Below are 72,089 nucleotides of genomic sequence, written 5' to 3'. Positions count from 1 at the left end.
TCTTAATACCTTAAAATGGGAATTAAATTTCAACAAATCAACCCTTGGGAGACACTCAAATTGTTTCCAATACATACGAGTGAAGCTGTGGCATCATATGTATGTATATGGTATAGAGGCACGGTCTCTCTCTCTCTCTCTCTCTCTCTCTCTCTCTCTCTCTCTCTGTGTGTGTGTGTGTGTGTGTGTGTGTGAGTGTGCAGGCTTGTACTCATGCACAGAATCACTAGGGAACCGAGAAATTTGTCTTTGCACCATACTGCCTGCTACTTCTTTGGTGTTCTCTCTCATTTTATTTAAGTCACCTATTCCTGGCCAATTCCTACCTGTCTCTTTCCACTAATCTACAGAAGGTGCCCACTGTGTGCCCTATGGTACAGAAATCTCTCTATGTGCTTCACTATTTACCAGTTCTATTTTGGATGGCAATGGATATGAATGGGTTAACATGATTCAAAAAGGGCCAGTATTGCTTTAGCAAACCGCTGTGTTTCCTAGGCAACACAATGCCTGCATTTCTCCTGTTTGTTCTTGTTCATAAAAGTCCCTATGGAGGGAATGGTGAAAATATTAACATTGGCCACCACTCAAGCTCTCGCTCTTCCCTTCCCCCTCCTCCTCCACTTGACCTTTGCCTCCTACTGCATGGCAAATGTTGAGGCAGTGAGGTGTGAATTCTGTAAGCCTTAGGGGTCTCTCCTTCATTAGAGGATAATCTATAATCCTTTGTCTCATCCTTTGATTTCATTCTCTCCTGTCACATTTTACACCACGGGGCTGAACATTACCTCCCCCGCCCCCTTTCCTGTGTATTTAACCTCTAAGCTTCTAGAAGCCACGGTTCTGTGGCCTAAATCTATTACAGCTTTCAGAAAAACAAAAATCAAACCACAAAATCTATCTTCCCTCTCAGCCCTACCCACTGCACCTCCTTTAGTTAAGAATGTAGTTCATTTATGCGGCTATAACAGAAAACCACACACAGGGTAATGTATAAATGACTGAAATTCTAGAGGCTAAGAAATCCAAGACAGAAAAGGTCTGAGTCATCCCACTGCAGAAAGGAATCAAGGAGAATCCTGTGCTACAGAACCCACTCATGTGATAACATTAGTCTTTTGTGAGAGTGGAACTGATGTGGCCTAATCACTTCTCATTGAACCCCACCTTCCATCACTATTACATTAGGGATTAAGTTTGGGGCACTACATTCAAACCAACTTATCACGAAATAGTGTCTGTCTTCTGGACATGGCAGGGCAGGTGCACCCGTGACCTCCCAGTAGCTGTGTTTTCCTATAATATCAAGCCAGTCCTCACTCCAGCGTGGACAGGGGAGGTGCTCACAAGGCACCTCCCTGAACTAAGGAGCTTGTTAGCTATTGAGGGAAGGTAAGTCAGGTTTGGTTTTGTTTTTTTTGTTGTTGTTGTTGCTGTTGGTTTTTTTCGGTGGAAAAGCATATACATCCATTCACATACATGCAGTGCTATTTGGACTCCATGAGCTATTTTTAAAAGAAGACATGATGTTGTAAGGAAGATGGGGGGTCTGGAAGGAATTGAAGAGAACAAATATGATCTAAAGATGTCATATTTCTGTATGAGATTACCAAAGAATGTGTAATGATATCAAGATTATTTCTTTAAAAATTACAGTATTACGGGCCAGGCATTGGTGGTACATGCTTTTAATCCCAGCACTCAGGAGGCAGAGGCAGGTGGATCTCTATGAGTTCGAGGCCAGCCTGGTCTCTAGAGCGAGTGCCAGGATAGGCTCCAAAGCTACACCGAGAAACCCTGTCTCAAAAAACTAAAAAAAAAAAAATTACAGTATCAGACTTCCCCAACGTAAATTTTAGATGCAGATCTCAACCTTTGCATTCCACTCACTCCTGAGGCCCCTCAGCACCAGGCTTTTGTTCGTCCCATATCACATGAAAACTTGACTCTGACTCAAGTGATGGGCTTCTTAACTACCTAGAACAATTTTTTCATCTTTCTTGCTTCCTTTGCACAACAAAGAGCCTCTCCCTCTTCCCTCTGTTTCTGTCAAAGCACATCTCCTGGAGATGGCTCAGTGATTTAAGAGCACTTACAGCTCTTGCAGAAGCTCCAGGTTTGAGTTCCAGCACCCATGTGCAAAACAAAGAGAGACATAGAGGATAAACATCCATACACATAAAATAAAATAAAATAAAACCTTAAAACAAGATGGCATCTTGGCCCTTTTGTGTCCACAACCCAGTAGCAACCTAGAAATGCCTGATAATGTGGATAAATAATGCAATCATGATATGCTATATGCTGGAATTCACAAGAAGTAAACCTGTCTTTTTGAGACACTATTCTTGTTTTCTTTCATTTTCCATTACTAACAGTCCTGAGTACAAAACAAAGCAAAAAAACATTTGAGTATCTACTTAATTATACTATTAACCAAACAGAGGAAATGCAATGAAAGACAATAAGGATAAGCAAAATTCCTTAGGCGTACCTGGGAAAGGAAGCAACCATTGCCATACATTAATATAGCAGCAGATTCTCCATCCCCTACCATCATTTTATTCTGTTGAGACAGGGTTTTGCTGTGTGGTAGCCCAGGCTAGCCATAAATAATCCTTCTGTCTCAGCTTCCCAAATGCTGAAATTATAGGTATGGCCTACCTCCATTTTTAGGACACATTAGAAATGCAGGTTTTCTGAAAAGATCTGATGTTTACAGGTTATGTAAAGATGTGCCACCCCAAACTATGCAACACTGCTGTATTATTTAAATAGGAAACTACTTGAGAACTGTAAGTTCAGAAAAAGGCCATTTGACCACTTGGTTTCCTTCATGCTGCAAGGCATAAATGTTCTTGAGGATGCTATGCATGGTGGTACACACCTGTGATCCCAGCACCCAGAAGACAGAGAAGCAGGAGGGTGGTGGCAAGTTCAAAAGCAATTTGGTCTGCATACAGAGTTCAAGTTCACCCAAGGCTAGAATAAAACTCTGTCTCAGAAAAACAAAAGCAGGGGACTAGTGAGATTGCTTAACAGTTAATAGCACTAGCTGCTATGCCAGAGGTCCCACATTATGACTAGCAACAGCTTGTAACTCCACTTCCCGGGCATCTGACACTGTGTTCTCTTGCAGGCATTACACATGCAAGTCATGCATGGTCATACATGCAGGCAAAACACGATACACATAAAAATAAAATAATGTTTAAAAGCAAAAAGAGCAAAAACAAATCGTTGCAGAATGATGCCCTTTGCATATAAAGGCCAGAAAATAGCCTTGATCACCAGAGACTGGTCACTGGGGTTGCAGTAATTTGGAATAAATTTTTTAGGTAACAGTTACCTTTCATGCCCCAAGTATCTGCAGTAACAACCCTAGAGTTTATTATCCTGGCCCAGAGATCCATTTGTCCTGCCATTGTGTCACCCATTGACTCCATTTATTCTTTTTGGCGTGAAAAGTCTTTTGGTACTCACATGCATGATGATCCTCTTGTACAATTCTCTGAGCTGGAACTGCCCCGAGTGCCCTTCCCTGAGCACTAGCTTTTGTGGTATCAAAAAGCATCATGCAAGCTTTCAAAGGAGGGAGTCAAACAAGAGTCCTACCTAACTACAATGCCATATGAGCCACATCAGTGACTTGTATGCCATGATAACTCTAAGGGTGCAGTTGTGGCACATATACCTTGATGGTAATCAACAGCTCTCTAATTGGACTTAAGATGAACACAACAAGAGGGATACCATACCTGACATTGGAAATCTAGCCAACTACCCAGCACTAATGAAATCAGGGGAGAATCTACAACTAATTTACTAAATAGCATAATCCCTAACTGCAATGGAAGCATTTATCCTTTTTACCCACGGATAAGTGCAGGCTTCTCCCCCTCATCGAGGGAACTTCTCTTTACCGCAGACAGAGACCACTGCAGAAAACCACAACCAATCAAAATGCAGTGTGAGTAATGGAGCCCAGTCCCAATGGATGCACCCACAAAACACTCCTGCAGGGAACATTACAGAAGAGGAGGCAGAAAGAAAATGTTAGATTCAGAGGATCAGGTCGTTTGCTGTGAGATTGTCTCCTAGCAACATCAGAAGCTATGCACACAAAGTCTTTCTAACATGACCACCTAAACGAGCTGAACAAAGATGACACCGATAAACACGCCAAACTGGGTGGTGAAAAGCACATAAGGCCTCAATCCTACACAAAGAACTCTAGGAAACCAGAGCAAAGCAGGGAACAGGAGAAGTAGTCCTCCCCGGGTAAAGCACACCAATTAGTTGTCCGGTGTTAAATTGTCATCCCTGGAAACATCATGTGAAGTGAGCAAGTTATATATAGGAATATATATGTCCATATAAACACATGCATACAATAACAATTAGTGAATAAACAGCCCATGAATTTGAAGTATATGGTGGATATACTGGAGGGTTGTGGGGAGGAAAGGGAAGGAAGAAATGTTGTAATTAAACTATAATCTTAAAACTAAACAAAACAACGTTACTGGGAAGGAGAGGTGCCTTGGAGATTTAAGACTGCTTACTACTCTTCCAGAGAACCCGAGTTTGGTTCCCAACATCCAAATTGGGCAAATCACAGCCACCTGCACTTAGGATTAACACCCTTTTCTAGTCCCTATGGTCACCTTCACACACATGGTAACCTCTCTCTCTCCTCTCTCTCCCTTCTCTCTCGCCTTCCTCTCTCCTCTCTCTCTCTCTCCCTCTCTCTCTCTCTCTCTCTCTCTCTCTTCTCTCTCTCTCTCTCTCACACACACACACACACACACACACACAGACAAATAAAAAGTAAAAAAGTCTAAATATTTTACAATGAAAGTTTTGTGCTTTTTCTTTTTTAATCAGCTCTTAGTTAGTTTTTCTAGATACAGATAAAAAAAATCCCTTAAAACAACTAAGGAAGAATAATAGAGGATCTTTCTGTCCCCTACTTTTAAATTGACTCTTTTCTTAAATTCAAAGGACTTGAAAGTCAAATAAACACGTGTTGATTCAGTCCTAGCCACCAAGGCCAACAGTTTTCACCCTTGACTTAGCACAGAGTGCAATGAGCCTTGGAGAGACCTCTGCCCTATGTTCTCTTAGTTCTTCCAGTTCAACACCATTGGCTTCACCTACTACCTACCTACACAGGCTCCTATGACCTGTCTTTGTTTCTCCAAACCAGACCTGTGCCTGAGACTCAATCCAAATATCTGCCTGGAAACATTATTGGATATCTTCACCAGGGTGTTCCCGCTGTGCTTGTTAAAGCATGAGTTTATATGTGATTCATCTTAAAATGCTTAAAATGGTTATTCTGATTCAGTATGTTAGAAATACTGCACCAAGGTCTTGCATCTCTACTAAGCTCCCACATAAAGCCAATGCATGCCATTGATGGCCCAGGAACCATGCTTTGAGATACAGCTCCATTTCATTGCAAATTCCCTTCTGAATTTCCCTCATGTACTTTCTAAGTCCCGTCTAACCAGCTCGGTAGCATGTGCCTTAGCTGTCATGTACTATAGGCCCCCACTCCCACAACCTTGATGTGAGCCCTCATTCCTACCTGTGCTAAGGCTCCTCACTAATGTCATTGCCCTATACCCTCTCTGATTGTAGCCTTAATTCCTGCCAGCATGATAGTTCCAAAAAGGGAAAATGTTCTGAGAGACAGGGAGCACAGGCTCTGGGAGCAGACTGCTAGAGTGAAATTCCATGGCTACCTACCACTATGTTATTTGGAGCAAGAAAGTCCTCCATATATGATTTTATCCTTATAAAAAAACAAGATGGTAATGTAACCTAACCTGTGAGAGGGGTTAGAGAAATTGAGTGTTTATAGCACTCAAGAGCTACACATTCTCTGGGATGTGCAGTATGGTTGGAGCATTGAGTGTAAAACGGAAGTAGAAGTGAACAGGCCGGAACAGGAAAGCCTGGCTTTCCTGGGAAACTGCTGGAAGGCAGCACATAGGAAGCTGATTGATAAGTGCCTTCGGCATCTCTACCTGATGGGGAAGGAAAGAAAACACTAGGCAGATGAAGAAGCTGGTCTGCTGTGTATACTGAGCTTCCATTCATCTCTCAGGGAGTGGGGGGCAGGCAGAAAGAGGCTGCATACCCCATTGTTAACCATTCATTACCTACAGGCTGCACTGAAAAGGAGATGTCACTTGGGTAGGAAGGTCTCTTCAACCCAGTGCAATCTCAGAGGATTGGCTTCCAAACTCTCAGCTGCCAACACCTGGAGCAGTTGAGCAACCAGAGCCTGAGTGCTTAGATCCTGACTGGAGGTTGAAGGTGAAATCCGAACAGGGTACCAGTTAGGTAAACCTTGCTTCAGACTTTGGACTTACTTTCACTGTCAACAGGGGTAATTACAAGGTTTTTGCAGAATGGGGCAAGCTACGTCATCTCTGTATGCCTTCGCCCAAATAATATCTTCTACATGATTTCTTTAGAAATGATTTGGAATCATGTGGGGGTGTTTTGCAGTTATTAGAATGGAGGTATAATAGGTTAATAGTAAGCAGCTAACATTTAGATCCAGGCTGGCTGTATTTTGAGTTATGACGTACTAGCTGAGTAGCATTAGGAAAGTTCCCCCTTTTTTCTCTACCCAAGTTTCCTCGGTTGTGAAATGGGGATAATATAACCAATAGCCACACAGTGTTTCATGAATAGTACATGAGGGCTAATCCACAATGTATTTAGGATATTGCATGGCACCATAATCCATGCTCAGACAATGTTAGCTATTATTAAAGATGCACAATTCCCAGGCTGTCTTAGGTTGCTTTTCTGTTGCTGTGATTAAACACTTCAAAATCAACTTGAAGAGGAAAGGGTTTATTCCATCTTACAACTTCACAGAGGGACGCCAGGGCAAGAATGCAAAGCATGAGCCTGGCAGCAGGAACTGAAGCAGAGGCCATGGAGGAGCACTGCTTTATTGCTTTCTCTGCATGGCTGGCGCAGCCTGCTTTCTTACACAACCCATGACTACCCACTCAGGGGCAGCATCACCGACATTAGGTTGTACCCTCCCACATCAATCACCAGTCAAGAAACTGCACCACAAACTTTCCTACAGGCCAATTTGATAGAGACATTTTCTCAATTGAGGCTCTCTCTTTTCAGGTGACTGCATAAATAAAAATAAATAAATAAATAAATAAATAAATAAACAAATAAATCCCCAACCAGCACATAGGCTTTATATAATGCCCACTTGTATACATTCCCAATCTTTGGAGGGAATAGAGATTTTAAAAAGTCTCCTTTTTGGCAGATTCTGTTGATCCTCACTGAAGACTGAAACACCAGTTCCCTAGAGATGCCATCTATAGCCACATGATAAAAATGAAGTCTATCCAAATGTGGTTTTCTATATAAAATCTCCATAGGTCACACTTTCCCCAACTTCATGTCCACCTCCCCCTTACTATGTCTAATAACATGTCTCTGTCATGAGTTATTTCTTTTAGAGATAAGGGATTTGCATCCCTAGCCAGGACACAGCACCTCACAAGGAGTGGACCTCAATAGACACTAGCCAAATGGAAGGAGTTGGGCAGATTCTTTTGGGTCTCCATCAGGAAAGCAACAATTATTGCTCCTGTCTAGAGACTCAGTACCTAGTTAGGAGCTGCACTATTTTGTTTTCTGTTCTTTACATTTTCAAGTTTTCTTCTGCTTTTTAACAATAATAAAAATAACGGATGCCCACTAATAAAGAATAAAGCAAAAATTACCATAATCTCATGCTCAAAGACAGCTATTATTAGCTCTGAGATGTATCTCTTCAAGCTTTCCCCCCTTATGTGTGTGCATTTGACATAATGAAGTTCTACAATCACATAAATTCTATTTCACAAACATTTACTGAGCACCTACTATATTTCTGGTACTGTTCTAGCTTTAAAATTTTTTTAAAGGGAGAAGTCAAAATTTCTTTATTGCAGACGATATGATTATAAACAAATAATACTAAAATTTGTCAGAAGTTTATTAAACTTATAAATACATTAAAAAGTGGAAGTTTGCAAAATTAACACACAAAAGTCAGTGACTTACGTGTATACAAGTAACATACAAACTGATAGGAAAATCAGGGGAAACAATTCCACTCACAATTGGCTTATAAATACATAATAAGACATTTTGGATTACGGTACTGTAAAAGCATACTATTAATGACAACAGCTATGAAATACCCAAGAGCAATCTTAAATACAAGATATCTGAAGCCAATGTTCTGAGAGACTTTCAATACTTAAATGATTGGAAGTTTTACTTCTATGGATAAGTGGGTAATATAAAACATCAGTTTTGCTAAATTAATAACACTAATGCAATGATTGGTGAATTAGAAAACATTAGTACAACAAATAACCCATTTATGTGAAACTTAATTATGTGACTATAAAGTACTATTATTTAGCTTTAAAATTTTTAAATTTTATGTGTATGGGTGTATTGCATCTATGGATGTCTGCTTGCCACTTGTATCCCTGGTGCTGGGGAAGGCCAGATGAGGGTATTGGATTCTCTGGTTGTGAGCCACCAAGTGGGTTCTGGAAATCCAACATGGGTTGTCTGGAAGAGCAGCCAATGGTCTTAACAACTGAGTAATCTCTTCAGTCCCCAGGTACTGTTCTAAATACAGGAGAGACAGCAGTAAAGAAAATAGGCATAATATCTGTTCTTGTATAACTTATATTAGAGTCAAAGAAATTAACAAAAATGAGAAATGATACTGATATTCCTAGTAAGTAATAAATGTGATGAGGTAAAGTAAAATGGAACTCAGGGATAATGGAGGACATTCCTAATTCCAGCACTCCAGAGGCTGAGGCAGAAGGATAAAGAGTACAAGGTCAGTCTGGATTACATAATGAGTTTTAGGCCAGCTTTGACTACATAGCAAGACTCTGTCCCAAAATGAATGAGTGAGTAAGTGGGTGGTGGGTGGGTGGGTGTGGGTGGGTGGTGAGCGAGTGAGTGAAAAGAGAAAAAAGATGAGGAGTGGAAGGGAATATTTCAAGAGTAGAAAGTGAGGATGTGGCCTGTGATGGAATCTGGAGAAGAACATTCCACGCAATAGGAATTGGGGGTAGGATCTCTGACTTAACACTGTGACTTAAACAGTTGTTTAATGGATATTAGGGAGGTCAGTATAGCGGTGCACAAGCATCAGAGGAAGCAGTGGTACATGAGGGTCTAAAGCTCTAAAGGCAAAAGTGGCTGGGATGGAGCAGATTCTCCTGAGCCTTGCAGGGTACTGCTAGGACATTTTTCTATGAGATGAATAAACATATGGGGATGTTTAGGTGGTTTCCATGTTTCCCATATCATATATCATGCTTTCTAATTTTCCTACATTAATCTGTGTCCAGGTTTCTGAACATGTCCCTAGGAAAAATCCCTAGAACTTACTGCCTTTATAAAATGTTGAGAACAATTGGGGGCATTTGTTGCCTATTGCCAAGGGGCTTTCTAGAAAGCCTATACCCAGTTAGAACATAAGTGAGTTTAATAAACATTTGAGTGCCTACTATGTATCAGACATAGTCTGGGGACTTGCAATGGGCTAGGGAACAAAACCAATCTTGCATTCTAGCAATTTCCTTCTTGCCAGCATGTGTCAGAACACTTGTCATGCTATAGTCCCGCCAATTCCAAGGATTTCCATTAAAAAAAAAAAAACTCCAAGGGGAGAAAAAAAAAGAATGTACCAATAATTTGAATGATGAAACTGGTACACTGCTCCTTTGGATTTGATTACCATTGTGGTTGAATTGTTTCCTATACATTTTCTAACTAATCAGCCAATTGTCCTAGCTTTCTTCAAAAGCCCTTTAGAACCATTGAACATGATTTATAGGGGGAGGCAGTTTGAAATGGCTAACGGACTTAACATGCATCTTGAGTCAAGTATATAGAATCTAAGGATTGCTTTCCAGTCACAAGCACGTACAATGGAAGTCTGGTGCTATGAGGAGGGTTTTTAAAGTAACAAGCATCCTTGGTTATATGTAGGTAACTTGAGAACTGCCATCCTGGATGACACCTATCCATCCAGCAGCAATTTGAACAAAAGCCAGACAGGTTGGGTACTTTTGAACAATCTCAGTGCCTCCCATGTTACCAGTAGCCAACTTCATTTAACATTAAATCAAAGCGTGCATATTTTAAAACTGTACCACTTGAGGTTTTAGAGTGCAGGGTTTCTACCCTCCACATAAAGCAAAACACTCATACACATAAACTAAAATAAATGTTACAAATACTTTCTTTTCAATGTAAAAACTTCAATACTTTGAATCCATCCCCTTCTAGAAGGATGCTGATGTGAATAGTGAATCTCCAGCCTCCATACAATTCCTGCACCTTTAATAGTGGTCACATTGAAGGAAAGAGAATGAAGAGTGAAGACAGGGGATTTTGTTTTCTTCTATGCTTTTCCAGAGTTTCAAGTTTAGCAGTCTTGCTATACAGCCCAGGCTAGTCTTGAACTCAGATCCTCCTGTTTCTACCTAATGCCTGCTGGGATTAAAAGTATGTGCCACTAAAACTGGTCCATAACGAGTTTTTAACTTCAAACAAATATAAATTCAAAAAGTTCTGGCAGGAGTTGTCTTGGGCACCTAATGGCTTCCTTTTTTTAAAAAAAACTGGTATTTGTATTATAAAAGAGTAGATCAATATTTTATTACTTGAAATTTCTTCCAATATAGTAAAATAAAATTTGTGTGTGCCTGAGTTTCATTTTTCTTATTGTTTTTACACTATATATGTAGGTACTTCTCAAGTTTCTTACAGTGAACATGTATAAGCATTCTTTCTTTCTTTTTAAAAATAATCCATTTTAAGCCGGGCAGTGGTGACGCACGCCTTTAATCCCAGTACTCAGGAGGTAGAGGCAGGTGGATCTCTGTGAGTTCGAGACCAGGCTGGTTTATAAGAGCTAGTTCCAGGACAGCCTCCAAAGCCACAGAGAAACCCTGTCTCGAAAAAAAAAACAATAATTCATTTTCCCCAATGCTTAATGTGACACATGCAGCTGGACATGGTGGTACAGCACTCTGGAGGCAGAGGCAGGCAGATCTGAGTTTGAGGGCAGCCTGGTCTACAGAGCAAGTTCCAGGACAGTCAGAGCCACACAAAGAAACTCTGTCTTGAACAACAACAAAGAAAGAGATAGGCAGAGGAAGGAAGCAAGGAAGCAAGGAAGCAAGGAAGGAAATGTGTGCAGCTTGGGAACAATTAAGAATAGCATTATGGGGAGCATGAGGAGCCCTCATCCAGTGGCTGATGGAAGCAGAGGCAGACACCCACAGATATACACTGAACTGAACTCTGGAACCCAGTTGCAGAGAGGGAGGAATGAAGATCGAAGGGGTCGGTACCAGCCTGGTGAAACCCACAGAAACAGCTGGCCTGAACAAGGAGGAGCACATGGACCCCAGACTGCTGTCTGGGAGGCCAGCATGGGACTGATCCAGACCCCTGAACATGGATGTCAATGAGGAGACCTCTGAACTCTAGGGGGCCCCTGATAGTGGATTAGTATTTTTCCCTGGTGTAAGAAGGGACTTTGAGAACCCATCCCACGTGAAGGGATGCACTCTTGCCCTGGACACATGGGGGAGGGCCTAGGCCCAGCCCAGGATGATGTGGTGGACTTTGCAGAGCCCCCATGGAGGGCCCTACCCTGCCTGGGGAGCAGAGGGGGGTGGGGTGGGGGATCTGATGGGGGTTTCGGGGAGGGGAGGGAGAGGGAGAAGGGATTGACATGTGAAGCAAGCTTGTTCCTAATTTGAACTAATAAAAAAGGACAAAAAAGAATAACATTATGTTTGTTTTCAGGCTTCCCTTTATGCATTTTTAGGGATATCATCAGATTCATACTGTATATAGTTTTGCAAGCTATTTTCTCTCCGAAGACTGAAGCATAAATATTTTCCCATGATGTGACAGTGTTTGAATAGTCTAACTATGATTTTTATCACAATACAAAGTGAATTAATTAGCCACTTTACTTGAACTTGGACATTTGGGTTGTTTCCAGTGTTTCAATAGTAAAAACAAATGTGTGATGAACATCTTCCTAATGAAATCTTTGCCATCATTCTAAGCAGAATGGATGCTTACAAATGAGATTACTAAGACAAAATTTGTATTTCTAGAAGTGGGTTTAACAAATAGAAAACGCTTATGGATGACCAATAAAAGTTTATGCCAATGCTTACTATGTCATCGATGTATGGGAATATCACCACTTTCTTACCAGCATGTTGTCCTTTTCTGCTCTGTAACCCTTTCTATAAAAGGGTGGTAGGTAACAATATTATCTCCATTTTTTATAATTACTAGCAAAACAACATTTTTCATATGCTTCTTCACCACTGACTTTCTTTCATTTTGACTAGAGCATCTGACTAACCACCTTCTTTTCTTTTTTGCCATATGTAAGCATGTCTGGTATGTGTACAGGCGTGCATGTATGTGTGGGAGCATGCATTTTATGGATGCTAGGGTTTGAAGTGTAGTGTCTTCCTCAGTTACTCCCTACCTTAAATACTGAGACAAATGATAACCTAGCTAACCTGTCTCCTACTCACCAGCTCTGGGATTAACGGCCAGCTGCCAAACCTTCCATCCTGGCTCTTATATGGGTGCTCGGGATTAGAACTCTGGTCCTCAAACTTGTATGCCAAGTGTTTGCCCACTAAGCCATTTCATCAGCCCCTTACAGATTTTATCAATTAAAACGAACTCTTAAAGATAATATTGCCATATTATTTTCAAATGAAAATATTTTTTCTCAGGCTTGTTGTTTTTGTAATGTTTTTGCTGCTCACAGCTCTTTTTAAAAGGGATAATTGGATTCTAACCATAGCTGAGTGCTCTCAGTTTGAGCTTGTTTCATGATGATTAAGTTGAAGAGTTTTGACAAAAGATCTGGAGGGGCCGGTTCAGCTAATCCTAAATTTAGATCTGGGGGAATATGTGGGCTGTATATAAAGATTATTTCCCTCATTACACTTTAAGAAAATGGGGGTGGGGTACAGAAGGGATTAAAGCTGTCTTTGCCAAAAAAAAAATTAGAATTTAGCCAATTCTCTGCAAAGGATCGCTTGCATGGTGGTGGTGGTGGTGGTGGTAAACTATGTACAAGCAAATAGAACTGTATGAGAAAGCACTGCTCTGGTCTGCAGATGTGTGCATGGCTTGCTTTTAATTATTCTTCTCCTCCTCTTCTGTTACCCTTTCCCAGTAACAATAAAAAGATTAGTTTTTATTAACCAGATTAGTTCTCCACAGAGTAGGGACAACCCTTATTCCATAGAGGTAGGTTTTCATGCAAACCCATGGGTATCTTGGAAGATGAAAGCTAGGATCCTTGCAAACTCCAGCATTTGTCATGGGTCATGCCCAGGATTACTAGGACTGCCAAGGGTAGCTACGACAGACTTCAAATAGAAGAATGCTGCCAAGCAAAGAAACTTTGAACATTATTCTGTTATTTTTATAAGGGAGGAAAAAAAAGCTCAACAAGAGAATGCCATTTGCTGATGCCTTGTGACTAAGCACAATGGATGGCTGAAAAGGGGAAAAAAATAACAACAAACGCAAATCTGGCGATCTGAGCCCCAGATTTTTGAAGAGTTAACAGGCCTGTGACCTGACTGCCTGTCCTTTTTTTGGTGTCAGCCCCCGCAGCTTTTTATCGCCAAATGGATATTCTCAAGTGAAAACGAGGTGTCTGTAAGGTAGAAAAGGAGTTGAAGGCATGATTTTTCGGACAGCTAAGGCAGATTCCTGGCCCTGAGGTTACAGCCAGGGGCGGCTGTATGAGGGGCTTTGAAAGCGCGGGGTGGGGTGGGGGGCGTGGGCGGGGGCGGTGAAAGAAGCAAGAAGCTAGAGAATGGCGGCTGCATTTTAACCGACGTCATTTGCTGCTGCGAGGAGCCTGCCTTAGAGGCCTTCAGAGGCGAGGCTCTCCCAAAGGGTCGGCGGGAAGCCACCCACGTTGCCCAGGAGACTGCCCTGTGTGACGTTGAGGCGCACTCCGTTACAAGGGAGCCGTGAAACTGAGGCAGGAGCCCGGCAGGTACAACTGAGGGCTGGGCCGGGCTCCGTGACAGGGCCACTGAGGGCGAGAGAAGGCTAGACCCCCGCGGCTACTCCGGGGTCCCAAACAGAAGCCACGCCTACCAGAGCGGGGCGGGGCGCTTAGGTGGCTGCGACGGGCGTCGGGTGAGGCTCCGCCCCCTCGCGGCCCCGCCCCCTCGCGAGGCTTTTCTTCCTCCGCCACCGAACGCCACACGCCACTGTTCGCCGAGAGGGAGACGGACGCGGAGTGTTCCGGAGCGCTGCCTAGCCGGGCCCAACCTTTGCTCCTGAGATCATGGCTGCCGAAGATGTGGTGGCGACGGGCGCCGACCCGAGCGAGCTGGAGGGCGGCGGCCTCCTGCACGAGATCTTCACGTCGCCCCTCAACCTGCTGCTGCTCGGCCTCTGCATCTTCCTGCTCTACAAGATTGTACGCGGGGACCAGCCCGGAGCCGGCAACGACAACGACGACGACGAGCCACCCCAGCTGCCCCGCCTCAAGCGGCGCGACTTCACCCTTGCCGAGCTGAAGGTTTTCGATGGCGTCCAGGACCCGCGCATTCTTATGGCCATCAATGGCAAGGTGTTCGACGTGACCAAAGGCCGCAAGTTCTACGGGCCGGGTACGGAGACAGGGCCGGGCCCACCCACCCCACCCCCCGACACAAAAGACGGGACCCGGGCGTGGAGCGGGGCGGTGGGAGGTGGGAAGCCCCTGAGGGAGGAACTGAGGGAAGGCGGGCGGCTCCCTGAGAGGACCAGGGGCGAGAGGCGCTGTGGGGGTGCCTATGGCGGGGGGGAGGGGTGTCTCAGGAGGCTGAGGCTTGGAAGCAGCGGTGGGAGGGACAGCGAGGCTCGAAGGCCCGGGATGTTGGGGAAGTTTTCGAAGGTAGCGGGCTTTGGCGGGGAGGGGGCGTGGGGGGCGGGGAGGGCGGGAGGGTCGTGAAAAGACGGGGAGGCTTCGGACTTGAGGAAAGGAAATGAAGGTGTCTCCAGAGAGGCCCAGACTCTTGAGAAGACGTGGAGGCCGATGACGCCGGAGGAGCCATGGTGGAATGTAAGGGTGTGGAGAGAAAGTGGAGAAGGGGATTAGTGTCAGGTAAAAGCATTGTTGCTGGCAGAGAAGAGAGAGAGGGGAGAGGGAGGGAGGGAGAGAGAGCGGGGGGGGGGAGGGAGGGAGGGAGGGAGAGAGAGAGAGAGAGAGAGAGAGAGAGAGAGAGAGAGAGAGAGAGAGAGAGAGAGAGAGAACACTGTGTGCATGCTCGTGTTTGGTGCGCTTGGAATGTGACATGTGTTTGGTATGTGTATGCGCGTGCTGTGTTGGGTGGACTGAGAGACTGGAAGATGAACGCGCAAACCAGCTTGATGGAGAGGAGACTAGTTAAGGATACATTAAGAGCAGAATGGTGGACCATACTGATGTGGCAAGCTAATCAGAAACACCATATTTAGTTTATGGTGGGGTGGAGGGACTGGGAGGCAAAAAGCATTTTTTACAAAATAAAAATAAATGAAACCAGAGGTGGGAGGGAGAAGTGGGAGGGACCTGAAATACAATAGGGTAAGGCTGTAAAACCCGATGGGTGGGGGATTTCAGGAAAAAAAAAACCAGAGGGAAAACAGGGATGGACGACTGCTGAAGTCTTGGAAAGAATCCGTAGAGATGAGGTTTTTTCAAACCGGATTGCCTGTCAGACTCACCTGATGCTTGTGAAAAAAAATTCAGATTCCTGGCCTGACCACACTTACATGGTGGGGGGGGCGGTAAAAATCTACATTTTAATACTCTCCTGTAGTTGAAATTGGGAATCAGCCAGATTTGTTAAGCCCTGTTTTCTAGAACATTTGGAGAGAAAGAAGAGGTTTTAGCTCCTCCAATATGGATGCCTGTAAGCACTAGGAACTCAGGGGGTGTGTTCACATGCTCGTTGGTCTGAGAAAGAAGAATAGCCAGCACTAATCCAAACCAGACATTCCCATTCCTTTAAGTCTCCAGAGTCCAGCCAATCAAAATCACATGTGAAAAAGGTTTCTTCGAGAACACTCACCCTTCATTTTCCCTTTCAGCCATTTTAGAAAATCTATTATCTGTAGGCATGTAACAGCAAAATGGTGTGAAAACTACATATTTGTCACTGTAGCAGTACATTATCAATAAACAATCAGGTAAATACCTGCAATTATTGGGCTAAACTATAAAGTAGGCAGAACAAACACATGGGGCGTCATCCTGTGGTTATAGTTTGCAAAGTCATCACGAGGAGCCTCCGTGCTTTCACTGAGCACAGCTGGGAGTCAAGCTGCCACCATTCCAAACCAGGTAGGTTTGTAGTTTGCAGAGTCATCGTGAGGAGCATCCGATGTGTGCACAGGAGACAACCTGCATTCTACATTCCAGCCTAGCTGTTGTCACTGCCCAGCTGTGGGACCTGGTATAATGCATGGTTGTAGAAGGGCCTGTTTTCCCTTGAAAAAAAAAACCAATGTTTCCAAGTCCCTGCTCCCATATATATATATAATATATATATAATATATATTATATATATTATATATATATAATATATATATCATAGTGGAAATATTTTCATTTCTAAAATGGTGTAGTCCAAACCAAAATAATTTGTTTGACCATTAACAGTATACATTTTTGAAAAGCATGTGAAGTTATTTTTTAACTGTCTCCAGTAGAGTATAATGATGACTAAAAACAACCCATGTTTTAGAATCTTAATTGCATTTACAAGTTGACCATAAGGGTTTGAAATATTTCTCAGCAGTAGAGTGCTTACCTAGAATATGCAAAGCCCCAGTCCTACCAAAAAATAGATCACAAAATTCATCTAATATGTAAAAAAGAAAAACAGTTGGGTCAATTAAGGTTTCAGATAACCACATTGTAATGCAATACGATTCATTCTCCTACTTGGTATAATAATTATAATGTCAGTTACTATCCAGCCTACTTTTGTGGAAACAAGGCATTGTTTAAATGTACACTGAATTCTTTTTATTAGCTTGTGCAATATTTAAATAAGTCCAAGTAATCACTGCTCTCAGACAAAAGCTTAGTATGATGTAATACATAAGAGCATTTTCCAGGTTTTACAGATTATTTGGAGGTACTGGTGGTAGCCTTTTTTCAGTGAAAATTTTAGTGTTTTCACAACTCTTCATTCTTTATGCTTATATTTAAAAACAGTACCAAAACTGGTCTCTGTTTCATTTTTTTGACAGTGAAGGTTACATAACATCTGGATAGATTTTTGAACCACTGATATTTATAAAATGATTTCTTCTGCAGATGCCTCAGGGTTTGAGTCTTGCAACCAAAGATCATTTAAAACATATCGGAATACATTGATAAGGGATGTTTTCTTTACACTTTGGTGGTTAAGAAACTTGGACTGGCTTGGCTCAAGCACCTAGAATAGAGCCAACCTGTAGATACAAAGTCCTCAAGCTGAATTCTAACTCACTGACTGTATAATCATTCCCTACCAAGGCCACCCCTAAAAGAATCACTTATGCTTATATTAGCTATGTGCAAGTCATAGATTACAGATGCTACACATTTTTATTTAATTTTCCTCATCAAAGTGACAGTCTTTCAGTGTCCCTTATGTAATGATCAAAGTGTCAGAATACATGTAGCTTAAGAATGGAACTTGAAATTTAAAAGGAGGCTCTCAGTGCTGAGAGCAGAGAAGCCAACTTCTGTGTATATGAGCCACAGAGAATGTATCATGTAGTAAAGAATCTGTCTTTGGTTTCATTTTGTTTTTAAAGAGGGGCCATACGGGGTCTTTGCCGGAAGAGATGCATCCAGGGGCCTTGCCACATTTTGCCTGGATAAAGAAGCACTGAAGGATGAGTATGACGACCTTTCTGACCTCACTGCTGCCCAGCAGGAGACCCTGAGTGACTGGGAATCTCAGTTCACTTGTAAGCATTGCTTTAGATTTTGCCAGGATCAAATTTCTACTAGTAATGCAGATTTGTGATCAAACAATAGTTAGTATGAAGCACCTGAAACATGAGTGCAATTTAATAGGCTCTTAAATCTTGGATTGATCAACTTTATGGCATAAAGAAATGGTGGCAGTGCTGAGTCATTTGCTATGATGGCATACCAATTTTTAGCTTGTCCTCTACATAAACTTGGGCTTCTGATTTTGATGTGTAAGTTTTCACATAAAGGTATATAGATTCCATATTGGGTATGTAGGGGAAAGAACAGTGGCCCTCTTACCTACAGAAAGAGATTTTCATAAGCCCTCTCGTGTAGCTCTTACTGTTTAAAAGCAGCCCACAGCTCTGTAGAAGAATGGGAGACTTGTGTTTTTCCAAACAGCTTCTCCTAACTATAAATTAGGCCTCATCTATAAATGCTGCTTATAATCTGCCTGGCAACAATGATGCTTGCATTTTTTAAAAGAAAAAAGGAACACTTGTTTCAGGCTTATATTGTGTGTATTGGGGGGGGTAAAGTTTTTAGAATTAATGTAGAAATAAGGGGTTAAATTCAAATCATAACAATGCAGGGATTTACTTCAATAGTAAGTTCCAAGGGTTAAATTATCATTTTAAGATTACTTCACTGCCACAGATTTGAACTATAGTACTCTTTGCCAGACTTTATGCAATGTATGTGAAGACTATGGTCACTTTGACGAAGATGTTTTGGGGTGGAGGGGGAGCTTTTTATTTACTGATCCCCACAATCAGTTAAATAACACATGCTCTTTTGGCTATATCCAACCATATTTTTCAGAATAACCCAAGAGAGTTCTTAGTTAAAAATTAACCAGATGTGACACTACCTTTTGAGTTTGGATCTCGGACAGACCAAGTATAGCTTTCAAGTCAGGACCAAATCTTTGGACTTTGAATACAACCTAGCTGCCTGACATTGTCATTAGTTTTGCACCCCAAAATGCCTTTGTAATCATAGTCTTCTATATGAAACTAAAGAGTTGTAATTTATAACCCACAAAGCTCTGTATTCAGAGCTTTTTGCCATCAGTGGGAAAGAGGTGATATTTTTCTTTTGCTCACCACCCCTTTCACCTAGGACTAACCCAAGATCCTGCTGTGTCACCTCAGCTACACTCAGAGTCATTGTGGATTCCCCTTAAGGTGCCACTTGGCTTTTATTTATTTTGCACAGTCCCAAGCCACCACCACCCACTCTATGCTACATTCAAATAAGGAAGTTTCGGTTGTTCCCAATGACTTTCACATAAAAGCAGCTTTAGTTACCTGTTTAGACGGGTTAGTTACTCCTGTCATCCCTCCCATTTCAGAAAGGGAATGTGCATTCACTTGCTTATCCTGGAGGTTGCTGATTCTGGTTTCACACCTAGCTCGCTGTCTCCAACATCTTCAATCCCCTCCTAGTCCCTTGTCATTCCTTTAACTACTTACATCTTTTTTGCATGCTGTGAAAAGTCTGTCTCCTACTATCCTGCCTATCTACTTAACCATTATTCCACCCCATTACTGTCTAACACACGCTAAGTTACCTGTGAGCACTGCTTCCGCTTTCTGTCCCTCCTCCTATAGTGACCTGTCCACAGCTGGATAGGACCTGATTCTTGTCCAGGGCCAATTTCTCATCTCTGGTTCATGTGGGTCTCCTGTCATGTGGCCCTCCAGAGTGGCTCCCTTTTTGCAGTCCTCATTTTGGTTCACAGGCCACTTCATTAACAGGTGTTTGCAGTTTTGTTTTGTTTTTCGTTTTTAAGCTATCATATCCTTCCCTTTTATTCCTAAGGATCTTACCTTACTTGTTGCTCTCTTCCTTCACATCTGGTTCTGCATACCAGCCTGTTTGTTACCCTGCTCAACTGCCCTTACTGAAATCTGCCCTTCATATCTTGCTGATAACGTTGCCAGCGTACTATTTTGCTGTGTCATTCTTTCTCTTATAAACTTTTTTGCCACTTATAGGTTCAAGTTTCTCAGGCTGGCTTTTCAGGTCTTTCATAATATCCCCACACACTGATCAGCCAGACTTACCTCCTACTATTTCCAAATACCTGTTCTACTCCTGATGACATGTTCTTACTGGCTTCCCAGATATGTCCAGTCTTGCTTGTGTACCTTTGAATGTGTTTTCATTTTTCTGGAAATATCCCTCACTCCAAGTCCATCCATACATTTTCCAAAGCATGTCTCTCTTCCATGAAGTACTCTACACCCCCCTATTACATAGTGAGGTCTTACTGCAAATACTCCCTCCAGGGTGCTCAGTTCATTTTGATACCACCACATATTGCTTGCTGCTTTATATTTCTGTGTTTTAAACAGAAGTCTTCATTCCATTTTTGGCAAAGAGTATGATATAATCCTTTTATATCCTCCAAGAAACTTAACATGTTGCTGACTATACAGTTTGAACATCTCATAAATGCTTTAAAATGAAGTGTGGTGGGGATTTTTTGTAAAGCATGAGAGTGACCATTTGTGTTTTCTTCTCTACCCCCAGTCAAGTATCATCATGTGGGTAAGCTGCTGAAGGAAGGGGAGGAGCCGACTGTGTACTCAGATGATGAAGACCCAAAAGATGAGAATGCTCGGAAAAATGATTAAAGCATTCAGTGGACGCATATCTATTTTTGTATTTTGCAAAATCATTTGTAACATTCGAGTCTGTCTGTCTTTAAAACATAGTGATTTCAATATTTAGAAAAGTTTTGAACTTGCTGTAATTTTTTGTTAATTAATATCACTAGTGACACTGGTAAAATTGTCTTAGAATGCATGATACGTTTGTGTCACAAATCCAGGAAGTGAACTGCAGTGCTGCCATGCAACTGTTAATGCTGTTTTTCTTCTATCTGTAGTTAGAACAAGCCGAATTGCAATTTGATTTTCCCGAGAAAGAGAAAAGACTTGGGTATTTCCACAAACTATTCAAAATGGTAAATGTACTAAGAGTGAAGAAGGATCAACTTCTAGTTTTGCTGTTCTCTAAAAACAAGCCCATTTTCCTCATTTGACCTAACTGCATGATTTCTGTTTTATCTACCTCTAAAGCAAATCTGCAGTGTTCCAAAAGCTATGGTATTGATTCAAGAGAGTAGTCCAGTAACAAAATGAAAATGTTATGTCTGGCTTAATTGGGACAAACACATTTCCCGTGTTTCTGGGCCGATTTAACTGTCCTTGTCCTTGTTGTGGACACTCTCAACACATACAGTAACTCTCTCACACATAGTAATTGACAGTTGGGACTAAAACAGCATCTGAACATTCAAAGTGTAGAGCTTTGCAAAAAAACCAAAAAACAAAAAAAACCCTAAACACATGAGGATCATGGGTCTGGCTTCCCAGTTGTATTGCTTATATCAGGGCAATGGTTATGTGGTTATTTGACCAGATGTGAAATTTGAGAGGAACATACAGGGCAGGAATAGGTGTGTGCTTTTCAGAAAGTCTCCTCCGTCATCTCTGAAGAATGCGAAAACACTACATGGCATTAGCTGAGTGATTTTTAAAGGAAAATACATTCCTAAGGTAACAGGTAGATCTTTCTGGTGTTACAAAATTGTAGTCACTTCAAAAGTAGTAGTCAAGTGTCTAGGTCTTGGATAATACTCTTTTGGCTAATACTAAACCTAGCTTAAGTAGACTCTACAGTTGTATAAATTTGTAAAAGTATTATATGAACAACTAGTGAGGTTTCAAACTCTTGTAATTGTAGTTAAATAGTCATTGTATTTTCTTGTGAGCCGTGTTTAATGGTTTTACCTCAAATCAGAAAACAAAATGAAGTGTTTGGGTCAGTTAATAAAAAGGTTTTAAGCAGTATAGTGTGGCTAACTTGCTTTAGTATTTGTAACCCTAAGAGCTGGGGGGTAAGGGCTAGTGCTATGGAATTCTGTCTTCTGGACATGACATGGCCATTGCACTCACAAACTCACAACAGCTGTGGTCACCTGTTTGCCAGCCAAAATTCAAGCACCAATTGAAGAGGAGCTTTTGGCAGTTGATGGTAACTAAGGTGGGCAGAGTCAATTTTCTTTGAAAGTGTGCTCACTAGTAAATTACTCGTGCTCCAGTACCTTGTACCCACACACATAAAGGCAAAACTTAATTAGATGTAGTGGGATATTAGTTTTAAAGACTAGGGGACATGTTCCAGAGGGTCCAGGAGAGTTGAAGCTTAGAGTCATAGCACATTGTATACATTTATAAAATTCTCAAAAAGATAAGTTTAAAAATTAAGTCAGATTTAATCATTTGACTAGCTTAAAATTGAGTTCAATATTTGGGTGGTAGACTTCTTCTGTGTGTACTAAGAGGAACAACCATGTAATCCTAGCACTGGGAAACTGAGGCAGGAAGATAATAAGTTAAAGGCCTGCCTGAACTGCATAGGAAGGAAATAGAGAAGGAAGAAAGGAATACAAGTTGAGAAATAGTGAGCTATACTGTGACTTGTCAAATTCAGCCTCTGAGTTAACTTTCTAAACTGAAGTCTGTTAACAGTGTTATTAAGAAATGTTACTACTGAAGGCACTGAGGCTACCAAGTGTTAAGGAAGTTTAGGGGGTTTTTGGCAGGAGGAGTGTTTGGCTTTTATTGTCCTAAATAATTGTTTTTCTTTGAGAATTTATTACATGCAATGTGCTTTGATCATAATCACAATACCCCACTTTACCCCTAATTCTTCTTAGACTCACTCCTATCCCCTTCCAATAATATGCCCTCTTTTTTTCCCCACAAACGTTCAATTTATGCTGCCCCATAGGCAAGGGGCCATCGACTAGAATGTGATCAACTTACCAGGGGACATGGATTGTTTTTTTTTTTTATTCAGAACAAGCATCCATACAGTCCTTAATGTTTCAGAAAGAGCTTGTGAAACCTAACAAGGAACATTACAGCTCTAAAGTGCCCAGAGTTAAAAGTGCAGTCTATCTTCATTATATAATACTTTGAAGCAGTTTGCTACTTTATGTATAGATACAGTTAACTCTTGAATGATCAAAGGCAAATTCTGGACGCTCTTTGGAATAGACTCCCCATTCCACATCCATTTATTTTTGAACATCTATACACAACTGAGGGAATGAGATGAAATGAAATTCCAGAGTCAATTTTTCTACCATTTAACAGCACTGGTCAATCACTATGCTAAACATGGCAGCATATACCTGTTCCAGCACTTGAGAGGCTGAGGCAAGAGGATGGGGAGTTCAAAGCCAGCCAGGGTTTCTAGTGAGACCCCGTCGTGAAAAGATGTATTGTGTGTTTATCCTTAAACATGACATCTATATTAACCCCACCCACCATCACCAGCAAGGTCCTGGGGTCATCACTTCAGAGGCAGAAAGAACCTAAGAGCCAGAGGGTGGGAAGAATGCTGTGAAATGCTGTCTTCTTAAGCAGCTGTGGCTACCTGCCTAAGGTCAAGCCAGTCAAAATCCTACTATAGATGGTAAATGTAATCTCCAGGCCCCATCCTATACTGAGGTGCTATTTGCAGTGGATATTTGCTTGGGGAGGGGGATCGTTCTTTGAGGGTTTGGCCACTGGTAAGTTTCCCATGGTTCAGTGGATGGCCCAATAACATATGCACAGCACTATCTAGACATAGTGGGCTATCAAAAGATAAAATAAAATAGAATTAAGTTGGAAGGGAGTGTATTAGGAAAACGGGGGGGGGTGAGATGGAGGAGAGAAGTGGGGGTCAGATTAGAACATATTGTATATCTGTATGATATTCTCAAAAATAATTTTAGATGTACCTAGAGAAGGAGTCTAAATAATATTTCAGTTTATCCAGAATGAAAATCTGGCTTTTAGTTCTATCAACTCTGACAGAGTCAGTTCCTATCATAAAGGAGAAGTAGAATTAAAATATTGAAATGGGTTAGAAATGTTATGTGTATGCATCAATCTAGCCAGTACAATGATCAGTCGATAGTCACTATTGTCACTATTGACAATTTTATTTTTAAATATATGAAAATTAAAATATGCATCATTTCTCTAACAATGCAAATAAGCAAAAAGAGCAACATCAGCGCAACATATACTACAGAGAGAAACGTCCCCCAAAGTGGGATTAATCACCACTTACTTTAAAATCAACACGTTCAAACAGTTTTGCAACAAAAACACATTGATTTGGTTGTGTTTTCAAATTACCTAGGTTACATGGCTTTCTACCTGAGAAATTCAAACAAATGAACAAAGCACATTTACAGACGTCTCCTTACAGGGTTAGCAGCACATAGAAGGAAAGCGTACAAACCCCTATTTAAATAAAAACAACTCAGGCCCTTGTCTGATAAGACAAAAAGAAGATATGAGAAAATACATTTCACAACTTAACAATATCAAGAAATAAAGCAGTCGTAACAGTTTGTTCCATTACATTCTTTACTAAGCCGCCGAATGACAAGCACAAATTAAGCTATTACGTTTCTCCCTTAAGGTCTACACCAAAAAAGAGGTTGAAGCAAATCTACAATGCATTACCACAGACAGATAAAAAAAAAAAAAAAAAAACCCAGGGTTCAGCAAAAGCGGGATTTTTACTTGTAGGCCCCAGAAGAGCATTCAGCAAACAAATGAAATGGGACAAAAGTGCTGCATCAAAATGACTTAGCACCACATCTAATAGAGAAAACGCTTGCACATGCTGCTGAACTCTGCACTTTGATTTTTAATTCTTACTGAGACAAACTGCCTAAAATCCCTCATGAAAAAATGATCAAATGAGGGAAGAAATTGAATGGGTTTTGTTTGTTTGAAAACAATCAGCTGCTTTCTATTACAAACCCATAATGGTTTTTTGTTTGTTTGTTTCAGTGGAATAAAATGGGGGGGGCAGATTTTTGTTGGAGGAGAATAATATGTTGCCAGAAAACTGTCTGACAAAATATGAGCTGTTAGTAATTCCCAAGGCTACTATGGGCAACAGTACTTTGTACACGAATAGTCATTGCTAGTCCTCAAAAATGAAACCAAAAAGGCACTCTCAACCCGTGACCAATCTTTTGGATTGGAAGTCAAACCTAGCTTTACCAGTGAAAGCAACCACTGGCTTTTAAGTGGGATTGAACATGAGCGGCAGCACGCTAGTCACTTGTTTTTATATTAGTAACACGTGAATCTGTTCCATGCCTTTCTGAACCTTCACATGGGTGAACATACCTCTCTCCAAATAGGAATATGCAGACCAATAAAACAACCTGTGGCTTTTACTTCAGGGCAATCATAAAATTTTGTAAGCACTTGAGACACCAGGTTGCTCAAGAGGCAGTTTACGGGCACACAATGGAAGACCCAATAGTAACCCCACCGACTGGCATCCTAGACACCCCCACTAGTAGATGCCTTCCTGCAGAATGTCCAGTCAAGACTGAAATGAAATTGCTGCCCTTCACTGATGCTGTGGATGCCAAACAACTATTCCTGTTGTAGGCAGTCTCAAATTTCACTCATCACCAATTGCCAGGTCAGGTATAGCTTTGTTGAGCAAACGAAGGTCAACTAACTGCCCTGAGGTCCTGAATCCAATGTAAGGCAGAAAGAGTTGGCCACGCTTTCTATAGAACATGCACTGTGATAAGGGGTAAGTCTTCAGGAATCTACAAATATCTCAATTTAAAAACATATTTAAGAAGTCCAAAACGAGTCGGCAAAAAGATAAATTGCGTATTTAACATCGTTTACAAATTCTGCACACATACAAGTTTTCCACAGCTAGAAAACTATGGACTTTTCTTTTAATTCTTCCTAACTCCATGGCATTGTTAAGGGCAGAGGAGGCACTTGCTACTGTTTTATAAAAGACAGTTTGGGGGATATTCAGTGACTTTTTACAAACCGATGTCACCCAACCCTGAGTGAAAGGATTACATAGCCTGAAATAGAATACTGTCACAACTTTTCTTCCCAAGTGCCATGATTGATGCTCCAGGATTTGTTGATATTTCCTTTTGCTAATCCCCCTGATTTTATAAATTCAATCCTGGTTTTTATTTTTGTATGGAAAGCGATTGGAGTTCATAAAACAAGCAAGAAAAATTCTAATGGTCCCATCTATTTAACTATCAAAGGGCAATCGGCCCCTTTTGATTCTTCTTTGAGTACTGGGAATATATTCATTTCCTTCTGGTGGGTATTCATGAAATTCTAAAGCCATGAAATCTATTATAGATTCTAGCATCTGGATCTCTCCTTTATCTAGAATTATGAAGTAAAATTCAGGAAAGTTTGTTACCATACATAGTGCTACTGACCAAATCTAAGAACACATCAAAAGATGCCTTTTTGTCCACTATTGTTCTCTTTGAAGATAGATGATGCAAGATATTATTACAGCAAAAGAGCCATAGAAGGATAAGTCAGCCTTCTCAATGCTAGTCTGCTCCTTTACTGGCACCAAATTAAAGCTTAAAATAAAAGCTGTCCTTGGACCATGAAGTTTTGCAATTCCATTGTTTCCCCAAGCTTCAGAACCTACAGGTTTTCTATTTCCTTGCTGGCATACCTGCAGTCATTTTGACCTACACTTGGAAACTTCAGCAAGAGGAACAAGCTGTTGCACTTGACCCTTTTCTAGTTCTTGCTCTGTGGTTGCTAACAACATAGCTATATTTGGTTTGAAGTTTTTCTTTTCGTCAGTTGTTTCCTGTTAAGTAAAGGTGTTCCTGATCAAAGTGGCCATCAGAACATGTTAAAATACAAAGAGCCAGAGTAGCTGTCTCCTAAGTAGCTTCCATACTCAATGTGCTCCTGGTTGTCGTGACTAACATAATAATTACCAGAATCAAGCATGTAATCTTCGGAACTTTCATATCTTTTAAACCTTCTTACATCCTGGTTATATTCTGACTTCCAAGGATTCTGCCTTTTTCTGGAGAAGTATCCCAAATAGAAAGCTCTAGCACGTTTTGGTGCCATTAATGGCATAGGAAGGGGTCTATAGTTCACATTCTGGCCAAACATACTGCCAGTAACTCTCCTCCTCTTTCTTGTGATGCTCTCTAATTCATCACTGGAACTGGATTCATGGTAGAAGCCTTCATCAAGCATGTATTTGGGGGCCATTTTTTCTCTAGTTTTGCTTATGTTCTTGTCAACTTGAATGGCATCACATTCATCCTCAAGCCAAGAATATCTCAGTTCATACTTGGACCTTTTACCTGATGCTCTATCCTTCTGTTTAGAGCATTTTTCCTCAGTGTCATGTTTCCACTCTGAATACAAGGTCTGCTGACTTGACCTACTTTTCTGTTTGCAAGTAATGATTTTGTCAGTACCAAGAGATCTTTTTTCAGGGGAGCTATTATAGACAGCCACAGACCTTTCTTCCTCCTCTTCATTTATGCTACGAGTTTCACTGAAGCACTCAGAATCACTACTAATTTCCTCTAAGAAGTCCGCCAATGGCAAACCTACGTCCACTGACCTTAAGGATGAGGTGTGTTGAGAATCTTTGACTCCATGGCTGTGAATGTTTTCCACTGGGTAGCTTTCTCCATCAGCTGGGGATTGGTGATCTTCAGTTTCACTTGCTATGTCCTTGCAATGGTTTTTAGATTGCTTAGTAAATTCTTTGGCATAATTGACCTTCTCTGTCTTTTCTAACTTGCTCCCAGGAGCCTTCATATACACCTTTGGCCAGTCCTGCTCTGGATCCTGTTCTTTCCTTTCCAGGCTCTCCACTTCACTCTTACTGGTTGAGTGGCACCCATGTTTTCTCAAATTGACCTGAAACCCATCCCCCTTGGCATAGACATCTCTCTGCCACTGACATGTGCTTGTTAGGTAACTTGCTTCGAAGCAGAATCGGGCATACTCTGGAGTCTGATAATAGTTTAATAGATAGTCAATAAATTCATCTGTTTCATAGATCTTCTGTTTCCTACCATGGTTTAGCACAACTTGTCTAGAAAAATGTGATTTGTTAGAACTTTCGTGGTCTTCTTTTTCAAGTGACTGGTCTGGATTCATTGTACTCTGCAAGGAATTCTGGTCAGAGACCAAACTGTAATCGTACCCATCAGTTAACACTTTTTCAGTTTCCTCTTTTCTAGTTGAGTATCTTACTTGTTTCACCGCAGGGTTGTGTGAAGACTTCTGTAAGTGGGTCTTAGTTTTTTTCTTCGCCTTTTGTTTTTGTTTACTGTCAGACTTAGGAGCCTGATTACCTGGCATTTCTTTCTGATCTGTAAGTTGCAGTGCGTTGAATTCTTCTTCCTCTGGAGGTTTCAATGCAGCCCCTGGGCTGTGAGGAGCTTCAGGCTTCATAGCATCAAACTCTTGTGGGTCACACTGTGTGGATCCCTTTAAAGAAAAAAGATTTAATGATCACTCATGAAAAGCCAAATAGAGCAAGATGGTTCAGCAGGTAAAGACGCCTGCTGCTAAGCCTGATGATCTGAATTCTAACCCAGGGACCAACATGTGAGAAGGGAAAGAACTGACTGACTTCAGTTCTCTGAAGTTGTCCTCTGACCTCCACACACACTCACACTGTGGCATACTGCCTCTCCCTGCTCACACACAAAATAAATAAATGTAAACCAAAATTCAAAACAAAACACAAAGATTGAAATTTTCCAAATATTGAGCCGCTGTTGCTCTGAAGAAATCCAGGCTAGTTCCAAATTAGGAACAATACTGTACTGAGGAAAACAGTACTAAATTAAATGTCCTGATTTAATATGAGCTGTTTTTACTAATTCTGTGACCATTCTTATGGCATGGCATTTAAAACACCTTCTTCTTTTTATTTGTTCAAAAATTGACAAGCCTGTTTTATGACAATATTTATGACAATACTGTTTTATGATAGGTGCTAGAGAATAGGGAATACTCTGTAGCTCTCACAGGAAACCCTAGTACAAGAAAAGACATGTGGGTGAAACATCTCCAACAAGGTCAACTGAATTAATAAACTGCCCCTCCATTTCATATTCCAATCTTTTTTCTATGGATTGCAAGTTGAGGATGTCTCTGAGTTGAGCCACCTGGCCAGTCTCGTTAAGATGGAAGATTCAGGAGGACTAGAGATGCAGTTTAGTGGTGTAACACTTGCACCTTACAAAGTCAGAAAAGAAAAGCAAAACACCAAGCAGAAAATGTAGCTGTGCCCACAGATTTGCCTGTTGCCTGTGGTCCAGTCTGATGCAATCTGTTCTGCACAGCTGAGGAGGGGAACAATGAAGCCTGCTACCCCATCCCCAGGAAGGTTTGCAGCACGTTTCCCCTGATGTCTGTCACACGTCAGGGTACAGCACCCCCTATTAACTTGTAATCAGTCTAAGTATTAGTGGGTTCCAGAATAGGTTCCATGTCCACTTAAAGAGATGGATTCTACAAAAAGGGTCCCACTTAGACATCATTAAGGTAAACTAAAATCCAATCCAGCTGGGCTTGCTGTCAATAATCCAAGTGTCAGATTATATTTTTCTGATCCTTCTTTCACCAAGTTTAGATATCTATAGTAACAAGCAAGAGATCAACATTGTAAATAGACATAAAATTCCCTTGACAGAGTAGCAACAGCTGTCATTCTTCCTATTTAAAAACACTGCATATGGACTTCTAACTGAATACTTCCAAAACATCTCTGGCTTTTACGCCAAGGTATCTGTGATTCTGGCAATCTCTAGGAGCCCATAAAGGGAGAGAAATATCTTAGAGAAATGGAAATTTGTGAAGAAGATAATCAATCTGAGAGTTTAAAAACTCCTTACCAGATAGTTCAGGACAAGGCTAATATGAGCCTGACAAGGCTCAAGATTCTTCTCCCCTTTCATCCAAACCTGTTATAGATGGATGGATGAATAAAGTTAATAGAAGGCTACAGATCTAGCACCCATACAACACCCACCCTTTGATACCTCTGGAGTGTTCCCATCATATCCATTAGGAACTCAGAAGAGGACAGAGCAGCTAAAGTGTTCTGAATACTAGCCTAGAGTTTAGAAACACGGAGGGAGGGCAGAGTTGACACAGGACTGTTTTAGAGACTGGTTTCAGAAATCCAGGGTTGGGGCCATGTGAGAGCAAGCAATTTAAAGGAAACCCCTATGAATGCCACAAGACTGCCACACAGTTCATTGTTAGTGGGACAGTACTTGAAGCCAAAGGTAGGGGTTCAAAAAGACTGGTATGTACCAAAACTGAAGAGAATAATTGGGAAACAGCCTTACTGCAATTTTCTTCAGGAGTACGCGGAGCAAACGAAGGGCTTCAACCCGCCTCTGAGCCAGCAAGTACTTCCTCTCTTCCCACTCCTCCGTAGAGTCCAGCTCCTGAGTAGCCCCAGTCTTAGCTTTCACCTTCTCCTTTCTTTGCCGGTGTCTGTCTCTTTCCTTCAGAGCTCTCCTCCTGTCCCGGGCCTTCTTTCTCTTCTCTTGAGCTTTTCTTACTTCGTCTTTTCTTTTTCTGGATAACAATTAAGATTCATCATTCATTCAAGCAGTAATTATTAGCCATTGCGTCTCATTCCCACCTCCCCCAACCCCCTCCCCCACCCCAGACCCTGGAGAACTAATCACTTAGGCTTCCCGAAACCTAGGAATGGTAACCTTGGGACCTAGAATTGACAACTCATGGTAAAATAATAACCAGGGGTAGGGAGATAGCTCAATCAGTAATGTGACTGCCTTGTATATATAAGGACCTGAGTTAGTATGATGTCCATATCTTTAATCCCAGTGCTGAGGAGGTAGAGACAAGTAGATCCCTGGGATGCACTGACCAGATAGTCTAATATATTTGGCAAGTTACAGGCCAATGAAAGATCCTTTCTCAAAAAACAAAGATGGACAGCATCAGAGGAATGACACTTGAGGTCCTCTGGCCTACATGCGCGCGCACACACACACACACACACACACACACACACACACACACACACACACACCTGCTTCTGTACAAGCACATACATACAAAAGAAAAAAAAAAACATGCCTCCTAAAATCCACAAAAACATCAGTCAAGGGAAAAGACACAATTTTCTTGGTAAAATACAAATGTATAAAGGATACCTTATAGGCGGGGAGGGAGGCAGGGAGGAAGGGAGGAAGGGAGGGAGGTAAGAGAGCTTTGGCACTTTTATGTGATGCCATGAAAGAAGAACAGGCAAGAAAATGAACAGCAGATTCTATTCTGAAAGCAGAATAAAAGGGGATATGGTCTGAAATCACAAAACTAGGACAGCTGAAAGGCTCAGAAAAACAGTGTATGAAAGCAGTCCACCCAATCACAAAAAGACAAACATGATATATACTCACTCATATGTGGATTTTAGACTTAGAGTAAAGGATTACCAGTCTACAATCCACACTGCCAGAGAAGCTAGTAAACAAGGAGGACCCTAAGAGAGACATATATATGGTCCCCTGAAGAAAAGGAAAGGGCCAAGATCCCCTGAGCAAATTGAGAGTGCAGGAAGAGGGGGGAGGGAGCTAGGAGAATGAGAAGGGAAGAAGAGGAAGGATGCAGAGGTCATGAGGGAGCAGAAAGGTTGAGTCAGGAGAAGAATAGAAGAAAGGGTATGTGATTGTTTCAGTTGGGGGGTGGTAGGGGAGGATGGAAGGCAGAAGGAAACTGGGATTGTCATATAAAACAATCTTGTTTCTAATTCAAATAAAAAATGATTAAAAAATAAAAAAGAAAGCAGTCCACCCAGCTTCCTGGCAGGGGAGAGGAACCTGGAGTCTCAGACATATTAAGCTCTGATCAAACAGGGATGGTAGTCACAGCCACACAACAAGGCTACAGTTCTTCCTCAGGAGCCTTAAATTCACGTGGAGGATTTAGTGTGACAGTTATTCCTCCTGAAAGATAGATCTGCCATACTCCATACTTTGAAAGGCTATAGTCAGGTGTCATCTTGAGTGGAGGCCTACCATTTGCGACTGACATGCCACGCTGAGAAGTTCAAGCAGGACAAGACTCAGACTGGAAAAAAACATAGTGGTGGGTGGGCCCACCCCACCCTTTATGGCAACGCCAAAAGGGGAAACCTCTAAAGTGAATGTAGATCCAATGAACAACTGGCCTTGACAGGTCTGGGCTCAACTCCTGCTTGTATAGTATGAAGATAGGAGACTTCAACTCTGATATAAGAGGACCTAGAAAGAAGTCGCTCTAATAGGTTACCATTATTTACTCATTTATTTAATGTGTATGGATGTTTTGTCTGCAGGTATGTCTGTGTACCATGTATATGCCTGGTTGCCCTTGAAGTCCGGAAGAGGGTGTCATATTCCCTGAGGCTGGAGTTACAGACAGTTTTGAGCTGCCACATGGATCCTGGGAATTAAAATCAGAACATCTGGAAGAGCAGTCAGTGCTCTAAACCACTGAGCCATCTCTCCAGTCCCCTCAATTTAAAACGTTAACTTTTTGCCCCTTTTACTCTGAGATTTTATATATATATATATATAATATATATATATATATATATATATATTTCTTCATGATGGAAAGAGGGCCTATAGAATAAAAGAAAAGCTTTTCCACCTATGTATCTGAAGGAATTCATACACAGAATATATAAAGAACTTTAAAAATTAATAATCAAAAATCAAATTATCCAGTGAATAAGTGAACAAATGAATTAACAGGAGTAGAAATGGAAAATAGGGATACCAGACAACACCTAACAGCCATCATCATCCAAATGAAAAGTACACTAAGAGTGGGATAAACAGATGGCTCAGCAGTTAATAGTACTGGCTGCTCTTACAGAGGATCCAGGTTCAGTTCCCCACACCCACATGGCAGCTCAAAAGGGTATATAACTTCAGCTCAAGAGGGCCTGACATCATTTTTGGCCTCCACAGGTACTAGGCACACACATACTACATATACATACATGTAGTCAAATGCATACATAAAAAAATTTAAAATGCATCTTAAGTTTTTTGAAAATGGTATGATTTATATAAAAGAGTAGGGGCCAGAAAGTTAAAAAGATGGGCTATTAGAACCCTATAAAGTTGGTATCTGTCCTTTCTTGTCAAATGTTTGGCAATGGTCTAGCTAGGCTCAAGCTCCATGATGGGTAAACCTGAAGAAAGAAAATAGAAATATCTCAAATTCACAGTAAGAATTCTTGCCAACAAGAAAAATTGTCCCAACAAATCCACGATTATGGGTTACTTTAATCTTGATCATTTTAAAGAAAGAAAGCTTTTCTAGAATTATTAATTCTAGGGTTTTTAATTTTAAATTGGTAGGTTAGATAATATTGGTAAAGTAATAAAATTTCTGACTTACCTTAGGATTATCACTACAAACTTTTGGATCCTGACTACAGCCCACAAGCCCACAGATGGGATGCTTCCCTAGAAAGTATAAGGCCCTGGGTTCAAACCCCAGCACAATAAAAACAGAAGTCCCCCGTTCTCTTAAAATCTCTTCCCCCCCCCAGATTTTGTAACCTGGCTAGTGTCATTATCCCTTATTACTTGTTCTTGATTCCTGACATGCCTTTCCAGTTCCTTGTTCTCAACTGTTTTATCATCTACACTTCCTAAGACTGTCTTTGATAGAGTTTTCCATCTGCACCAAAGCCTGCCCTCACCTCCATGTTATCTATCGAATCTAGCTATTCACCAACATGAATTAATCCAAAAAAAGGAAAAACCTCGTCATTGTTAAAAATCAGTCTACTTACCTTTCAGCTACTTCCTCTTCTCTCTTCTTTTCCTTTTTCCTCTCTTCCTCCAGCTCTTGTAATTTTAGCCTTTCCTGATTCCTCCTCTGAATAGCTCCTTCACTGAAATGCTGGGTGGTATCAAACATAACCTGCCCCCAAAACAGATGAAAGATTGCTTAGAAAGACTTGTCAGTAGACTGGATGGATCCCAGATGAGAGAGAGGAAGCTAAGATGGCACACAGCAATTCAAAACCAAAGAATTCAATATGCCCTTTGAATCTCAGCCACACTGCACTACTGGTTATGGGACAAGAGCTGAACAGTATTTGGAGGCACTCGGGTGTTCTTTGGCAAACCTTTGAAATAGTATATCAAATCACCATCTTAATTTTATGCATGTATAGCAATATTTTTGGATATTTTAATTTTGACAATGCCATACAGATATTTATACTGTATTGTGAACATAGTCCCCTCCTTGCCCTCTCTTATTACCGTCCCACTCCAACAAACACCATCTCCTTCCCAAATAGTGCCCCTCCTCCTTTCATGTCTTAAAGGTTTTGTGTAGGAACTTACTTTGTATATGACCATGGGTAGCATTACAGGGCAGTCTAGGGACAGGTCAGAAATATATTACCTCTAGTAGCCGTAATAATCAACTAGATTGATATGTTGTTGGTGTTGTTGTTGTTTAAGTCAGCAGAGATAAAAATAGTGAGTATGGCAAGGAATGGGGTAGACCAGCAGGAAAGCGACAAGAAAACTAACCTAATGAGATATCACATCATCAAACTATATTTCTTATCTTGAAATATAATGAGTAAGTGGGAGAAAAAGATATGGTTATAGACTAGAACAGAGGCAGGTGTTGTGTTAGCTCATCAGTATATAAGATGTCTCTAGTTTGATGCCCACCATGAATAATAAAAAATAAAGAGAAGGAGAACTAGTACACAAGGGAACTGGAGATTGTAGCCCAGCGGTAGAGTACTTGCTTGGCATTAGCAAAATCCTGGTTTGTATCCCCAGTGCTACAAAAAAATAAGTAAGTTAATATCCATGAAAAAAATACATTCACAGTCATAGTTCCTTTTAACACAAGTAGCTATACACACACACACACACACACACACACACACACACGCACGCACGCACGCACGCACGCACACACGCACGCACGCACGCACGCACGCACACACGCACAACTGAAAGTGCAAATTCATGCTGAAGCTGGGTTAGGACTTCCGGGTGATAATCGATGTGCCTCCTAGAGATAGCTACTCAGGTCAGCATGTGCTGATGCCTGTGCTGCTGCTGCAATCCGGCTAGTGTACAACCAATCCGGAAATGCAGAGTCCTTGCTTGAGTACCCCAGCTGGTCCAGGGGACTGTGCTTATTGGTTCCATGGGAGTTATGGATCAGACCACAGCCCTTGTTCCCAGCGGATGGTTTGCAATAAACCTGCTAGAAACCTGTTGAATGCCTAAAGGCTGCTGTACTTCTGCCTAGGCCAAGTGATGCAAGGCTTCTGCTGTGGCTCCAAGCAGCTGGGTGTTGCCACAGCTAATTTTTCCAGGACAAATTTCCAGTTTATATGGTCCACTGGCACTTATTATTGTTTCTCTGATGCTGGAAATGGGAATTCCCATAAGATGGTGATGAATACAAGGCTGGAAGCCATAGTGCAAGAATGTGACAAAGTCCATAGAAGCACATATCGTGCGTGCCTTCAAAGAGGACTTTTATGAGGAAATCCACAGTATGGCCATTGTCGCCTACCTCGGCCCAGAAAAGAACTTTGATTCTTTAGCACCACTTATTTCGGTAACTCGTGAGATTGAAGAAACAACTAAATGACTAGATTTACCAGAATATTTACACAACTCAAGGATGAACATTTCTTCCAGGTTTCTAAAAAACAAAATTATGAATGGCCATGGATGAAAAATGACCTTATTTCTTCATCCACTGTTTCCTAGTATTTCGCTGTTCATAAGCTATGTAGTCTCATCTTGATTGTATTTTAAAAGGCAAGCATTTTTCTATAGCTGTGAATTAAACAATATGATGTAGTTACTCTACTGTGCTTTGGTTGCTAAATCCAATGCATCCTACTATAGTACTAAAATATTCATTTCAAATTAAGATGCTTTTAATGCAGTATGTTGGTTTAAATGAATCACTAGAAATATAGTAAATGCATTATATTGAAGATAAGATGATGTATACAAAAATCAAGTCAATGATTTGAGACGAGAACCAAAATTATTATGGTGAAATACCAGCATGTATGTACTTGTATAGCATATGCTGCTAAACAGGGGAAGTGTGAAAAGTAAATGTATTCACAGAAGTTTGATAATTCATTCTAAGCCTAAGAAGGAAAACCAAGACTGGGATTTTTGCTATCTTGTGCATTTATATATAATTACAGGCAAGAGGACTTTTATAAGTTTTGTTTTACTGATTTCCCTTGTGAGGGCAGTTCATTGAACTGTCTCCCTTGGTGTCTATGTGGTGTGTGTCCTCAATTCCAAGTGGCCTAGATTCCCTAGCCCTATCAGGGTTTTTTGTTTGTTTGTTAAAGACGGGTGTTTTTCTGTTCTGCAGATCTTGTTTTTGTGTTTTATAATACATCTTTCTCCTTTTCAAAACAGTAGATATTCTTTTCCTTCAATACTGTTCTCTTTGGTTCTTTCTAGCTTGAAAAGACTGTCAGTTTTTCCCATTAGGAAAATTAGCCTGCCATTGTACATTTAAAAGAATTCGTCTATACTGCTCTATTCCATCACAATATGAATCCTGATTAAGTGTGTGCCTGCATTGCACTCTTAGGGTTCTGTAGGGTTTAAATGAGGACATACACAAGCCAGGTGTGCTGACACGTGCCTGAAAACCCAGCATTTAGGAGACTGAAGCAGGTGGACGGCAAATTTGAGGCTAAACTTGAGCTACAACAGTGTGAGTTTGGGGCTTGCTCATCTCAATACAAAATTAATTAAAATTAAATAAATACATATAGTCAAATAAATTATAATTACTGATGTAAGTAAGCACTTATAAAATCCGTAGAACTTAAAACTCTGAGAATGGGAATGAAGTCATGGAAAAATTTGGGTGGGATTTATACACATAATATATACATAAACAGAATATAAACTTTGACTATATATATGTACATGTTTGGTTTTGTAGCTATGCATTTTAAATACAAAAGAAGTGAAAAGGCAATAAACTGCATTATCATGAGTCCATATACCAAAAAGTATGTCAATCCACCCAAATTTCTCCATGGAACCTAGGGCTTTGTGGATGCTAGGCAAGTACTCCAGCAGCCCACTTATACTCACAGCCCAAGCTACCGTGTTCTGAGACTTGAGTCTCACAGAGTCCAAGCTGCTTTTGAATTTCTGATATCCTGCTTCTGTATCATAAGTGCTGAGTTAAAAGACACACACTGCCATATCTAGCTGAAAGTACAGTGTTTAATGTTATACATCCCATTTCTAAAAGAAGGCTCAAATATTAGTGGCTTTGCATGACAAATTTAGAAGTCAAACCCAGAATGGATAAAGCAGCTTTATGCTTGTTCCTAACTATGTTCTCATTTAGCGTGTGACACTTTTGTTATTTTATGTGTATGGGTATTTTGCTTGCATGTATGTCTGTGCACCACCTGTATGCATGGTAATCACGGAGGCCAGAAGAGAGCTTCAGATCCCCTGAAACTGTATTACAGACGCTTGTGAGCCACCATGTGGGTGCTGGAGTCCTCTGTAAGAGCAGCCAGTGAGTGCTCTTGACTTCCGAGAAGCTACTTTTCCAGCTCCAATTTTTTTGATATTTTATTGGCACCCTATATTTTATTAAATATATATTGCTTTTTAAAAATCGCATATTATTTAGGTACTTGTCAAGTATAATAAGCATATGAACTACTTCCATGGGACGCATGAATAATCCTTTAATGCCCTCCCAAAGCTTGGGCAGAGACCCAGATGATAAGAAGCACCACTTTAAAATCCCAGGGCGTGGGCTTTCAGAAGATTGGGTGTTCACATTAAGATTGTTTTTCTTCCTAAACATGCATGTATACATGATAGCATGCATCTCTGCAGCACCAATTGATCAGACCCCAGTGGAATCTATAGACATTTAACTGAGATGCTTCTTTCCAACTCAGTGTGGGGATCACTCGAACAAGGAAAACTGAAGTCTGGATTCTTCTTACCTTAATGTTACATGCCAGAGCCTTGCCATCATCTCCTTTAAGCATGAGCTTCATTCCTCGAAGGGAATCCATGGCTTTTATAAAGTCAGTTGACTCCTGGTATTGGATAAAGGCTTCAAACGTTTGCAAGCCAAAGTTAAAGCCCCCAAAGCTCCCACCTGTCATCACTTCTCTGTAGGGGTCAAGCATGGGGATATCCACATTCTTGATCTTCCCAAAACTCTCAAAGACTACTCGAAGGATCTCTTCACAGGGCTTCTCTCCACTGGAACCTTTAGGAGCAAACCATTTACAGGGCAAGCCTTCAAAATAGATGGAATCTGGGCTCTTCTCATGGTCTTGTTCTTCAGCTCCCGTAGTCACTGAGGCCTCTTTCTCTTTGGGGAAGTGTTCCCACTCTCCCTGGGCATCTGTAGCCACTACTTTTAAGTCAGTTTTCAAACCATTTAGCTTGATGATCTTCCCATGTAACTTTGCTTTCAGGATCTGAACCAAACTTCGGGTTTCAGCCTCACCCTCAAATCGGATGAAGTCTTTTGTACTCTTGGAGAGTCGCACTGTGGTGAACTGGTCAGGGCAAATGAGACTTTTCAGTTGGTCAAGAACTTCCCAGTTAGAGAAGGGCCTCACGGATTCTATACATTCTGGGAGCAATACGTTGATCATTAATTTTGCTATAGGCTTGAGGTAGAGGTGCTGAGCAGCACAGAGCTCTGTTGCCTCAGAGTTATCATAAACCACTGTGACTGTCATGGTGTCCTCACACCACCTTAGAGGACAAAAGAGAAAAATTTAATACAGATGGAGTAAAACACAGATTGGGACTGGGAAATGGTGTTAGCATTGCTAGGCTTAGATCCAAATGATAGAGGGAAAATACACTGTGAGCAGAATTAAAATAGTATCTTATAGCTCTTAAATCTAATAAGCCATTATAATAGGGTGTAGGATGTAAGGTTAACCAAAAAAGCCAAAGGCATGCCTATATGCCAACAACAAACAAGCTGAATTAGAGATTTAAAACATGACACTAATCCAAGTATGGTGGTTCATGACTACAATCCCAGCACTCTGGAAACAGAGGCACAGGGAGTAAATCTTGACCTAAATAGTTCCGGATCAGCCTAAACTACAGAATGAGACATTGTCTTATCTACCCCTTCCCCCAACAACAACAACAAAAATGATGCATTTATATTAGTACCAAATCCATGAAATGCTTAGGTAGAAATCTAATAAAATATGCATAAGATCTTACAAAAGAAACTACAAAACTCTGATGAAAAATATCCAAGAATTAAGTATATGCAGTAAATCAATAAGAAGGCTCAATATGTCAGTTTTTCCAACTAGATCTGTATATTAAACATAATTCCAACAGAAATCTCAACAAGTTATTTTCTCAATCAAATATAAATTCTAAGGCCAGTGCATGGTGGTGCATGCCTTTAATCCCAGCACTTCAGAGGCAGAGGCAGGCAGAATTTTTTGAGGTCAGCCTGGTTCACACAGAGGGTTATGGGCCAGCTAGAGCTGTATAAATGAGACTGTATGACAAAAAGATTCTAAAGTTTATATGGAAATACAGACCTAACAGTGGGGAAATGTTAGTGACACTCTCTGACTTCAAAAGTTATATAACAACACAGTCATTAAGATAAGATGTCACTCATCAAAGAAAAGAAAAAGAGATTTATGGAATGGGGTAAAAAAAAAAACTCAGAAGTAGATTCACATATAGTCTATAGATGTGTGAAGAAATTAGCCAGGAGAATCTTTTCAATGAGTAGTTCTGGAACAATAGACATCCAAACACTCTAATCTAAGTATGGGCCAAATTGAGCTGGAGAGATGGTTCAGATGTTACAAGCATGCATTGCTTTCCAGCACCTAGTTCATTTGGCTAAAAATGGCCTGTAACTCTGCCTCCAGGGATATGTATGACATCCTCTCTGGCCTCTATAGGCAACTGGACTCCTGTATACATATCCCCACACATGTATACACATAACTAATAACAAAAGTTTTAAATGTGCCAGCCAAACAGATTTGGAGATGTAGCTGAGAGAGCATTTTCTTTCCATGTGTATGGTCCTAAATTTGACTTCAACAACAGAAAAATGGACAGAAGATCTTAACAGACATCTCCCCAAAAATTATACTGATGACAAAAACTATTTTAAATGGTGACACTCGTAGATTAATTTCAAAGTCTAGATTACATTCTTCTAAATAGCATTAATGGAGATTACTTTCTATATTCTTTTAGTACAGATCATTTTGTGGTTGTGGGGAATAAACTCAATTCCTTGCGCATGTTAAACTAGTACTCTACCACAGAACTACATCCCAGCCCCGGAATTTGATATTTATAAATACTTATAAATGACCTGGAATCAAGAATTCTTTGGAAAAAACAATTTTCCCAAGAAGATCTATTGTCAATGAATATTTGAACATTTATTTTGTAGGTCTTTTGCCTACGTGTATTTCTATGCAGCATGTGTGTGCAGTGCCCATGAACCCCAGAAGGGAGAGTTAGATCCCCCAGGACTGTAATTACAAACAGTCATGAGCCATCATGTAGATCCTCAGAATCAAATCTGGGTCCTCTGGGAGAGCAGCCAGTCCTCTTAACTGGAGCCATTTCTCCAGTTCTGTCACTTTTTGTATGACTGCTAAAAATCTCAGCTAAAGCAATTAAGCAAGAGAAAGAGATAAATATCCAGTCAGAAAGGAGAAAGTCAAATCACCCATTGGCAGATAACATTACCTTACATACAGAAAAGCCTAAAGACGACCAAAAATACGTTAGAACTGATAGACAAATTACAGAATACAAAGTCCTTATACAAAAGTTAGTGCTTGGAGCTAGAGATGGCTCAGTAATTCAGAGCACTGGCTGCTCTTGTAGAGGACCAGGAGTTTGGTTCTTAGCACCCACTGGGCAGCACACAACCAAGTGCAACTCCAGTTCCAGAGGTTCTTGTGCTCTCTTCTGGTCTCCACTAACACCAGGCATGCCTGCGGTGCACAGACATACATGCATGCAAAACACTCACACACATAAAATAAAAATAAATAAATCTTTTTTTAAGTTTTAAGATAAGGGCTCACTATGTAGGTCAGGCTGGCCTGGAACTCATTTATGTAAACCAGACTGGCCTTGAAATCCTTAACTCACAGAGATCTACCTGTCCCTCCCTCCTGAGTGTTGGGACTGAAGATATATACCAACACATCTGGCTTACATTTCTATACAACAATGAAGTAACTGAAAAAAGAATCAAGAAGATGATCCCATTTGCAACATCTATAAAGATACCTGGAAATTAATTTAACCACAGAGATTAAAGAACCCTACAATAAAATCTATAAAACACTGATAAAAGAAATTGAAACACACACACACACACACACACACACACACACACACACACACACACACACACACACACACACACACACGGGGTGGGGGGGAGACAGACATCAGCAGCCTGGAATGATCTTTATGATCCTGGACTAAAAGAATCCATACTGTGGCATAGCTATACTATTCAATGTAATCTATTGATTCAATGCAACATGTTTCAACACTAGTGATAGCCTTCACAGAAACAAGAGAAAACATTCTTAAAACTTGCATGGAACTGCAAAAAAGTCTGAACTGCCAAAGCAATTCTGAGCAACAGCTAACACAACAAAGCTGGAAGCATAATAATATCTGACTTCAAAGCATGCCATATGAAACTGCTATAGCCAAAACAGCATGGCACTAGCATAAAAACAGATATGTTGACCACTGCAAGAGAATAAAGAACTCAGAAATAAGGAAACATTTTAAAAAGGCACCAAGAACATACATTGGAGAAAGTGTCTTCAATAAATGGTACTTAGAGAAATATATATGTGTATATAATATTGCATGCTACTATATTAACATTGCATTATCATTATATATGACTGAAACTAGATCACATACCAAAATCAACTCTAAATAGATCAAAGATTTGCATGTAAGGCATGAAACTACTGGGAGAAATCACAGGGTAAAACACTTCAGGGTTTAGGCAAACAGCATGGGGGCTCCTCAAAACACTAGAAATAGAACCAGAACTAGAATATGACCCAGAAGTCTCCTAACTGGGCATATATCCAAAGGAAATGAAGTCAGTATGTCAAAAATACATAAACAGACCCATTCTTACTACAGCATTATTCATAATAATCAAGGTATGGAATTAACTTGTGTGCTCATAGATGAGTGGGTGGATAAAAAAAAGTAGTATATAAGCACAATGGAATATTATGAAACCCTAAAAAGAATGAAAAGTATCATTTCCCCAACATGGATAGAGCTAGGAAATATTATGGTAACTAAAATGAACCTGGAATATAGAGACAAATATTGCAGGACCTTACACAAAGAAGCTGAAACATGTGCTTTCACAGAAACAGAAAGTAGAATGGTACTTAGCACAGGCTGAGAAGAATACAGGAAGAGAGACTGACTACAGAGACACTGGTTACTGTGCATACAGTACAGTTGGCTAGGCAAGATAACTGCTACTATTCTACAGAACTAGAGATAAGAAGAAATTAATTGTATATTTCAAAATACCCAGTGGATCAGGTTTTAAATATTCTCCACCCAAAGAAATGATTCGTGTCTGAGGAGATGGCTGTATCAAATACTCTGATTTGATCATTACACATTACATACATATATTGCAATGTTAATTTGTGTCCCATGAATACACATAATTATTTTTTTAGTTTTAAAGCTATGTGCCAATTAAAATTTTTAATTTTAAAATGGCCCTCTTTCAAATTGTCACAACTTAGATTCTCAAAGTCCAATTTTCCTATGACAGTAATAACAAAAACAGTTGTTCTTATACCTTCTCCAGTCAGTCCTAGTCTTTAGATCTTGAAATGAAATTCATGCGGATATTTTATCTTAAATTGCTTTCCAGGAATAGAGGCTAATTTTCAATTACTGTCAAGGACCTGGTGTATACCAAGTAGTCAGACATTTGCATATATCATAGTTTCGGTGCTATAGCGATGCCGTGGCAATTTGTGCAACACCTGGCACATAGCTGTAAACAATCAATTCCATTGTGGTACCTGTTCCTTAAGGATGCCTTAGACATGGTGGGGGTGGAGAAAAACAGAGGGAGAAAGAAACAGACACACAAAGAGAAACAGGGGCAAAGAGACAGAAAGAGACACAGAAAGGAACACACAGAGTGAGGGGAGGGGAGGGAGCGAGGGAGGGAGGGAGGGAAGGAGGGAGGGAAGGAGGTCATAACATTGGCTGGGTAGGGACAAGGGGAGGATCTGGGAGAAGCCGGGGGTGGTCAAACAGAAAATATATAAAAGGACAGGATTTTTAATTAAAAAATATGAAAAATTAAACAAGCAGAGGAAAGACAACAAGGGGAAGATGGAATTAAAAAAAGAAGTAAGGAAGAAAGGAAGGGAGGGAGGCATACTTGCTGATAAGATGGAGTACCCATGGGAGTTTTTAGAGGAAAAATGTTGCAGAATAAGTCACAATATAATTTCATAAATGCAATATAATAAAGTCATAAAATAATGTAAAAGGGTTTGTATGTCTATGAACACACATATACATAAAGTCTGAAAAGATATACTGTCTAGAAAAGGGTCACAACAAATGAATACAGTAACAGTCCCCTTCCACCACCAATACAGCCATCTATGTGCCAGCACTGGCATCTGACTCCATCACTGAAGGCTATATGAGTCATGAATGAAGCCTGGGAGATTAGAGTAGGAGTCTGAGAAACAAAGGATCACTCGGCAACTGTGGTGCTAGCTGTATCACAGGTTGCAGAAGTGAGTTGTTGAGAACTGCTTTATTGATTGGGGTTGGGAATGATGCACAGTGGTAGAAAGCTTGTCTAGCATGCAGGCAGTCCTGCACCCCATCCCCAGTACCACACAAACATAAAAATTGCTCTATTGAGACATGATTGATCTGTAAGAACCCATTTTATAGCATAAACTGAACAAATGTCAACAGTGCACATTTTAATAAGTCTTGACACATGTATACACACCCACAGAAAAACTATCACCATGTTCAAGATAGTGGAAACAACTGTTATTTTCACAAATTTTCTTGTGCCTTTTTGTAATGCTCTTTCTGCCTTTAGCAATCACTCATCTTCCTGCAAAGTATTTAATTTACAACACAATTATTTTGGAATACAATAAAAATAGGTATTTATTTAAAATACATATATATAAATAAAATAGCAGGTGCTTTCCTCTAAATCAGAGTGCTTTCTCAGTTCCAAGGTCAATGCCCCAATTTTTACTTAATTAAATCTCTTAGAGAGCCCTACTTTATTTTGAAAATTGGTCTAAAAACATTTTTTGTTTTCTCCTCACATAATCTCTGTCTTTTTTTAATGATCTCTAGTTATGTGTGTGTATGTGTGTTTTTTGAGACAGGGTTTTGATGGGGAATGTACTGTGTATGTTTATCTTATTGATTGTTAAATAAAATACTGTTTGGCCAATGAGACAGCAAGTAGACGGGACTAGGAGTCAAAGAGGATTCTGGGAAATGTAGTAGACAAGTGATGATCCAGGCAGGAAGTGACATAGCAAGGAGACCCATACTTAAGCAAAGGAGAAACAGGAAGGGCCCTCTTTTCCCCTTCGCTCCTGCTCCAGCGGCACAATGTGAGCCACCAGCAAGGAGGGACGCCATTAAGGCGTCCGATAAGTCTTATAAAATATATAGATTTATGATAGTTAAGACTGAGCTAACAGATGAGAAATCCTAGTCATTGGCCAAGCAGCTTTGAACCTAATACAAGTTTCTGTGTATTCATTTGGGCCTATAATTCGGGCGGGCGGCTGGCATAAAGCTCACATGTGGCAGTGGGGCTCAGGCAGCTTTTGGCAGAAAGATTTATCATAACAAAATGCTGTCAGAAGTGGGATCACCCCATGCCCCAGGGTTCCCAGACAAAGAGGTAAACCTGACGCCACAGCCTGCCCTGTCAGGCCGCTGAGAGGCATCCGAGCAGCTTCCATATGCTCGTGCCGTCCAGGCGCTTCTGGAGTTTAGACTCGGCACTCCCAAGATGATAAAGTCAGATCCAGATAAAGAAAAACCTCTAAAGGTTTATACTACATTAAAAAATATATGTAGGCTTGTGAGAGAAAAAGTAACAGGAGGAAATAGAGTAGCCGGTTGTAATGGCCAATGCCCGTAGGATTTGCTGAAGGAAGCAGAGGTAGGCAGATTTCCACAGAGACACCCTGTCTCAGAAAAAAAGAAACGAAAGAAAGTAAAAGTAAAATAGTAAAAAAGCCACCTAAAGATGAAAAATACACAGAGAATCTGGATACTAAATGCCATACTGTTGTCTTTAAATTGTTTGATTGCCGAGGAAAAACTTATTGCTGCTAAAATACATTTGATTATAAATGCTGCTAAATTAATCGAACTTATACATTTTAAAAATGCTTTGACTTCAAAATTCAAGTTTAAGGACAGGCTACTTAGAAATAAAGGTTTTACTTATATTTCCACAGAAAATAAAAAGCTGTGGATTCCTTCCAGACTAATATGGTTTGATCAAGCAAGACCCCCTGAAGCTGAGACTATACAGCCTTACAGACTACAAAAACAAGGATTTGGTCAGGTTTCTATGTTTTATCATGATCCCTATGGTAAATGAACATCATCCCCAATCAGCAGGAAACAGTTTAGAAAGAACGATGCCCATATTCCCAAATATTGTTCATAAATATTTGTTTTCATTTAAATGGGGTTAGTTATAAATGATAATGAACATAGTCAATCTCTTTTTAAAGAAAGAAAAGGGGAATAGGATATAGGAATGAATACTTTAAATTGGTATAGATTTTCATTTATTGATACAACTTTAAGGTCAATTTTGTGATATGTATATGTCTCCTCTTGTTTAGGTATTGTGTTTATACAGATCTTTTACCTATAATAGTCAGAATTCATAATTAGGTTAGCTAGGTTTTCTAGATATAGAGATGTATTTAAGATAGATAGGTATTCTTCAAACATTTCAAAGACCTACAGAAATATGGCATTTAAATGGTTTAGGGTTTTTCTTGGCAGTGAGACACAACTGCTCCTGGCACACCAATTACATCAGAAAGGAGGATGGGCATCAAAGAAACTCCTTATGGAGTTTGCTTTCAACATGGCAAGTTTAGCCATTTGAGCAAGAAACTGCTCTTGCCTGGACTGTTTGTTGCTGTATAAACTGGACATACAGGACCCACAAGAAAGTGACTGCTGAACTTACAAAACAAGACAGTACTGAAGGGTTCCTGTTGAAATGGAGAAGTGTGCTAGACACGGTGTGGCCTATAGGCTAAAGATGGATGCCCCAGCGTTAAAGAGGAACTTTGAGTGACTGTCCAGGTATCGAGATGTCTCTGTCAATTCTAGAGTTTATATATTATCCTTCTGTGGTCTTTGATAGAGTTAAAGACAGATAGTTATGGTTATAGTTTTCTTCAGTTATTATAAAAGATAAGTTATCTTTCTTCTATTTAGACAGAAAAGAGGAGATGATGGGGAATGTACTGTGTATGTTTATCTTATTGATTGTTAAATAAAATACTGTTTGGCCAATGAGACAGCAAGTAGACGGGACTAGGAGTCAAAGAGGATTCTGGGAAATGTAGTAGAGAAGTGATGATCCAGGCAGGAAGTGACATAGCAAGGAGACTCATATTTAAGCGAAGGAGAAACAGGAAGGGCCCTCTTTTCCCCTTCGCTCCTGCTCCAGCGGCACAATGTGAGCCACCAGCAAGGAGGGACGCCAATAAGGCGTCCGATAAGATAAGTCTTATAAAATATATAGATTTATGATAATTAAGACTGAGCTAACAGATGAGAAATCCTAGTCATTGGCAAAGCAGCTTTGAACCTAATACAAGTTTCTGTGTATTCATTTGGGCCTATAATTCGGGCAGGCGGCTAGCGTAAAGCTCACATGTGGCAGTGGGGCTCAGGCAGCTTTTGGCGGCAAGATTTATCGTAACAGGGTTTCTCTGTGTAACAGTCCTGGCTGTCCAGGAACTCACTCTCTGCAGACCATGCTGGCCTCGAACTCTGCCTGTCTCTGCCTCCTGAGTGCTTGGATCAAAGGCAACCATGCCTAGCTTAATGATCTCTATTTTTAACCTTGTTTAAATCAAACATATCTAAGCATTATATATACATATGTGTGTATATATGTATAGACAGAGTTGGTTGTATATTAATCAAAATACAGATACCAAGACAAGTGGAATATGTTTAATCAAAATATTAGGCTATTTATAATACTTAAAATTTAATGATACTTAAAACTGACACTAAAAGTCAATTTTGCATTCCAATTTTGTGTTTTGAGAAACTCGTGGTTTTGAATATTATAAGATTAACCTACCATTTCCCAATTGCATTTAAGTCTGCTCAGTGGGATGAAATCCATGCTTGGTACTGTTAACTGGGCCAAGAACCTGTAGCTGGGGGAGAACTTACTACTGTTTGCTAAGCCAACACAGCAATCAACTGCCTCCTAAGTTCTTATCTTCATACCCCTGTTTAGTGTACTTCTCAACCTTCAACAGAGAAGCTTCTTTTTGCAATAAATGTATATTAATGTGGAGACCTATAAGCAGTTAACATACAGGGAAGAAAACAGTGTGTTCAGCTCTAAAGGGTATACCTATATTATACCTTCTTCTTCTAAGGCTCAAGGATCATAGTAAGAGCAAGATGAAGTGTATATCTCCAGTGAAATAATATATTCTGAACATGACAGCTCTATCGCATACATGAAATCACAGCCATTGTGACAGCACACATAAAATCTACCCAAGATGAAGCCAAACAAAATCCCAGCATGGAGTGGGGAGGTGGTCAGTAAGCCATCATTAGCTCCCTTAGCTGAAGAGCTAACAGCAATTGATAGCTGCTGGGAAATGATGAGTCTGTTTCCTTAGGGGATGTGGCCCCTGAGAGGCTACTCATGCTCCAGTAGATGGTCTTATACCCATGTACATACTGGCAGCACTAAGCAGACTCAGTTGGCTAATAAAACAATCACATGGTTGAGAGGGAATATTGGTGGGAGACTTTAGGGAAAAAATCAAGAGGAAAGGAACAGGGTGGATTTGATGATTTAGTTTTTAAAAACCTAAAAAATAAATTTAAAAATAAATTTTAACAGAAACGATGCCTTGCTTCAATTGACAGTAACAGTAGAATTAATTAACACTATTCTCATCATTTTCATCAATCACTCTCATACTCATAGACCAGTCACTCAAAAAGGTTTAACAGTCTAGTATAAACCACATCCTCACACAAAGAACGTTGTAATTAGAATCTCCATGAATTAGAAAAAGTTCCAACTTAAAAAATAAAATATCCTCATTGTTCTAATTTGCCTTTCTGTGGTTATGATAAAATACTTTGACCAGTTAAAAAGGGTTTATTTGGTTTACACTTCCAGGTAATAGTCCATCATTGAGTTAAGTCAGGGCAGAAACTCTAGCAAGAACTCAAGCAGAAACCATGGAATAATGCTGCTTACTGGTTTGCTCATTTGCTTACACTCAGGTAGCTTTTTGTTACATAGCCCAGGGGAATGGTACCATGCACAGAGGGCTGGGCCCTCCTACATTAATTAGTAATCAAGATAATACCCCATATGTATGCCCACAGGCCAGTCTGATCAAGCCACTTCTTTAATGGATGTTCCATCTTCCTGGATGACTCTAGGTTGTGTGGATTTCACAATCGAAATTACCCTGGACACTCTATTCCTTATCAACTTGACACATGAACATACCAGTGTTAAATCATATTTCCTTTCTTATTTGTCTTCAAGATTTCATGCTAATATCATAATACAAAATACAGTACATTTTTAGGACTGGAGAGATGGCTCAGTCTTAAAGGCTAGGCTCACAACCAAAATACAATACAATTTTAAAAGTCCTCTCGTCTTTAAAAATTCCAATGCTTTAAAAGTTCAAGGACTCCATTTTAGGGATGCCCACAGAAACAGCTGGCCTGAGCAAGTGGGAGCTCAAGGACCTCAGACTGACAGCTGAGGAACCTGCATGAGACTGAACCAGGGCCCCTGAACGTGGGTGTCAGTTGGGGGCTTTGGGTAGTCTATGGGGCCTCTGGCAGTGGAACCAGTATTCATCCCTAGTGCATGAATGGCCTATGGGAGCCCATTCCCTATGGAGAGATACTCTCTCAGTCTAGATACAGGGGAGAGGACCTTGGTCCTGCCCCAAATGATGTGACAGACTTTGATGATCCCCCATGGGACGCCTCACCCACCCTGAGGAGTGGATGGGGGGTGGGACAGGGAGATGGTGGGGGGGATGGAAGGACGGGAGGGAGAGGGAACTGGCAATGGTATGTAAAATAAGACTGTTTTTTTTTTTTAAAAAAAGTTCAAGGTCTCTTTTCCGTGGGCTCTTAAAAAAACAAACAACAAAAAAAACTTATTCCAAAAAGGAAGAACAGAGCATCAGAGCAATCATACTTAAGACCAAAATCCACAGTGTAGTTCAAGGTCTGACATCTGGAACTCACTCATGATCTTCTGGGCTTCAAACGGCTTGGGAAACCCCACTAAGATCTGCTATCTGTAGAAGACACTCACCTTGTCTTGTATACTAATCCAGATTCCACGCTTTCTACAGCTTTTGGTGAACATCCCATACCCTGGAATCTCTAATATTCTGGGGTCTCTCCTGCATCTGAGGCTAACCCTCACCTCTGAGGCCTCTCAGAGCTTTTCTGTAGTAACTCCAAACCTTCCAGAAGGCACCAAGCCTTAGCTGCTCTCCAAGCCTTAGCTATTCTCCATGGCCCATTCATGACTTCAAAGCAGTACCATAAGATACTCTTACACCTTGACAAATTCAGCTGTCAGCTTCAGATGCCAACTTGGCTCCCCTGAATCACAGCTTTTGTGTTCTGATTGTGAGAAAATACTTGCCAGATTTCACTTCAATTACACTGATCTCTTATAAATCACGACTGAGTCTTCAGTCCCAGCTGGCTCACACCATTGTCTCAGTGAAACAGGTTTCACTTTAGTGAGACTGGCCTCTTGTTAATCACAACTGATTCTTTAGTACCCATCTGACCAGCAATCACAGATTCTTAATCCGAAATATCACACAAATGGCCTCAATAGTATTTGCTTCCTTCTGAAACCTCACAATCCAAGCCTCCACTGTCTGCATTGTTTCTCAATATTCTTATCTTCCAAGCCACCCCTAGAAAAGTCCATTAAGCTCTGAGTACTTAATGCTTTTTTTCAGTTTAAAATGCCCAAATCCTCCTCAATCCTCCAACAAAATAGTTCAAAGGCCATATGGTCAGGGTTATAATGGCTACAACACCACTGCTGGTGCCAATATATGTTCTAGTTTGCTTTTCTGTTGCTGTAATAAAACACTGACCAAAAACATCCTGTGGAAGAAAGGGTATATTCAGCTTACACTTCCAGGTCACAATCCACCATTGAGTAAAGTCGGGGCAGGACCTTAAACCAGCTGTGTGATGTTTTCATTTGTGAGCTAATTAAAGTGATTTTATTTGTTAAAATAAAAAGCTTATGATTGTTCAACAATGCTTACACAGCATGTACTCTACCAGTATCTTTTTGTTGGTGGTGATGTTGTTGTTTGTTGTATTTTTTGAGACAGGGTTTCTCTATGTAGTCCTGGCTGTCCTAGAAATCACTCTGTAGGCCAGGCTTGCCTCGAAGTCACAGACATCCTCCTGCCTCTGCCTCCCCAGTGCTGGGATTAAAGGTGAGCACGGCCACATCCCACTTGAGCAGTATCTTGTGTCCAGAGCTGTATTAGAATATTTCACACACATGCTTCTAACATCAGAACGTGTCTGGCGGGGTCCCTGGATCACAGGAAACACAGCTGCTTTCTCTACTCATCAAGCCATCTGATCTTCCACCATCTGCTCTTCCCTGCTTCTCTACCCAGTAGCAAGGCTGGCTAAATAACAGCAGAATAAGAACTAGAGATGTTCACATCCCAAGGCCAACTCAACAAGTTGTGGAGTCAACATCCAAAGTCACTCCAGTCCTTTCTCTCATTTCAGGACAAACTAGAGAAATTCATCTGGTACTTCATGGAATATAATCAATTTTTAGTGAAACTTGCTTTGAATGATTAAAAGCACTTGTGCCATAGGAAAAATAGACACCAACAGCCACTCCTTGTTTTTTCTCAGTCATTTGCAGTCAGAATATCAGCAGGGCTCTTTGAATGCAAAATGTAGCATCAGGAAAAAAAATGGGACGATCTACACAACTGAATCCTCTCTGAAAGTAGTTCTTTGTTGCCTTTCTTCCCCCAGGCTTTTGAACCTGAGGCTGTCATTTTAGAAGTGTCTAAGACATAAAATTCTACCAACACATTATGGAAGTCAGCAGGACAGCTAACATTTATTTGGGTCAAGCCAACCTCGACCCATCTCCAATCTTCTGGCAAATACAAAATCCCCAGTAAACCTTGATCAAATACAAATATTCCACAGTTCTTTGGTCAAAATGTTCATATATCCAGACACGTCATTATCCTAAACATCATTTCAAAACCTGAGACTAACCATGTGTTCTGATCCTTGAATAATGTCAAAATCACATCATTAAACTGAGAGGCACTCAGTTTTGCAATAGTGACCAATATATGAGCTTCTGTGAAATTCCCAGATTCTGGTGATTTGAAAGAATTCATGTAAGACACTGGGGCTTTCTGGGCAGAAAACAAGGGGACTTTTAGAGACCTGTAGCCATTCAGGAATGACAGATTAAATTCAAAGAGAGAATCTCTTCTGCCACTACTCAGACCCAGCTGCAAAGCAGAGTTTAGTGTGGGGAATTATAATCTTTGAACAAAGAAAAGTGACCAGGCATGATGGCACAGGTCTTGTCAACTCTTTGATCTGGAGGTAGGCACAGAAGGATTTCTAGTTCAAGGCCAGCATAAGATTTATAGAAAGATCCTATCTCAAAACCAAAACCCAAACAAAGGGAATAGGAGGGTATGGGAAGGAGAAGGGAAGGAACCCAGAAAAGAAGAAAATCAGGCTCATTAATGTGTCTCAGTGCAAATTAATTTCCTGTTTTCCTTATTGCAAAGGATGGGGCCCTGAGCCCCATCCCCAGCATGACATATACCAGGGATGGTGGGCATAAGCCTGTAATCCCAGCACTCAGGACACAGAGAAGGGAGATGGGAGGGTCAGAAGTTCAAAGCCATCCTTGAATACTTCGGGAGTCTGAGGCCATTTGAGGCCAGCCTGGGATACATGACACCATGTCTCAAAAAACAACCAATAAATAGATAAAGAAGCAATCAAACAAAAAATAAATACTGTGTTTACATGACTTTGCAGGCTACTGTGTTACTGAAAGCTGCTGTACTACTGAGAGCAGGGGAGGAAGCTAGTTAAAAACTATATACACAAAGCAGCGGGCAGACTTGTCTGACAAGTCCTTTAGTCGTTTTCCCCTTCTTTAGCACTTTATTGGGAAACACCTTTTCCCAAACACCTCCAGCCAAGAATGCTGCTTTCTACCTTGTATTACTTTACCACGATACAGCAAACTTACTGCTTTCTCTTATTCACATGAAAAAAATGGCCATCAGGGATTTAAAGGAATGTGTCTGAGTATGTGCCAGGCTCTTGCTTCACTCCTTGAATGATCTGAGTATTATTTGTGGGAAATGCTTATCAGGACATTGACAGTGTTTTGCAGCTTCTAGCTTCAGGCTGAAAATTACCAGCCAAATTCCTGCCTACCCGTCGCCACCTAGAGGGGAAAAGCAACCTTTACACCAGAGTGTACCCAGGGTTTCTGAGAACGTTATCTCCCAACCTTTCTAAAACCCCAAAGTGAAATTATTTGAATACAAGTCCCATGAAATAGGATATATTACCCAATACCTTATGTGGGAAACGTGTCAAAGAAGGAAATATCACAAAGGCCACGGTTCATGGGAGGTCTTCATGGTGAGCACTGCTGTGGCATCCTAAGGCGGGGACACTGTCAGAGAGAGACAGGTACAAAGTCAAAAGTGAATGAAGTAATTTACAAATAAGTAACCCAACTGTTTATCATGTTTATCATTCACCATGGACAGCTGGTGAGGTTTACACACCTGTACCCACACATTGCCACTCTTCCAGCTTTGTGCCTGCTCGACTACCAATTCCAGATATTAGTATGTAAAAATTACATACAGAGAGATTCTATAGGAGGTTTCTATAGCTTTGGTAAGTGTCCTAGTTAGCTTTGACTGTCAACTTGTTATAACCTACAGTTGTCTGAAGGGAAAGCATCAATTGAGGACTTACAAGATCATATTGACCTATGAGTATGTCTGTGGGGATTTGTCTTGATTAGTAATTAATGTAGGAGGACCCAACCCACTGAAAGCAGCAGCATCCCTAGGCAATAAGTCTTGGGTTATGTAAGAAAGCTAGCTAAACATAAGCTTGTGAATGAGCTAGCAAGTGACATTCCTTTATGGTTTCTGCTTCAGACTCCTGCCTTGGGATCCTGCCTTAACTTCTGTCATTAATAGATTGGGACCTGGAAGTAACTCAAATAAACCCTCTCCTCCCCTAAGTTGCTTTCTGTCGTAGTGTTTTATCACAGCAACAGAACGAAACCAGAGTGGTTAGCTATCCCATCTCTTTAGGGATTTCTGTTTTTCTTTTCCCCTGATAGAATCTGTGTAACCCTGGTTAGCCTACATTCACTATGCAGCCCAGGCTGGCTTTGAGCTCACCATTGTCTTGCCTCACCCTCTTAATTGTTGAATTACAGACCAGAGCCATCATGCCTGGCTCCTTTCTTTTTCCTCAAAGAACATTACCCTTTTTAAAAGAGTATTACTCTAGACTATTATAAGAATGAACACTTAGCATGAAAAGCTCTGTACAAATCTTTTTAAAATTGTTTCTTCAAAATATACTATGTCAAAGGTCAGGAATAATGGTATACAGCTACATTACCTATTGTCAAATTGGTCTCCTGGAACACCAAGCCAAAGAATCAGGCCATCAGCAGAATTTCCATGCCTGATTCCTTTCCAGCCCGCTCACCCTGGAACATTATCATTTTAGGTATGATGCCTATGCTAGTATATTTTGGCACCCTGAAGCACCTTTAATTTGCATTTAATTTTATGTGGGCTGAAGCTCTGCCAACCTGAGATTCATATTCAACTGCCTATTCATTGTCTCCAGTGGATTTTTCCTTGGCATCTCAGCCAAACAAGTGCACCCGAATTCGCAATTCCCATCCCCAAACCTGCCCTCCACTTCACACTAGTTCCTTCCCACCCCAGTAATTATCATTTCCCTGAGTATAGGCACCTCCACCCAGGGGATCAGGCTGAAAAGCTAGGAGTTACCCTCCCTTCCTCTTCATTCAACCCCTTCACTTCTAATTCATATTCCAACCCCACTTCCCATTGCTGCCACCTCCTAGGTCTAATCTCTCATCACCCTAGCCCGAATCCTTTTGGAAGCTTCCTAACCAGCCTTTCTTCTCCCATCCTTACCCTAGATAAGTGATTTAAAATCAACACTTTTGCAGATTTTTGAGATAAGAATGCACACTGTAGCCCAGACTGGGCCTAAAATTCATAATGTCACCCAAACCTCAAACCCTGACCTCAAATTCACAGCAATCCTCCTGCTCACAGGAATGCTCCTTGAGTGCTGGGATTTCATATGTGCCACCATGCCTGACTCAAAACACCCTAAGCCTAATCATGACAGATATCTGCTCAAAATTCACCAGTGGCTTTAAAGGAAATCTGAAATTCTTACCTTTGAAATACAGCCTCAGCCTGCTTCCTTCAATTCACGTCACCTCCTTGTCCCCGCCTGAACTTCCTATCCATCTCAGTTCCATTTGGCCCCTTTACTGGACACAAGTGCATTAGGTATACCACTTAGGGCTTTTTGCACTGTGTCTCTTCTTTAGAATATGTTTCTCCCAACCAAGATGTCTCCCTGCCTAACTCCTTTGCTTTTTGGATTTGACTCAAATGTCTAGTCTCTTCCTCAGAGACACTATCCCTGAACAGTCAAAAGAGCACTGTTCTCATTACATCAATGCTACGCAATCATATTGTGTATTCATCAACTTAAGTTGGTATCCCCTTTCCTTCCTTCCCTCAACTGTAAGTTTCATAAGAGCAAGAACTCCATGTCTGTTTCGCCAGTATTGCTTCAAGAGCCTGGAACAGCTGGAAGACAGGAGAAACTCAATAAGGATAGAGCTAAGTTGGCCTGACAACTCCTTTCCAGAAGTATTACTTCTGTATTTAGCATGCTGACAACACCATCTCAAGGCCAACAGTGCGATGGTAATGCAGGCTAGCGTGCTCTTTTAGACTAGAGCTAGTAACACTAAAGAACATTGAGGGTAATTCAGGTATACCAACCAATCACTTACTCAGTTAGAAACATAGGGGGCTGTAGTGATGAGTCATAATGAGTTCACCCTCAAAGATCTGAGTCTAAAAAGAAACAGAAATTAGGACAAATGACTGGACTCTGATGGCAGAAAACACCATAAGAGGACCAGAACACTGTGCCACAGATTAGCAATGAGACTATTAACATTTGCTCATATGAAATAAATGTTAGACTTGAGACTATGCTTTGTAGATTTTAAATGTGCCACTATTGCTCCCTTCAAGAGCAACAGTATGTGCATAAGAACAATTTTAGTTGTCATAACAATTGCCCTAGGGACTTTGGGAGCCCATCATCCCACATAGAGGGATACTCCCTGAGCCTAGACACACGGGGATGGGCCTAGGCCCTATCCCAAAGGATATGACAGACTCTGAAGACCCCCCCCATGGAAGGCCTCACCCTCCCTGGGGAGCAGAAAGGGTATGGGATGGGTAGGGTTTTAGTTGGGGGGACAGAGGGAGGAGGGGAGGGAAAGGGAACTGGGATTGACATGTAAAATAAGCTTGTTTCTAATTCAAATAAAAATGGAGGAAAAGAAAGAAAGAAAATAACTCCATCAAGAAAGAAAACAACAACAACAATAACAACAACAAAAACAATTGCCCTAGGGAAGAGCGTCATCACTATTTGGTAAGCAGAGGACCACTGATGTTAAATGCCCTGCAGTTCCTGGACAGGCTTGGATAATACTGTTCAATGCCAACACAGGAGTGGCTTATACCTATCTAGAACAGAGAGTGTTTTCAGGGCTAGGAAGATGGTTCAGTGAGAAAGGCACACAAGTAGTGAGGATGTGAGTTCAGATCCCCATAATCCATGTATACCTGGACAAGTACTAGGTGTCTATAACCCCAATGTTCCTATGGTGAGATGAGAGATATAGGCAAGAGACTACTCACAAGCCAAGGCCAGATACCTGCGGTTGTCTTCTGACTGTCACACATGTGCTGCAGCATGCATGGACTCTCCTCTCACACACATGAACAGAGAGACATCATACACATATACACACAAAAGATTTAAATCTTTCAGCGATTTCTAGATTGATAATTTTAGCATGCTGTTCTCTAAAATATTTTTTGATTTTTTGAGGTTACAATATAATTACATCATCCCCTCTTCCCTTTCCTCCCACCGAACTACCATGCTATTTTTAATTGTTTTTCTTTGGTTTTTACCCTGAACTGTTTTTTGGGTTGTTTTTTTTTTTTTAAGTTTGACCCAGATCCTATATTCATTCAGTATGCAACAGAAAGAAAACGGGAGTCTAAGAAAAGAACAGAGAATAAAGATTCAACAGAATGTGTCATAATATAACAAGGCCTGTGGAAAGAAGCTGCCCATGGATGATGCTCAGTTCCTGACAGGCTGCTCTTCCACAATGATATCTACAGCATTCCTGCATGCTACAATTATGTTCATTTCATATAGACAGTGCTGTGGGAGGTCGGCTGACAATTTCCTGATTACATGGTAAGGCAAGAAGATAATCTTGAATTGGAATCTTCCCAGGTAGGGCTTGTTTCCCTTGGGCAAGAGGCTAGGGACTACACAGAGCCACCAGGAATGAGGTACAGAGATTGGACAGGAGAAACAGCACTCAGCTCCCCCAGCTACATGAGTCCATTCTGGAAAGCTCAGTCTAGAATTTCAAAACAAGCTAAAGATCTTGGTTTTTACCAAGACCTTTTCAATGCCGACCTTCCCCCAACTCAATTGCTTTTTCAAGTTGCATAGGCTGCTGGGCACGGTGGCTCACACCTTTAATCCCAACACTTAGAAGGCAGAGGCCAGCCTGGTCTACATGTTAATGCTCTGTATCAAAAATAAAACAAAAAGGGCTGGAGAGATGGCTCAGGGGTTAAGAGCACTGACTGTTCTTCCAGAGGTCCTGAGTTCAATTCCCAGAAACCACATGGTGGCTCACAACCATCTGTAATGGGATCTAGTGCCCTCTTCTGGCCTGCACTGTATACATGATAAATAAATAAATCTTTAAAAACATAAAAAAAAACAAAACAAAAAACAAGTAGTATGGGCTAAAGCCTACTTATTAAGGCCTGGATTTAATGCAAGGCTCCTAGCTTCCTCTTCCTGTATGCTAGACCCAAGAATCTGCTCAGTTGTATATATTTGGTACTCCCTAAGTTTTTGGAATATCAAAAACAATAATTAAGTATACTCAAACCTGAACAAGACCCTCAAAAAATGGAGGAGAGAGAGACAGACAGACAGACTCAGGGACCAAGGTAGGTCCCACCAGATAACTGGCTTTACTTTTGTCATATTCTTCCTTGCTCAAAGAGTCTCAGCATGCCAGGTCGAGAGAGACCGCAAAGTAAGTGGGTAAAGCATTTGCCATGCCAGAGTGAGGACCTGAGTTCAGATCTACAGAGCCCATATAAAGTCAGCCATGGCATCACATGTCAGTAATTCCCATGTCCCTGAAGGGAGCTAATCCCTGGCAGTTCCCAGGTTAGCTAGCCTGGCATGCCCAGGATTGAACAACAAAAAGGCTATCTCAGACAAGGCGGAGGTGAGGACAGATAACTGAGGTTGTCTCCTGGGCTCCACACATTTGCTGTGACATGCACATGTGTTCATGCACGAGATAAATAATTTCTCAGCATCCTCAATTACTATATCAAATCACAAATTCCCCTCAAGACACTAAAAACAATACCCTCCCCACCTCGGCAGCCCTAACCTGCATCATACTCGGATGCTCATTTCCCTGCTTTAGTTGAACCAGTCTTCCTTGAGGTCGCCTTCTTCATGAAACCTTTACTATGGCAGAAAAAATAACAACAGCCATAACTACCTTCAAGCACAAGGAGCTCTGGATTTAAATTCCAACTCTGTCACTGAGTAGCTAGGGAAATTTCTTGGGTTTGTTACCTATGTGGAGTATCCCTTATCCAAACTGTTTGAGATTGTGTCTATATATAAAGGAGACATCTTGAAGGTAAGACCCAAGTAGAAACACGGCTCATTCATGCTTCACATGCATGTTTTTTTGTGAGCCTCGAGGTATTTTTAATGCAGCTTCATTTCACAGCAGCTTATCACATGAGGGCATATGTGGACTTTTCCACTTGTGGCATCATGATAGTATTCAAAAGGTTACAAATTTTGGAGTATTTTAGATTTCAGATTTTTGGATTCAAGATACTCAACACCTTATAGTGAACAGTGCCTTACAGGGATTTTCCTTCTTTTTACCTTTTATGTGCATATATGGCAGGGTCTCATGTAGCTTAGGCTAGCTTCCAACGCTCTATCCTGCCAAGGATGACCTAATTTCTTCTGTTTCTACCTTCTGAGTGCTGGAATAATAGGCATGAGCCACCATGCCCACTCTTTCCTCACATATACATATATATGATTTTTGAAGAATCCCATGAAATGATGCAAATCAAGTACTTAACCCCAAGTAAGCACTCAATTAATATGAGCCCTTGTTGTTGTTGTTGTTGTTATGGCTACTCAATTTTCACTGGCCTTCCTTCTTTATGTGCCCCAGTCCTTACACTGCCTCTTCTGAGAAATACCCCCTAGATTCCATGCAGTTCATGTTTGTGCCAACTGTGGCCCAGGTATTAGCCTGTCTCCATCTGCAACTGAGCTTAAAAGTTTCTTTAAAGGCCACGAGAATGTTGGAAGCAACAACAACAACAACTCTGCAGACCTGAATGGACATTGTATCAGAATTCTTCAACTCCTACCACCTCTAAAAGAAGTCAACAAAAACTCTTCGGCTTGGCTATTGAGATTTAATGTCTCCAGAGGGAGGAAGAATCCGTTTTAAGGGTCTACCATGTTCCAGTGGATGGCCCCCCACCCATGAATATTTAGAAAGCACAAACCAGACTACATGGGTTAGTTTTTTAAAGAAGACATGATGTTTGGGGAATCTGAGAAGAATTAGGGGGAAGAATGGGGGTAAACAGAATTAAAGTATTTTGTATGCATGCATGAAATCCTCAAAGGATTAATAAAAATGTTATTTATTCTAAGGGATTCTATAATTATAATTAAAGTAAGATTCTTTTTCTATCCTGAAAAAAGTTCCTTTCTCTGGCAAAAGCAAGGGTGCATGCTGGGAAAACAAATGCATAGCTAGTCTCAGCAGAAAGCTGCTTCAATTCTCTCTCTCTCTCTCTCTCTCTCTCTCTCTCTCTCTCTCTCTCTCTCTCTCTCTCTCTCTCTCACACACACACACACACACACACACACACACTCACCATCACCACCATTTTGTATTGCCTGATCTTCAAATCCACATTCCCTAAGCCCCAAGCCTCGCCATTTTTCTGATGCTGGAGATGACACATGAAACCAGAAAAAGGCTACACTTTAGTGAATGTATGAGAGCAAAAAGAGACAAATGGGCCACACTTCAGGTGTGATATTTGGTTAAAACCTTGGGTTTGCCTACTGCAGAAGATGGTCTCTGCATGCCCTACCCTCTACCTTATGATTCCCCACAAACCAGCCCCATCCATCCTCTCATGTGTGTAGCAGCTGGCATTCCCTGGGCACTGGTGCCTGGGGGGTTATTCCACTGTTCTGTGTGCATTACAAGAACTGAAGTAAAAAAATACTTTAATGTAAGTTGCCCCATCCTTCTAGTTACTCCATCATTTTGAGAGGACACACTCCACACACAAGAATTTTAAAAAAAACAAACAAACAAAAAAACAGAGCACAGAAAAATGTGGTTACTAAGATCCTTTTTTTAAAAAATGCTTAAAAATTTTAAAAGAAACCGAATTTGAGAGATCCCAACCACATTTTCACAAATCAAAAGTCATTCCTAACAATTATATTGCACAATCTTACATTGTTTCAGCAATATGAAATTTCAAACTCAGATCTGAGGCAGGAAGAACACCAGGCAAAATGGGCACAATTTTTGAGACCCTGTGGCAAATAACAAGGCCTGGGTGGCTCCCAGGCTAGATGCCAGGGTTCTAATCAACGCAAGTCACCCCTTAGAGTTATTGGCATTCAGAAATGCTCAGGTAGTAATTGGCTTCCAGGAAAATCAAAGGAAGCAGGAGATAAAAATGTAAATGTAAAGAAGGCACCAGTCCCAATGACCAACACAACATGCTCAGTGATAACAGTATCTACAGCCCTGAGTCTGACCCTTCTGCCCATCTGCCCAAGCTCGCTCAAGACTGCACTCCTTAGGCTTAAGAGGGTGACCCTGCTTTCTTGGTCAAATTAGAAGCAGATTAATCCCACCCACACTAGGAACCTCGAGCTTAGATTCAAGCCCCTAAAGCTAAGGGCCTGGTGGTCATCAGAAAGCAGAGGCGACGGTTAAGTGGATGAATGTTATGGGAATAGGTTCAGACCCTGAGCCCTTGGCTTATTTGCATCCAGCAGGGAAGACATCCTTCAGCTTTCCTAAGCAATCTAGTGCACCCTAAGGGAAAGCATCCAGTGACCTCGGCTGCAGCATCGGCCACAGCGCCCCCTAGTGCGGCACCAAGACCCGAGCGAGCAGCCTGAGGGACCCAAGGGGAAAGCCTAGGGACATCTCTAAAAAACCTGTCTCTGGCTAGAGCAGGCCTGGCTACCCGGGTCCTCTAGGAAGCCCCTCCCCAGTCCTCATTCAGGGTCCCGCACGACCCAGTACCCCACGACTCTGGTAGGCCAGGATGGCTGGCCAACAGGGACGCAGAAGGACGCGGCCGCCTGGTCCATTTGCAGAGCTAGGTGTGCTTACCGGGCGCCTCGGCAGCCGCTGTACCTCTGCGCTTGGCTCCGCTGGGATAGCGGAGCCGCCACTGCTCCTGCAGCCACCTCCTTCCAGGCGCCGCAGTGTTAACCATCAACGCTCCTGGTCGCTCTCTGTGACTGCTGCGGGCGAGGCCAGCTGTTGAATGGCTCAGGTCGCGACACTGAGGCGTCCTCCTCGCTTTCGAGACAGCAACGCAGGCGCGCGCGCTCGTGCCAACGCCCCTTGCCACCCCCCTTGTAGGCCCCGTTAGCTTCCTGGTGGATGCTTCCTGGATTCTGACTGGGGGCTGCCGGGTACGGGCTCACACGCTTACCAGCTCGCTCCCCTAGGTGGGCAATTGCTTGAAACCAACTGCCTCCCCTCGTGAGCTCCGCCCCCTTCGCTGCCATCCCTCAACTTGCCTGCAGAACCAATAGCAACCACCAACTAGACCCGCCCCTTGGATTTCCCCAGGGCCAATCGCCTTCTTCTGAGCAAACATTCAAGTAACCCCCGCCCCTCCTGTGCAGCAAAGCTGAGGCCAAAGTTAATACCGTAGCAAGGTTCTGAACAGCCCAAGGTTTTGTCCAGGTTACTCATCCCCCGCCCAATTATGGGATTTAGAGACTGGAAACACTACCACCACCACCAGCAGCAAAAGCACCAGCACCGTGCTATTTCTTTCAAAGAAATTAGTATAAGAAAGCTAGCCAAGACTGGGGAGATGCAACAATGAGGACCCAGGTAGATTCCTGGCACAGATGTAAAAGCTGGAATGTGGCAAAGTGAATCTATAACCCCATTGCTGGGGGAATAGCAATAGGATAGGAGGTGGAGATGGGTGGCTTCCTGGACTTTGCTGGCCAGCCAGTGTAGCCAATTGGTGAGTTTCAGGTTCAGTAAGAGACCCGGTTGTTGGGTATTATTTTAAGAAATATTACATTTATCTTTGCTGCGAAGCATCTGTTTAATGATACAAAGATGTGTTGCATTCTTTTGTGTTGCATTTGTTTAACTCTGTGAAGCTGTGTTACTGTGCCTGCCTAAAACACCTGATGGGCTACTAAAGAACTGCAAGGCCAATAGTGAGGCCGGAAAAAGGATACGCGGGACTGACAGACAGAATAAATAGGAGGAGAAATATGAAGGAGATGGAGGAGCCGGAGAGAAGGAAAGGAGGACTCCAGGAGCCAGCCACCCAAATACACACCAAGCCACAGAGTAAGAAGTAACGAAAGGTATTACAGAAATAGACAAAGGCAAAAGATAAACAGGATAACTTAAGAAAAGCTGGCAAGAAACAAGCCAAGCTATGGCCAAGCATTCATAAGTAATAATAAGCCTCCATGTGTGATTATTTGGGAGCTGGGTGTCACCACCCCCCCAGAAGAGTAAAGAGTCAGAGTAAAAAATAAAAACAAACAACACACTGCCTCACAAAATAAGGTGCACAGCAATGGGGAAGACACCGGACACTGGCCTCTGGCCTGAACACACTTGCACACATGCACACGTTTTTTAAGAGAAAAAAACCATCCTGGAGAGAGTGTTGCCCACCATCATAGCTGAGAACTAGCCACTCACTTGACCATATCTTGCCCATCAAAAAGTCAGCAAGGACCTGAAAAAACTTGCACTGATTGTGTATTTATTTTTCTCTTGCTGTCCATTGTCCCAGTACAGGAACCCAGCCCTTATTAGCTGGGAAACTTCCAGGGACCAGTCACTAAGACTCTGTGGCTCTGTGATGGCCACTTGGGCCTCTGGCAGTCTGGCTTGATGTTAACCAATTGCAGCCTTGCCTATCCTTCTCTATGGTGATGTAACAATTTGAAGAGCATTCTCCTGGCCCACTGTTACAGGCTCTGTTTTTCAAAGGCACAAATTAAGGGTCTTCTCTGAATGCAAGCCAATTACTGTAAATCTTTGGAAAGTAGACACCAAGAACTGATTTGCCCTCCCTCATTAGCTCCAGGCACAGAGAAGGCCAGAGTGGTCACAACCCTTGCCTAGAGGACCTTTCTTCAAGTTCTCCAAATTGGCATTCACTTTCTTGAATGACAAGTCACAAAGCTGACATTTATTAGATTTACTGTCAACTCCTTCCCCGGGGGAGGTTCTCACAGCAGCAGCTGTCATGGGGCTGTTTTCATCCTGATTGCCTGGTGTGTGTGTGTATGGGGGGGTGATGTTAATTTCACTCTCATCTGTCAAGACCCCTGCTGCTCATTCTGTCCTAAATAAATCTTCACTTCTGCTTGATGTTCAGACTCTCATCCTCTTTACACAATTACCACAGAGCCCCTGAACTGGGCAACTTGCCTCTAAACTTGTGTACTCCTGGCTAGGAAGGCTCCCAACACTCCTTTCCTTGTCCGTTTCACAGCAGAAGCCACAACTCTGGCTCTAAAATATCACTGCATCCCAACTTAAAGGCCCACCACAGCTGCTAATGTCTTTCCACTCCCCCCTCCCCGCTTCCCCCACTGTTCTTAGAATAAGGTCCCAACACACTGCACTGCATGTAAAAGCCTGGTAATCTCATTCCTATCTAGTCCACTGCCATCTCAGAACACTCTATACTTTAACTAAACCGAAACTCCCGTTGTTTCTCCAGTTAGCTATATTCTCTATCACACCTTTTATACAAAGTCTAGATGAACTGTCCTCCTCTGCCTGACCTACAACTAACGGATGTATCTTTCTATTCACTGTGCAAATATGTCATGCGCACTCACCATGTGTCAAATACTCAGGGGTATAAAATGTGTAAGATTAAAATAACATATAGTATTTAGAGTTGAATATCCCCATGTTTTAGACATGTAGTACATTTTGTGCATTGCTTTTCTTGTAAGATACAAACAAATACAGATGTGTAAGAGTAGATGCCTCCACTAGCATTGGCAAACAGACATCAAAGCTGCTAATTGGTTTTGGTTGTTGGGGGCTGGAAATTCAACTCGGAACTTCACACATGCCAGCCAACCACCCAACTATACAGAGAGAGAGAGAGAGAGAGAGAGAGAGAGAGAGAGAGAGAGAGAGAGAGAGAGATCCTTTGGACTTCAGATATGACCAAATGAATGATGAAAAGTTGGGGAAAATGAAATGGCTTTTCTTTCTCCCTTGTTGAGTACCACTGAGTGATATTTAAACTCATTTCACTAAGTTTGGCAATTTGAAGGCTAATGATTATGGCCTTTTTCTTTCATATGCAGTTTAAACATTAAAACTCAACTTATTAAAATGTTGTGTGTTGGTTTTTATCTCTTTATGTGTGTCATATCAAATAAGAAACTGTGATAACTTGCTGTAGTAAGCACATGAACAGGAGTGTATGTTGTTAAAATGAACCAACTGCAACCTTGAAATTACAGAGCTTTGGTATTAAATAGGATTTTAAAATTAATTTCATCAAAACTCAGATGCTTGAAATACCACTATGTGGTAGATTTTCATGTTCCTTACAAAGTTCTTAGTTCTTTGGCCCCTAGAAGCATACTTTATTGTTACTGTTAAAACAAATGGAGTTGCCAGGCGTTGGTGGCACACGCCTTTAATCGCAGCACTCAGGAGGAAGAGTATTGCCTGGTCTATGAGCGAGCTCCAGGACAGGCTCCAAAGCAACAGAGAAACCCTGTCCCCCCCCCAAAAAAAATGGAGCTACACATCTGGAATAATTTGTGGGTTACCCCAGATGTTCCTCTCTGTCCATTCTTTTCTTCTCCGTAGTTCGGAATGTCCTTTTTCCAAATTCAAATCCCACTTAGAAAAATCAAATTGTAACATTAGCTAATTATTAACATTTGCATAAGGAAAGGAACATGGTTTTATGGGAAAATTTTAAAGGTACTTGTACTGAATAGCAGTTTTCAAAATTATTTCACTTCTTTTAGCATATTTTAACTACACAATAACCTAGGTAAATACCTTGCTTTTTGTTTTACAGGGGGGGAAAGCTACCATTATTTAGGGTATTGGAACTATTGTTCTGCCATTAACCTTGGGAAGTGTGACCATGCCATTCTAGGATTCAGTGTCTCTCCAAGGATCTTTTCAGGTTTTGTATGATCTGTTCCCTCCTGCCTCCTGAGTAGAGACACTGGAGCATGGGGTGATTAGACATTTTAATGGGGACAGGAAATCATTCTGGTACCAGAAGTACTTCTAGACAGGACAGGTACTGGTAGAATGCTAATACTGACATCACAGAAGCAGTGAAAAGCAGGAAAGAACATGGGAATCTCAGACAAGAAGCTCTGAATTCAAAATTCAGCTGTGCCACTTCAAATCTGATCCCAAAATTACAACTTGTTTGCTTTACTGACCTAAGAGTCTTCTAAGCAAACTTTGATTCAAGAGTGCTTTGGCAAACTATTTGATCATCTTCAGACAATAGTAATCAAAATAAATTATATTTACCTATCTATTGAGCATCCCCTGCAATGAGGACAGATAAGAAATCAAGGCCTTAAACCGGCCTTCCCTGTAATCAGATTAGTGACTCCCCTAATTGTTATCAGAGAACCTACATCCAGTAAATAATGGAAGCAGATGCAGTGACCCACAGGCAAGCACTGGGCTGAGCTCCTGGAGTCTTATTTGGAAGGAATATCAGTAGGTCAATGTTACTTTATGTACGTCTACAGGTGATAGACACATCCTCCTCCATATTCACTCATTTCCTGAAGTTAGAGGAGCCTTAAGATGCAGCTAATCAAACACAATGTATTTGCTTTATCTTGCGAAGAAAATATAGGCTTTATGCCAAATATAAAAGGAATCCATGATACCAGATGAGAAGTGCTTTTCAAACTGGTTGGACCAGAAACTGAAAGCTAATTCCTAAAATAATATCCCTACTTAATAGTCTATTCTTTTGAGCAGTGATTAAAAACATGTTTAATTATAGTGGCATCAGTTCTGGCTTATACACATTTAATCACCTTGCAGTAAATGGCTCTAAAGTCAGAACAAATAACGCTAACCTACTTCGCTGAGTTTTTCCAAGGATTATTTAATATTAAGGGTCTCACGTGTCTTCTATAACAATGGCCTTAGAACTCTAGAGACTCAAGTTTTAGCCACGTTCTGCCTGCAGAGGCTGTGTGACCTACAGTGATTCATTTAACTTCTCTGGGCTCCGTTTCTCTGATTGTAAAATGAGGGAGAATTGCATCTACTTTTGAGTCTAGCATTCTAATACTCTAGAATTCATCATCATCATACACTTTTCAGTAGCTGAGAATGGCAAGGATCTTTTCTAGTGCCCCAAACTGGGATTCCTGAAACTTTGTCCAGAATGTCTTGTCATCCCTAGATACAGTCAGTTGAACATATTGACCTCAGCAAGACTGTCAAATTAAGTAGAGTACCATGAGAAGTTAGGTGCAGTGGTAACACTCTGGAGGCTGAGGAAAGAAGATCAAGTGTTTGAGCTGAGTTTGAGCTACACAGCAAGGATGAGTCTCAGAAAGATACTAATGCATTCTCATGCCCATCCCTTAAAAAAATTACAGAGAACAGAACACAGTGTCATGGAGATACAAAAAAAGAAGGGAAATCATGGGCTCTAGTAAACAGAAGGCACTGTTCGTCACTGCAGGTCCACACTTCCTCCTTCCCATCCATTTCTCTGTGCTTTTATTTGCCAGGGACCCCATTAAATGTCTCTTCTCTCAAGTGGATCAGAGATCCTCCCTACCAGCTCCAGAAACACTATGACTATTTTTTAATTTTTTATTTAAATTAGAAACAAGCTTCTTTTACATGTCAAGGACTGGAAATAAAATTTTTAAAGAAAATATATTATATTGGGTAGAAAAAATATGTAACTTAAAGGAGGCTAAAATAATACAATATACCAAAAACAAGGTTGGCTATATACCAAAATGTTAACAGTGCTGATGTCTAGATAGTAGACTTCCCCATTCACTTCAGCGTTTTAGATCTATACTTTAAGTAGTGGTAGGCACCTGTGGGTTCCAGTTACCCAAGAAGTTGAGGTGGGAGAATCAAGTGATGAAAGGAATTTGAGGTCAACCTGAGCAACACTACAAGATCCTGTCACTAACAAATAAAATCCAATGGGCATGTATCTGTTTAGTAAACACACACGTATATCTATGATGTTTATAATGATATATTTTATATTTTATTTTAAATATTATGTACATGTCTATTTGTCTTTAAGAAAATGAAGTAGAGTTATCACCAAACATTACCGACTATTGCCACTGCTCTTGGTTACACTCCAGAACTTGGCAGTAAGACTCTATTGCTGAAGACATCACATTCCTGAGTGGTAGAACATGGAGAAACCAAGGTGATGCAGACATGGAAACTTTATCCCTACTGCTTAGCTTTTATTGTGCTAGAGGTGCTATGCAAGCTACTGGAGGAGGAAAGTAATTATCAGTTACATCCAGCTGTGAGTCCTTCAAGCTACACTAAAAACTGGCCTGGCAATACATGCTCACTGGTGCAGCAGTGAAATGAGAATCATGGAAATAACCAACCACTGTAAATTCAATTTCTAACTCAAGTCCTAATCCACAAGATAAAATCCATGCCTGGCACCATTACTGAGATAAGAAATTATGGCTAGACAAGTCATAGGCCCTAGGAGAGAATCTATTAATATTATGCTGCTAAACTGACATAATATTAAGCTGACTTCTAATAACTTATCATTATACCTATAAATTAATGCATCTATCAACTCTCATCAAAGAAGTTACTATTTGCAGTAGATAGTGATCAGCACAAAGACCTGTAACTGTCCAAAGTGTAGAGTACAAAAAAGAGACTGCAGAATGTTCAGGAATCATTGTGGAAGAGAGGCAGAACGAGTGTAAGAGGCAGAGACAGTGTATGACTACAAGGAAACATTGTCTTCTGGACACGGCAAAAGGAGTTGCACATATGATCTTACAGCATTTGCAGAAGCATGCACAAAACCTTTGCAAGCCAAAGCCAGACCAAATTCCAACATAGAGAAGGGGAGTTACATCCATAACCCATCCCTAGCTGTGATGCTATTGACAACTGTTAACATCTGGGAGAGAGAGAGTTTTCTCTAAGAGTATAGCCCCTGGTAAATCAACAGTATTCCAGTGAAAGATCAGACATGCAAAAAATTGGTGTGGAAGGATTTTTTTAAAGGGACACTAAGTTCTATAGGTAGGGAAGGGGGTGTATATGGGAAGAGTTGGAGGAGTAAATATAAAAATATGATCAAAATACATTGTACAAAACTCTCAAAATAGCAATTTAAAAAAGATGACCTCCAGTGATCTCTGCTCCCTACTATTCATCCACTTAGGTAATCACCTCCTTTTAAGTGTAAGCTGAATCTATTGACTCACTTCCAATCAAAATACAGTAAAAACATGTGGGCCATTCCTTTCAAAATTAGGTTATAAGAAAATTGGCCTTTGTCTATTTGATCTTGAGCTCCTTCTACTCTTTCTCCTCCTTCTTCCCCTTCTTTCCCTTCTTCCCTCCCTTCCTCATTCCCTTAGCTACCCTTCTGTAAAGATCTGCATTAGGTTGCTAGCCGACAGCCATTGAGGAACTGGGGTCTTCCATCAATAGCTCTTGAGGAAATAAGTCTTACTGACACCTATAGAAACACACTTGGAAGAAGAGTCTCCTTCAGTTCAACTTTCAGACTGTAACTTCATGAAAATCTTTGGCAAACTGTGCACAGATTCTACACACACACACACACACACACACACACACACACACACACACACACGAGATAATGCATGTGTCTTGTTTAATGATGTAAAATTTTGAGCTATAGATAACTAATATGGCAAGCAATCTTCTGTGTCCATTGCCACTTCACCCTGCTTGAAGCCTCTGCTTCTGTATAACTGCTCCCCGACATGGATTCTCTCTCCAGTCTGCTCAGGCTTTAACTCCCAACATCACCACTCCCACACATGGATGGCCTCCACATCCCATACAGGTCTGAGAACCCAGGCCTTGGGGCTGTCTTTGCCAGTCTCCTCAATGGACTGCCACTCCACAAGGATGCCTTCATCAACCAGCTTGACTCTAACTCCTCCTAGCAGCACTCTTAACAAAAACACCCTTCTCTCGGCTTAGTCTATGGCATTCTAATCTAGCTGCCGTTTGCTGCTCCCACCGCTGTCCACTGCAGGTGGCTTACTTACTCTGCCCCATCTAATGGCTTTAGGATTGACTTGTCCAAGAAACAATGGGGAATTGACTGGGTGTGCATGTTTTTAATTTTTACATATGTGATATATAAGAGCCTCTGAGGACCTTAACATCTGTTAACACTAGTAACCTCACTCTCCCATTGTCTTGTCTCTAGGGAACTGATTAATTTTCCTTTCTAGTATTTATTGTTCCTAGGTCTCTTCCACAGGAAATGTCAAACATCATAACTTTCTAAAACATATCTTCTGAGCTTTGACATTGACATACCTACAAGGAGCATTCCTTCCTTGAAAATGCAAATCTTTCATGCTTGCTGATAGTCATAGAGCTTATATTCTTTCTCCGGAAGTTGTAATACACAGGAGTATAAAAAGGAAAGGGCTGCAGCCTGGAGAGGTGGCTCAGCAGTTAAGAGCACTGGCTGCTCTTCCAGAGGACCCGGGTTCAATTCCCAGCACCCACATGGCAGCTCACAACTGTCTGCAGCTCCAGTTCCAGGGGATCTGACACCCACACACAGACATACATGCAGGGGAAAAAACATCAGTGCACATTAAATTTTTTTTTTTTAAAAAAAGGAAAGGGGCCAGGCAGTGGTGACGCACACCTTTAATCCCAGCACTAGGGAAGCAGAGGCAGGTGGATCTCTGTGAGTTCGAGACCAGCCTGGTCTACAAGAGCTAGTTCCAGGTCAGCCTCCAAAGCCACAGAGAAACCCTGTCTCCAAAAACCAAAAAATAATAATAATAATAATAAGTGAATTCATCTATGCCAGGCGTTGGTGGCGCATGCCTTTAATCCCTGCACTCAGGAGGCAGAGGCAGGAGGATCTCTGTGAGTTTGAGGCCAGCCTGATCTCCAGAGAGAGTTCCAGGATAGGCTCCAAAGCTACACAGAGAAATCCTGTCTCGGAAAAAAAAAAAAAAAGGAAAGGGGGTATTTGTTTACAAAGATCATCAATGTGCTATCCTACAGTTGGTGACAAATGTTTTAATTGTGCAACTACAGGAAATTTTTTTATCAGAAAAAGTTACCTTGCCCTGTGTTACAGTCTGGATCACTAACAACCTGACCTAGAAGGCACTCATTTCTCAGCCCATTATCTAGATTGCCGGTTACAATCTATGCTTGAGAGTATGTTTTTCTCCACTCTGGCCTTTTATTTCAGTCTCTTAGGGTAATGCTTACTAGTAACATTCATCAAGCATATTGTGTGACTCTCTTAACTCACAGTCTTCATAGTGGCATTTCAAGTTTGATATTTTTGCCCTTATATAACACAGAAGGAAGAACTGTACCTCTCTAGGTATGACTCACCAGGGTAAGTGAGTGATAAAACTGGGACTGGACTGCAAGTCTCTTGATGCTAGACCATGAAATCTTGTCACAGTCTTCTACTGTTTCTGAGTGCTCGTCCTTAAAAGCTTTAGATCTCCTCCCTCAGTGGACCTAGAATATGGAGAAACCTCTGTCCCAGTCTGCCTGGCAGGCTATCTTTGTTCAGGTCAAGCCAGCTCTTTAAAAGGGATTAGCACTTGGATTTCCATATAGCTCTTTATTGTGTCATCAAAATACAGTCTTTAAAATAAATGTCTAGGGGAATGCAAAGACAAGTTGCTTACTAGAATAAAAATGAAAACAAACTAGCATGCTCATCAAAAGAAAGCATCTGCAATCTTCACAGTGACACTGTGTTGACTGATGATGATTTTCCTGTTTACTGACCTCTAAAAAGATAAACTAGATGCCATGGAAACAAATTAAATGAGCTTCAAAGAGGATTGCTTAAATAAATTTGAGTACTAGCAAACAAAATATATGTCCATTTTTAAAAAGACATGAATCAGACAAATATATGCTGATGAGTGTCTTCTAAACCATATTGTTAAAAGATACAAATAGATATTTGAAGAACACTATGAGCAGCACCCTATCATTTGTGATATGCACACCTATATACAAGAGTGCATCAATGTTTATATTGCATAGGGTAGTGAACTGTCTCTGGAGGGTTTCAGGAAACACTGAAATAGTGGATGCTTCTGTGGAGCAAGTGGATAGCAAAGGTGGGGAGGAGAGTGACTTTCCACCAACTGACCCTTATCTTCGTTTCTTGATACCCTTTGAATTTTGAAGTGCTGGTATTTTCTCTTGCAATATTTTAGTTGTACAGTCCTTGGCCATCTTAAGAGAATTTACAGAATATATTAGTTTATGGAACATACATGCAAACCAAAGCAGTATATCTTATGTCATTATCATGGAGATCTTCAAATGCTTCCAACCTCCAATCTCCTTTTCAGCTTCCTTTCTGCCTCTCTACTCCCTGCAAGCTCCTGCCACACCTTACAAATCAATCTCTTCTCTTCTCTTCTCTTCTCTTCTCTTCTCTTCTCTTCTCTTCTCTTCTCTTCTCTCTCTCACCCTGGCAGCAGGGCCTCCAGCTCCACTCTCTCACTCCCTTCTAATTAATGTAACTAGGCATTGTGTTCCCATAATTACAGGGTTTGTCAGTGAAATCAATAGTTGCCTCCCTTGTGACAATGACA

General features: G+C 41.1%; 2 protein-coding genes and 1 pseudogene across 4 annotated transcripts; 2 read left to right on the top strand and 1 right to left on the bottom strand.

The window, feature by feature from the left end:
- The first annotated feature begins 14,348 nt into the window (after positions 1-14,348).
- On the top strand, positions 14,349-21,960 carry Pgrmc1 (progesterone receptor membrane component 1). The gene is made up of 3 exons (XM_027431941.2): positions 14,349-14,771; positions 17,935-18,090; positions 20,636-21,960. Exons 1-3 carry the CDS (start codon positions 14,444-14,446, stop codon positions 20,737-20,739), a joined length of 588 nt encoding a protein of 195 aa, XP_027287742.1. The 5' UTR covers positions 14,349-14,443; the 3' UTR covers positions 20,740-21,960.
- A 2,126-nt stretch (positions 21,961-24,086) lies between these two features.
- On the bottom strand, positions 24,087-61,734 carry LOC100769666 (A-kinase anchor protein 17B). Of its 3 annotated transcripts, XM_027431937.2 has the most exons (8): positions 61,348-61,734; positions 55,585-55,648; positions 53,058-53,157; positions 38,030-38,798; positions 33,812-33,942; positions 30,333-30,567; positions 29,874-29,942; positions 24,087-28,458 (listed from the first exon to the last, which is right to left on the bottom strand). In XM_027431937.2, the coding sequence occupies exons 4-8, from the start codon at positions 38,780-38,782 to the stop codon at positions 26,836-26,838; spliced, it is 2,811 nt and encodes a 936-aa protein (XP_027287738.1). In that variant the 5' UTR covers positions 38,783-38,798; positions 53,058-53,157; positions 55,585-55,648; positions 61,348-61,734; the 3' UTR covers positions 24,087-26,835. The 3 variants fall into 3 exon arrangements, with proteins under 3 accessions (XP_027287738.1, XP_027287741.1, XP_027287740.1); XM_027431940.2 differs by lacking the exon at positions 29,874-29,942; XM_027431939.2 differs by lacking the exon at positions 55,585-55,648.
- LOC103159670 lies at positions 34,061-35,742 on the top strand (annotated as a pseudogene).
- Positions 61,735-72,089: the final 10,355 nt, after the last annotated feature.

This window comes from Cricetulus griseus, chromosome X, assembly GCF_003668045.3.
Source record: "Cricetulus griseus strain 17A/GY chromosome X, alternate assembly CriGri-PICRH-1.0, whole genome shotgun sequence".
Classification (NCBI taxonomy): domain Eukaryota; kingdom Metazoa; phylum Chordata; class Mammalia; order Rodentia; family Cricetidae; genus Cricetulus; species Cricetulus griseus.
Note: the sequence above shows the minus strand (reverse complement) of the source record. Positions and strands in the feature narration are given on the sequence as shown.

Coding starts and splice junctions, on each gene's coding strand:
- LOC100769666 (XM_027431937.2), bottom strand. CDS start 38,782: ATGACAGTCACAGTGGTTTATGATAACTCTGAGGCAACAGAGCTCTGT. Junction 33,943..38,029: donor CTCTGGCATGTAACATTAAG/GTAAGAAGAATC, acceptor TTTTGGGGGCAG/GTTATGTTTGATACCACCCA. Junction 30,568..33,811: donor GAAGAGGAAGTAGCTGAAAG/GTAAGTAGACTG, acceptor ATTGTTATCCAG/AAAAAGAAAAGACGAAGTAA.
- Pgrmc1 (XM_027431941.2), top strand. CDS start 14,444: ATGGCTGCCGAAGATGTGGTGGCGACGGGCGCCGACCCGAGCGAGCTG. Junction 14,772..17,934: donor CCGCAAGTTCTACGGGCCGG/GTACGGAGACAG, acceptor TTGTTTTTAAAG/AGGGGCCATACGGGGTCTTT. Junction 18,091..20,635: donor CTGGGAATCTCAGTTCACTT/GTAAGCATTGCT, acceptor CTCTACCCCCAG/TCAAGTATCATCATGTGGGT.